The sequence below is a fragment of the Panthera uncia genome, chromosome B1, assembly GCF_023721935.1.
Source record: "Panthera uncia isolate 11264 chromosome B1, Puncia_PCG_1.0, whole genome shotgun sequence".
Lineage (NCBI taxonomy): Eukaryota > Metazoa > Chordata > Mammalia > Carnivora > Felidae > Panthera > Panthera uncia.
The window spans coordinates 180709565-180781653 of NC_064811.1; the positions used below are offsets into that span (position 1 = coordinate 180709565).

The 72089-nt window shown below is 38.2% G+C and overlaps 2 protein-coding genes across 5 annotated transcripts in view; both read right to left on the bottom strand.

Annotated features, from left to right (window-relative positions):
* The window catches only part of ASAH1 (N-acylsphingosine amidohydrolase 1), a 50236-nt gene extending 39630 nt beyond the window's left edge, over positions 1 to 10606 (bottom strand). For 2 of the 3 annotated variants that reach the window (XM_049631756.1, XM_049631755.1), the window contains exon 1: positions 10258 to 10417. In XM_049631756.1, coding sequence (XP_049487713.1) covers positions 10258 to 10335 — 78 coding nt within the window. In that variant the 5' untranslated portion in view covers positions 10336 to 10417. Of the gene's footprint in view, positions 1 to 10257 lie in introns of all 3 variants that reach the window. The other variant, XM_049631754.1, reaches the window with a different exon arrangement.
* A 17307-nt stretch (positions 10607 to 27913) lies between these two features.
* FRG1 (FSHD region gene 1) lies at positions 27914 to 49627 on the bottom strand. 2 transcript variants are annotated; one of them, XM_049631762.1, is made up of 10 exons: positions 49552 to 49620; positions 49362 to 49436; positions 47032 to 47102; positions 39476 to 39601; positions 38153 to 38210; positions 36598 to 36712; positions 32488 to 32592; positions 29819 to 29910; positions 29216 to 29326; positions 27914 to 28023 (listed from the first exon to the last, which is right to left on the bottom strand). In XM_049631762.1, exons 2-10 carry the CDS (start codon positions 49421 to 49423, stop codon positions 27987 to 27989), a joined length of 777 nt encoding a protein of 258 aa, XP_049487719.1. In that variant the 5' UTR covers positions 49424 to 49436; positions 49552 to 49620; the 3' UTR covers positions 27914 to 27986. The 2 variants fall into 2 exon arrangements, with proteins under 2 accessions (XP_049487719.1, XP_049487717.1); XM_049631760.1 differs by having other exon boundaries at positions 49362 to 49627.
* Positions 49628 to 72089: the final 22462 nt, after the last annotated feature.

Consider the following 72089-nt stretch of genomic DNA (forward strand, 5'->3'; position numbering starts at 1 on the left):
CTTTGAATGACATGCTAGAAGAGATGGATTTAACAGATATATTCAGAACGTTCCATCCTAAAACAGCAGAATACATATTCTTTTCTAGTGCACAAGGAACATTCTCCAGAACAGATCACATTTTAGCCCATAAAACAAGCCTCAACAAATTCAAAAAGATTGAGGTCATATCATGCATCTTTTCTGACCACAACACTATGAATCTAGTAGTCAACTATAAGAAAAAAATCTAGAAAGACCACAACAAACACATGTAGGTTAAATAAGATGCCACTAAACAATGAATGTGTCAGCCATGAAATAAAAGAAGAAAAAAAATTACATAGAAACAAATGAAAATGAAAACACATTAGTCCAAAACCTCTGGGATGCAGCAAAAGTGGTTCTAAGTGGAAGTTTATAGGAATACAGGCCTACCTCAAGAACAAGAAAAATCTCTAACAAAGTAATCTTTCACCTAAAGGAGCTAGAAAAAGAATAAACAAAACCTAAAATCAACATAAGGAAGGAAATAATAAAGATTAGAGCAGAAATCAATGATACAGAAACTAAAAAAACAAAATAAAAGAACAACAACAAAACAGTAGAACAGATCAATGAAACCAGGAGCTACTTCTTTGAAATAATCAACATTGACAAACCTCTAACCAGACCTATTAAGAAAAATAGATAAATAACTCAAATTAATAAAATCACAAATGATATAAGAGAAATAACAACCAACACCACAGAAATACAATTATAGAAGAATATTATGAAAAATTATATGCCAACGAACTGGACAACCTAGAAAAAAGTGGATAAATTCTTAGAAACATACAAACTACCAAAACTGAGATACGAAGAAACAGAAAATTTGAGCAGACAGCAAAGAAACTGAGTCAGTAATCAAAAAATTCCCAGCACCAAAAGCCCAGGGCCAGAAGGCTTCAGAGGTAAATTCTACCAAAACAAAAGGGGAAGGAAAACTTTCAAATTCACTCTAAAAGACCAGCATTACCCTAGTATCAAAACCAGATGGGGCGCCTGGGTGGCTCAGTCGGTTGAGCGTCCGACTTTGGCTGGGGTCATGATCTTACGGCTCGTGAGTTTGAGACCCGCATCAGGCTCTGTGCTGACAGCTCAGAGCCTGGAGCCTCTTTCAGATTCTGTGTCTCCCTCTCTCTCTGCCCCTAATCCACTCTCATTCTGTCTCTGTCTCTCTCAAAAATAAACATTAAAACAAAAAATTAAAAAAAAAAAAAAAAACAGACACCACAAAAAAAAAAAAAAAAAAAAAGAATTACAGGCCACTATCCATGATGAACACAGATGCAAAAATCCTCAACAATATACTCATAAACTAGATCTGACAATTCGTTAAAAAAAAAATCATTCACCATGATCAAGTAGGATTTATTCCTATGTTGAATGGATAGTTCAATATTCACGAATCAGTCAATATGATACATTACATCAATAAGAGAAAGAGAGAAAGATTATTTCAATAGACAAAGAAAAGCATTTGACAAAGCACAACATCCATCCATGATAAAGACCCTCAACAAAATAGGTTTAGAGGGAACATACCTCAACATAATAAAGGTTATATATGAAAAACCTACAGGTAACATCATCCTTAATGGGCAAAAACTGATAGCTTTCCCCTTAAGGTTAGGAATGAGACAAGCACCACATTTATTCAACACAGTATCAGCCACAAATGTCAGATAACAAAAAGAAAAATAAAAAGGCACCCAAATTGGTACAAAAAAAAAAAAAAAAGTAAAACTTTCACTACGTACAGGTGCCATGATACTATATATAGAAAACCCTAAAGACTCCACCAAAAAACTGCTAGAATGGATAAATGAATTCAGTAAAGTCACAGGATACATAATCAATCTATAGAAATCTGTTGCATTTCTACACCCCATTAATGAAGCAAAAAGAAAAACTAACAATCCCATTTAAAAGTGCACCCAAAATAATAAGATACCTAGGACTAAAACTAATGTACTCTGAAAACTATTAAACACTGATGAAAGAAACTGACGAGGATACAAAGAAATGGAAAGACATTACATGCTTATGGATTGGAAGAACAAATACTGTTAAAAGGTCTATACTACTCAAAGCAATCTACACAGTTAATGAAATCCCTATCAAAATAGCAACAGTATTTTTCACAGAACTAGAACAAAGGATTCTAAAATTTGTATGGAGCTACGAAAGACCCTGAATAGCTAAAGCAGTCATGAAAAAGAAAAGTAAAGCTGGAGGCATACAATCCTGGACTTTAGCCTGTACTACAAAGCTATAATCATCAAGACAGTATGGTACTGGCACAAAAACAGACACATAGATCAATGGAACAAATTAGACAACCCAGAATTAAACCCAAAACTCTATGGTCAACTAATCTTTGACAAAGCAGGAAAGAATATCCAACGTAAAAAAGTCTCTCCAGCAAATCGTGTTGGGAAAACTGGACAGCGACATGCACAAGAATGAACCTGGACCACTTTCTTACACCATACACAAAAATAAACTCAAAATGGATGAAAGACCTAAATGTAAGACAGGAAATCATCAAAATCCTAGAGGGGAAAACAGGCAACAATCTCTTTGACCTCAACCACAGCAACTTCTTACTAGACATGTCTCCTGAGGCAAGGGAAACAAAAATGAACTACTGGGACCTCGTCAAAATAAAAAGTGTCTGTACAGTGAAGGAAACAATCAGCAAAACTAAAAGGCAACCTTCGGAATAGGAGTAGATATTTTCAAATGACATATCCAAAAAATAGCTTATACAACTCAATACCCAAAAACAATCTAATTAAGAGATGGTCAGAGGAAGTCAGCAGACACTTCTAAGATGCTATCCAGATGGCCAACAGATACATGACAAGAAGTTCAACATAACTCATCAACAGGGAAATGCAAATCAAAACCACAATGAGGTATCACCTCACACCTGTCAGAATGGTTAAAATCAACAACAAAGAAACAACCGGTGCTGGCAAGGATGCGGAGAAAAAAGAACTCTCCTGCACTGTTGGTTGGAATGCGTACTGGTGCAGCCACTCTGGAAAACAATATGGAGATTCCTCAAGAAGTTAAAAATAGAACTACCCTATGCTCCAGTAATTCCACTACTGGGTATTTACCCACAGATAACAAAAATACTAAATCAAAGGGATACATGCACCCCAATGTTTACAGCAGCATTATTTACAATAGCCAAGACATGGAAGCAGCCCAAGGGTCCATCAATAGATGAATGGTAAATGAAGATGTGGTAATATATATGTAATGGAATATTGTTCAGCCATAAAAAGAACAGACTCTTGCCATTTGCAATGACATGAATGGAGGAAGCTAGAGTATAATGCTAAGCATAGTCAGAGAAAAACAAAATACCATATGATTTCATTCATATGTGGAATTTAAAGAACAAAACAAACAAGCAAAGGAGAAACAAGGGAAAGGGTCAAACCAAGAAACAAACTCTTAGTTATAGAGACCAAATGGATGGTTACTGGAGGGGAGATGGATCAAGGAGGGCACTCGTGATGGGCACCAGGTGATGTATGGAAGTGTTGAATCACTGTGTTGTACCCTGAAACTAACATTATACTGTGTTAAGTAACTGGAATTACAAACAATGACAACAATATATAACTGCACTGAGGGCACGTCACTCACCAGTCCTTCTCTAGCAAAGTCAGAAAAGGACACCAAAAAGTAGCACTGTACCTAAAGTCTTAAGGTGCAACTATGAATTTTCCAAACATATCATTGCATAAGGGTAATTCTTAACTTTAGAAATGCAGCTCTTACTTCATTCTAACTTATTCACCATAAGATTCTCCTAAATATCACAACTTTTGGTTAGTTTAAGATGTGATTTGATTCATAAAAATCCAATGTAAGCCCTTTTACCAAATTTCAAGTTATCAGGAACTTTAGGTTCATGTTCTGGATGCAAGGCCCATCTCCACCAGTGACGGAAGGTTACACAGGTGAAGACAGAGCCAGTCTCCAAAGCCCCGGCCCAGCTTCCGCCCCCCACTCCCTGCTCTCTCTCACATAGTTTCCTACAGAGATAGCAATAAAACCAATGCCTCAATTTAATTCCTAATAGTGAACAATCTAAATTCCCTTCAGGGCTTTTAACAATCACTAGCATCAACTCGGCAAGTAGTGCAATGTAATAATGCTCATCTCTCCCTAATAATTCTATCTGCATGAGCTGGGTGGAAAAGCCAATATAAAAAATCGAACTACAAGGTATATTTCTTATGAGACAATGTGAGGAAAGTTAAAAGTGCTCTATCAAGTCCAGGAGAGAAATCAACCTGCCCCAGAGGTGAGAGCAGTCTCCCCATAATATATGTGGGACTTTGAGGCCAATAAAACATCGTATTAGGATAATCCTGGCAGCAAAAAATAAACATGAAGTACAGACATGACATCTACATAAACTCGGGCTGAAAGAGTTAAGGTTAAATGTGAATGAAATTTTTTAACGCATCAGCTCAAGACCAGAGTATTTCAGGTGCTCAGAAGGTATTAACACCGAAGTCATGTTAAACAAAAAGGTTAGATTTGGGGGTAGAGACAGCTGTATCCTCACCTTCAAGGGAGATTTCAACAAGGAAAGACCACTTCAAAATCTATGTAGAGACTTGAAATGGAATTACAATAATCTCATCTGTTATATAAAGTTTCTTACTATCACCAAAATTAACTATACATAGTTTAAATAATAGACATCCTTATCAAGGTAGGTAAATATTTAAATAGGTGACAGGTAAAGATTACAACTAGGGGATAGGTAGAGGTGCTATTTGGTTGGCCTGGCATATTGTGCTGCACTTTACCACAGGGGAAAAAAATACAACCAACTTAGAATCTCAATCTCTCTCTCACTTGCTCTCTCTCATTTTTGCTTCCCAGCAGCAGAGGAAATGGTGGAAATCTCTGGAAAGTGTTTTGTCAACACTTTCTGGGTCAGTGAATTCTCTGATTATTCTAGTTATTTGATAGGAACTTGAACCTCTTTGAAATTAAACAATCTTTATGTCCTCCCCACTCATAAAGAAAACTTACAGAGCTACTGGACACACTATTATTTAGGAAAACAACATAGAAAGTGAAAATTCTTCCATTAGCAACTCAAATGCTCCATGCCTAAAAGGAATGACCTAACTCATCCAGGTCCTCAAAATATTTGAGTCCTGCAGAATCAGCGAGACGAACCAGTCCACGAACTGGGTGCTTCTGAGAGTCTACAAAAAAGTTCAGGAAGTCCTCGTGCACATGTCTTATTCACATACTCAGAAAAAGACAATGAAGGGTAACTCGAAGAAATTATGTAACTCACACCAGTGTTCACACCATCAGAAAAGAAGTCGAACAATTCTAGCCAGACAATTTTAATTCTTTAATTTACCGACAACAATTTTCTAAGATTTGTTTCTTAAAATGTTCTCTTGTGTACCACAGAGCAGACACTTACCTACTGAGTAAGGCATGTTTCTTGCATATGTAACAAACTCAAATGGGCAAGCAAAACTTACTTGTTTTCTCACCTTTGATGGCATGGCACTCTGTTAAACTAGGAATATTCAGGTGAAAGGAAGGGGAATAAACCTTCCACGAGGGCTAGGATCCTTATACCTATCACTAACCCGTTCCCAGCATCCGGAACAGAATCTGGCACACAGTAGGCATGCAGTATTTGCTGGCTAAGAGAACAGATTACACCTGTGTGTTCCTTCCTTTGGCGTACTGGGGGAACACAGACACAGTACGGTAATATTGGCCAGGCCAGAAGGTGTGTATGTGGTTTGTGGAAACTTTGTGAAAATCATTGCCAAAAGCTGACCTAGTAGCTCATGTCAACAATGTTATTAATCACACGAGAAGTTCATGCATAAAAAGAAGTTTGATCTAGGGGCGCCTGGGTGGCTCAGTCGGTTAAGGGTCCGACTCTTGATTTAGCTCAGGTCATGATCTCACAGTTTGTGGGATCGAGTCCCACACTGGGCTCTATGCTCACAGTGCCGAGCCTGTTTGCGATTCTCTCTCTCTACCTCTCTCTGTCCCTTCCTCCCCTTCTCCCTCTCTCTCTCGAAATAAATAAATAAACATTAAAAAATAAAAATAAATAAATTTGATCCAGCAATTAAGTACTGGGCCATTGGGTTTCACTTTCACACAGTTTCGGAATCTGCTCGCATTTATTACTGACAACAGTCATCTCTCCCATGCTGATTCCTTTCCTTCTCATCACTCCTCAGCCCAACTGCAAGCTATCTTCTGCTCCCAACACCGCTCAGGCCAAGTGACCAATCTCCTCCAACTGCCAAATATAACGGACACCTGACATCTCAGTGGCATCCTGCACAGGGAGACCACTATCCACTCTCTCCTCTGAGCCTCCCCAAGACTCATCTTCCCACTGTTACTGCTGCTTCACCTTTGCCATCTCTTCTCTACTTGACACATGTACGTGCGCAGGTGCCCTGACCCCTGCTTAGTCCTCTTCTTTTCTGTGTCACCTTTCTGCTCAACGTTCACTTGCTCCTAAGGCTTCAAGTGATAAGCCTGGGACTCCCAATCTCCCTCTTCTGAGCTTCAGTCCCAAAGGCCTGCTGGATACCCTAGAGCCACGGGAAATGCCACCTAACCAGAATAAAAACAATCTTCATTCTTCCAACCCCAGCTTTCCCCCTCCTGTGCTTCCTGGCAGTGATGCCACCATTCAGCCGATTGAGCACTTGAGAAACGTGCTTGTCCCTCCTCCTCATCCAATCCTTCCTTCTGCTCATTCTACCTCCTACTTTTCTCTGGAACCATCCACTTCTCTCCCTCTTCACTGCACCACCCCACATGTATGTCACCCTCCACCTGTGTTCTCCCCTGGACTAGTCTCCTCATATCCACCCCTGCTCACTTCCAACCCAGACTTATCTTTTTATTTTTTTGAGAGTTCATTTATTTTGAGAGAGAGAGAGAGAATATGGGAGGGAGAGAATAAGAACAGGGGAGGAGCAGAGAGAGAGGGAGAGCAAGACTCCCAAGCAGGCTGCCAGCAGCCAGCACAGAGCCCGACTCTGGGCTCAATCCCGGGAACTTCATCAACTCAGATCATGACTTGAGCCAAAATCAAGAGTCGGATGCCCAAATGACTGAGCCACCCAGGCACACTGCCCCCTCCCCCACCCCCAGACTTTTTAAAATGAAAACACTTGGGGCACCTGGGTGCCTCAGTTGGTTAAGCGACTAGCTCTTGATATCAGCTCAGGTGATATCACAGTTCTTGAGATTGAGCCCCCATCAGGCTCTGCACTGACAGCGTGAAGCCTACTTGGGACTCTCTCTCTCCCTCCCTTTCTCTCTCTGCCCCTCCCCCACTAGCGCTTGAGTCCCCCCCCCCCCAATAAATAAACTTAAAAAAATAAAATAAAAACTCTTCCCAAGGCCACAGAGCCCTGAATGACACTGTGTCCATCTCCCTCTTCAGACATTTCTTGTGCCATTCCCATCACCACCATCTTTTAGTAGGTCTTTTAATAAAGTCAGTAATTAAGAATGACTCAGGAAGACCTTAAAATATGCTATACTCTGAAAAGCCTCAAACACAAAACCCACAGACATTCCAAATCAATAATTTTGTTTGTAACTTAAAGCCAGTCTTCATTGTTCACATTTATCAAAAGTAGTTTTGAAATATCTTTTGTTACTAAGTCGCTATGCACAGTTTATCGTATGATTCAAAAAGTGCTTCTTCTCATCAGGGAATGAGGTCACTAGACTTCTATGAGGTTCCAAAGGTCCTTTCAGCCAGAATTTTTCAGATCAATAAAATATTAAGAGAGGCCCAGCACAAGGGAGTCCAAATTTTTATTCTTCTATGTGGAGGTGTTAAAAACAAACAACCCCCCCACACACACACAGAAGAAAGAACACTTTAATAACAAAAATTGAAAAGCCATAAAGTCAGAATAGCAGCTAACATTCTAAATGAACAATTTTGGTTTGATGCCCTCATTTTTCTCATTTCATTAAAGATTTGTGAAAACAGGTTCCCAAACTAAAATCAGTAGCTAGACAAGATTTTGACAACCCTTATCCTAGAAAAGAACTACTGTTCTTCTAAAGACAGCTTCATCAAGGCTCTTGCTTGAGGGGCACCTGGCTGGCTCAGTCAAAATTCGACCCTGGATCTCGGGATCATGAGTTTGAGCCTCCTACTGCATGTGGAGATTACTAAAAAATAAACACATAAACTTTAAAATAAAATAAAAACCTTCTTGAAAAAAATAAAGTATTGAAAGGGGGGAAAAAAGCAGCCCCTGACATCTAAAACTGTTCAGAGGTTCATAATTAGACCCCAGTATGATTACAAACTGGTATGATACTTACATGAAGGCCACTTCTGTTTGCCTGTTGGATATAACTAATTTCATGGAATACCCACTGCAGTTAAGGTTACTCTGAGACATGATAAAATGAAACAAAGCAAGGCTACTTCTGTTTTAAGCACAGACAAAACAAGGGTATTGTGCAACCTACAAAATACCAAACATCCCCTTCTCTTGCTAAATTAAAGTTTCTTCTTTACCCAGTCACAGAATTTTAAAAGTACCCAATCGTGGAGTGCCCGGGTGGCTCAGTTGGTTAAGAGCTTCCGACTTAGGCTCATGTCACGATCTCACGGTTCCTAGGTTCAGGCCTACGTAGGGCTCTGTGCTGACAGCTCAGAGCCTGGAGCCCACTTTGGATTCTGTGTCTCCCTCTCTCTCAGCCCCTCCCCAACTCATGCTCGCTCTCTCTCTCTCTCTCTCTCTCTCAGCAATGAATAAACATTAAAAAAAATTTTTTAAATATCCGATCTAGAGCAAACCCCCTGTTCCTTGGACCCACCCTCAAATTACACAACCCAAGTCCAGATTATGAAATAGGTTTTGCCAAATGCCCTTCTACCAAGAGGGCAAAAGTTTGCGTTCTTTTTCACTGCAAAGAGTAATAAACCTAATTTGTTCAACTACAGATGTGTTTACTGCTGGCCTTTAGCCGAAGGCACTTAAGAGTATCAAAGTATTAAACTCTTTTAAAATACTCATAATCCCAACCACTTTAAAGCAAAGGAATTCCCTACACACTCTAAAACAACCCTAATTTTATGTCTTCTTATGCCCTTCCAGTTCTTGTCCACATGTATATACTGTGTGTTTTTCTGTTACTGAAATCACTGGACATACTATTTTATTCTGCTTTTGCTTAATGTTCTATCAATTTTAATGAATGAATAACATCCCACCGTGATTTTATTCTTAAATCATTTCTCCTCAGAAAAATAAGAGTAAAAGGAGAGAATGCGTATCTTGTTCCCACTGCTGACATCCTAAGCTATTCAAGACCACCCTCATCTAACCTCAGGTCAGATGCACCCAAGTTCCTTTATATCTGATCTGCTGGCCTGTCCATTTACTCTGCAAATGGAGTTTTACTGTTTCCAAAGAGAATTATGAAAGAGCACCAGACTAGGTGTCAAGAGGCCTGAGTATCTAGGCATACTTCACTAAACAATAGTGTAACCTCTGGCTAAACGTTTTCCCACTGGGTTTACTTCCTCCTCTGTAAAGTAAGTCAGGCTGGTCCCTCAGTGTCTCTTGCAGTTAACAAATCTGGGTTCCCCTGACTTCCTTCTGGGAAAGTGCCACGGGACAGGCGTTCCCATGACTGGGGGTCAAGGCCACAGCAGCCACATGGGGCCAGTCTGGGCAGCTCCCACAGCCCTGATTGTGGACTCCTCGGCCTTTCCCAGGGATCTCAGGAGCCTCGGGGGCAATCTCTCCCTCAGCGCCTCTTCACCTGGCAAAGAATGCCCCAGTCATCAAGCAGTCTCTCGCTTAATTGAGTCATGTACACGAGTCGACTGAACTTTTCTCTTAGCAGTGCAGGATGCGCAGGCCTGGAACTGGTAGAACAAGTGCAATCACTCAAATTTGGGGGGCGTGCAAATCACAACCAGCATTCCGCCGAGGCCAGGATTTCCTTAAAGGTTTTCTTGTTCAAAGGTGTACGGAATCAAACCGAGGTAGGGTTCACCAGCCCACTCTGCACCCACACTGCCAAGCGGGATACCGTAGACCCCGGAAAGATGCTGTCCCGCACCAGGTGTTCCTCAAGCCACACCCGCACCTGCGCCACCTCCACGCTGCATGCCCCTCTCCGCGCCCTCCCCTAGAGCTCACTCACCGGCGGCGCATTCTGTGCCACGGCGCAGGTGGCAACCACGGTCAAGAGTACGAAGGTTAGGCGACCCCAGTCCAGCATGGTCCCGGTAGCTCTGAAAGACGCCTGCCGAGGCTGCAAGAAGTACCACCTGAACTCGAAAGCAGGCCTCGCCCCGCCGCCGCGTGACCAGATGCACGGGGCCGCACCAAACGAGACGGGGCGGGGCGAGCGACGAGATGGGGCCAAAAAGAGAGGCTGGGGCTTTTCTGTGTTGCGGCAGGTGTAGCAAGAACAGGAAGCCTTCCGAAAGGAGTGAGGAGCGGGGAGCCCTCGCGATGGGAGTCAGAGCTCGCATGAGGACCACGATATTGGTCGGGCCTCTCCCCCGGTCTCCTGGGCAGTGGTTGGGCCCAGCCAGAGCCCCGCCCCCGGTGGGTGGGGCTCAGGAACTTTTCTTCGGGTCGCGCCCAATGGAGGTCCGCGCGCACTTCGGGACCCACTCCGCTGCCGGCTGCGGGGCGACAGAAGCCGGGAGCTCCCGCTCTACTCCGAGCTTGGTGCTACCTGTACGATGTCCCCAAACGGCCCAGGACGAGCTGTTCACTCGGGCTACCCGGTACCAAATGCTCACGAAACGGACCCAACTCACAAGAGTCTCAAAACGCGGAGGCATAACCCGCTACTGCGACTCATTTTTGCACTCTGAGCAGAGCAGGCCCGAAGTGAGTGCGTTTGTTCATCCTGACCGTGGAGTCACTGGACGGGCTCAGTTGTTAGGGGCAGGGAGGGGGGGTGGTGGGAGTCTAATCCCCACCGACACTCCGGACTAGGAATTACCCATTTAGCTTTCACCGCAGAGCTGACAAGTCACAGAATTTAGGTTTCAGTTACTTGAGCTTAGACACAGGTGGAATGATCAGGTAGAATTGCAAACCTTCCTTCACTGATGTATTCAGCTACTGAGCAGCTGTTTTCATCTAACTCGTGAAAGCCTTTAGGCTGGCAGAACTGAGCTAAACCCGGGAGGAGGGGGTGTATTCCGTGTTGTTTAGCCTGCACCTGAAAAACAGTTAATTGCTTGTCATTCATACCTTCCATGGACATGATTGTCCTGTTGGATGTTACTTAAAAGTGCGACTGGAACCCCTACCACCCGGATTGCACTTTCTGGTAGAGTCTTTAGGATATCCTAACTAGCATTGTTTTAATGCTTAATGAAGCTTAGAATACTTTCACTAAAATCTTCATTTATTTTTTTCTTGTGTGTGAGAAATTATAATTTTACCCATTTATAATCCTTCCTTAGAAAAATCAATCTTTTTACTTGGAGATTGGGAAATGAGAATTTAATGTTTGGGGCGGGGGGCTGGGGTAGAGAATCTTCTTGTCAGCCTTAAAATACCCAGTTAATTTACCAGCAGAGTAAGTTTGTTGGGAATGGCAGAGTAATTGCAATTTGGGACACTGAAACTATGGCAAACCGTAGGCAAGTTGGGAGAACAAAGAAGAGGGGACTGTTTTTATGGAGGAAAGGAGACAGTTGGAATCTATTTGAATCGAAAGTCCATTGGAGGAGAGCAAGAGTTCGGTTGTGGCCACTATTCATTGTCTGAGTTGTGGGGATAGTAAGAAATTTTCCTTTCTATTACTGGGATAGTAAAGTAAGCTTCTTCCTATTGTGGAAGGTACAGGTAAGCTTTTTCCTCTTGGGGTCTGTAAAAGGTGGGAAGTGGTAGTGTGTGAGAAGTCTCCCTTCAGGACTTCCCAACTCCATTTTAAGTGAGATTTCTTTTGTTCATTTTCACACTCCTTTCGAGGAAGTTTGACTTTTGAAACATATCACATGATTAAAGTGGTTCCTGACTGAACAGTGAATAAGCAGATAATAGAAATGTTAATTAATTCAAGAAATATTTGCTATCAGCCTACAATGTACCAAGCATTTCTCCAGACACTGACTGGGGTTAAGCAGGTACCAAAAAAGAAAGTTCTTCCCTCATGAGGCTTACATTCTAGATGAGAAATGGACAATAAATACAATACATAAGAAAGTTCATATAGAATGTTAGAAGGTGATAAATGTTGTAGAGAAAAAGCAGAGTAAGGGGGATCATGAGTGAAGAGAGTCAAGGGCACCTGGGTGGCTCAGTTGGTTAAGCGTCTGACTCTTGGTTGGGTTCAGGTCGTGATCTCATGGTCTGTGAGATCGAGCCCCACATCAGGCTCGGTGCTGGGAGCACTGAGCCTGCTTGGGATTCTCTCTCCTGTCTCTGTGGCCCTCCCCCCCCTCAAAATAAATAAATAAACATTAAAGAAAAAAGTGGGAAGAATCAGTGTTAAATAAAAGGGACAGAATAGGCATTATTGAGAAGGTAAAGTCTGAACAGAGATTTGGAGGTGAGGGAGTTATCCTGGTGGATGTCTAGGAAAGAATTTTCCAGAGAGTGGGAGCGACTGGGACAAAAGCTTAAAAAGAGAATGCCTGGCATGTGTGGCTAGGCAGGGAAGGCAGTGTAGGTAGAGCAAAAGGAAGGGAGGGAAAAGAGTAGATAACATCTCTGAAAAGGAGAGTAAGGCAGATTACACAGGCCGTTACCAGCCATTGTAAAGGACTTCAAATATATTGAATTATTTTGGACCTTAAAATCAGTCTGTAGAAGGAGAGGATTCCCATCTTTTAGTGTATAAATAGCTATTTGGTTTGAAGATCATTCACTTTAAATGCCACTGAGGGCACTTTAAACATGTCACCAGATATGTATTTTTTTCCTCTGAGAGGATATTCATTGGTGGTAAGTGGTCTAGCAAAATCAGATTCTTTATGCAAAAAAAAATATGATGTCAATTGGCATAATATTCTTAGGCACAATTTTTGTATAATTTTGCATTTAACTTTCAAAGGGCTTTTATATACTGTTGATTGTTTTCAAATTAAAAAATTTAAATTCACTCTTCCAAAATATACCATTTTATGCATTTATTTTTTATTTTAGAGAGAGAAAGTGCATACATACATGCAAGTGGGGAAAGGGCAGAGAGAGAGAGGGAGAGAGAGGATCCCAAGCAGGCTCCGCTCTGTCACACAGAGCCTACCTGACGAGGGGCTCAATCTCATGAACTATGAGATCATGACCTGAGCCAGAATCAAGAGTCGGTTGCTTAACCAACTGAGCCACCCAGGTGCCTCCATTTAAAAAAAAAATTTTTTTAATGTTTATTTTTGAGAGAGAGCGAGAGCAGGGGAGGGGCAGAGAGAGACAGAGACACGGAATCCGAAGCAGGCTTCAGGCTCTGAGCTGTCAGCACAATTTATGTGTCAGCATATATATTTTCCTACTCCATTCTTAAGTACTAGAAATATACAAAAAGCCAAGGTGAGGCGTGTAGTCATAGGAAAAAAATTTCCTTGGTTTGCAGCATACTGATGTATTCACAGAAAATGACATTTAAATGTACAAATAAGTGACTGTGTCAGTGGGAAGAGTGATTCAAATACTGTCTTCACAACAAGCATCACATTTAAGACTTGGATAACCTGTTTAGTATGCAAGAGTCAGTGTAATCAAATTGTTTATCAGAATAGCATGAGTACTTGGCAAGCTGTGGACCTTTCCAAATCTCTTCCTAACATTCCTAGGTTTCTGAGGTGGAGCCTTGATTTAAAGTCTATCTTAGCCTAGTGTTTCAGTTTGAAAAATAAACCTCTTGCCAGAAGTATTTGCCATTGAATTAAAAAAAAAAAAAAAGGCTTACTATATTTAAAAGGTAATCTGAGTTTCCAAACTTAGATTACTGTCTACTTTTTAGGAAGGATTCTAGAGAATAAAAGATGTAAAAAATGGAAAATCGGAGGTCATGCAAAATTGTTACCTGATTTCTTCTCTTCCAGTAGGTTTACCATACTAAGAAAGCTACTTGCTTTGTGTTTTACTTGTATATAGAAAACATATTCGGGGCGCCTGGGTGGCTCAGTCGGTTGGGCGTCCGACTTCAGCTCAGGTCACGATCTCGCGGTCCGTGAGTTCGAGCCCCGCGTCGGGCTCTGGGCTGATGGCTCAGAGCCTGGAGCCTGTTTCCGATTCTGTGTCTCCCTCTCTCTCTGCCCCTCCCCCGTTCATGCTCTGTCTCTCTCTGTCCCCAAAATAAATAAACGTTAAAAAAAAATTTTTTTTTAAATAATAAAAAAAGAAAAAAATATTCAATCATTACATTCAGCTTAAGGCATTGTGTTACACAACCATGAATTCAGTGCTCACATTGTACCTAATTGTCCTTTCTTACATAGTGTCAAAATAAAATAATTATCTTAATTATCCTTCGCTTTGCAGTTATCTTTCTGTTTGGGAAATATTTTTGATATTTTATTGAATCTTTGATATCTCAGGCATGTTAGAGTTTGAAGAGCCACTTTAAAAAAATCCTTTTGTCCTATTTGTACTTTTTTTTGATTATTCTGACCCAAAAAGTATTTAATTTAGCTCAAATCCAATAATCTCTCATTTTTTTGTTCTGACTTCATATTCTTATGTAGTTCCATTTGCCATAAACCCTTATGGATACCTATTTAATGTTCTGGCCATTAGGAGAAATGTTGTTTCTCCTAGGTTTGTGGTAAATTCATGTATTCTCTCAATACATTTTGAGCACTAGGTGCGGAATAACTCGTGAAAAAATGGCCCTTGCCTTCCTGGGGCTTTCAGTCTTGTGGTAGGGAAAAATGATGATGGAGGGGAAAATGTAAATCAAATGAGTATCTGGAGAACTTTCAGTACATTTAGATCATTTCTCCATACTCATCTCTGGTTTAGTATTGTGCATGTTACACTGACCTCAGTTCCACTCCTCCGTGATGCAGCAGCCACATGATTTGGATGAGCCTTCTCCTTCTCCTCCTTCTCCCTGGAGGTGGCCCCTGGTTGGCCTGACATTGAGGTTGCCTGCCCTGTCTCTCTTGCCACCGTGCTTGGCTTTGGCTTTAACCATGGAGACTCTTGAATCCAACAGGCCACGGTTTGAAGTTCAAGGTTTTGCTCTATGATTGAGGCAACTGTCCTTTATCTTCTAACAGGAAAAAGGAAGCTAGTAGCCCTCACTGCTACTGGCATGCCTTTGAAATGCTGTGCATTTCAAGGGAGCTGCCTAAGGAGGAACAGATACTGTGGACAGCACAGAGGAGAGATGGACCGAAACTGGGTCATGATGACATTGTTAAGCTGCTAGATCAACGAACCTTGGAGCCCGTCCAATAACTGGACTCTTCATTCATGTGAGCCACTACTCTTCTTTATTATTTAAGCTAGTTCAGGTTGTTTTGCTTGCGAGTTTGTATCTGAGAGCATCCAAATGGATGCACATATTAAAATAGGTATTGCTACCTTCTGAAGAGTGGAGGATTTATTGTAAAAGCTATATAATGCTTAAGTTTTAAGACCTTCTTCACTCACTTGTTCAGTCCTCTTCCAGACTTTTCACTTAATTTCACACTTGTAATTTTATATTCTTTTCCTTAAAGAGGATTATCCAAATTGTATAACCTCTGGCCTCACAACACCTGGATGTACCATCAGATGTTTTGGGGAGGAAATGTCCACCTTTCCCTCTAATTCCTTCCATGCACATCTCCCTAAGAGAGGAGTGGCTTACCTAGTGGGTAAAGAGCTGGAAGGGTCACTGCGCACATGTGGCCTGGCCTCTCCGGCTCTCTCATTCGGATCTGCTTGCCCATAGCTGTACGTTCACTGCAGCAAGCCCCAGGGGACAAGAGTAGAGGGGAATTAGTTGCTGCCTTTGACCACATCTTTCAGAACTGGCACTTGTCCAGCAAAGGTGAAAAATACTGTGTTAACATGATGGCTGTGAAGACTTTGAAGGAAGCATCATGAAGGGCTGGCTGTGCGAGATGTGGAGAGAAGGTAGTCAAGCACTGGAGCCTTTTGCAAGTCCTTGTGTCTGCTACCCCCATCCCAGCCTCTCGCTGCCTTCAGTCTACACCCCTCATGGTAGAAACTGGCTGCACCCACTGGGGAAGCAGTTTGCATCTGTTCAGGGACCGAGTGCATAAATACATTCCTGAACAGAAAGACTCGGGATCCCATCTCGGCCTTAGGTCCAAGGGTTTTCTCTATTCCAGTTTACTCAGCAATAAAGCTCATATTGATCTCCATTTAATGCCTTTGTATATTTCCTAGACATTTTCACCTGGAAGGTGAGGAGAAAGATCATCACCCTGAAATGACAATAGGAGTCAGCAACAGCAATTACAGTAATTACGTATAAAATGTACTATATGACCAACTAACAGTACCAAGCAAATCCTAAGTGCTATGTGGGAGAATACAAATTCCTGATCTCAGGGGGTCTACAACTGGAAAAGAAAATAGCACTAACATATATACATATCAACTTATGAAGCCAACCACAATTCAAACATTTTATATATGTTCAGTTACTAGACTGAACCATATGAAATTGCCATTTTTGTAGGCTAAAAAGTAGTTAAATGTCAACATTTTCACATGGCCATGCTAATGTTGCCAGCGCCCGACATACTCACAATTATTTGACTCGATTTGGAAGCTGGTGCCATCACACTAGATAGCTGTAGACCTCTGGTGGGCACTGCTTCCCCTCACCCCTTGGAGATTTTTCATACCTGGCTCACTGTCACTCTTTCTAATTTGATTTTCAATATTCTCAGTGACTGCAATATCCACAAAAAACAATTCTTTTAATATTCTGGTTTCTTGACCTCTTGCCTTGCGATGTTCTTGACCTCTATTTTACCTCAGATACCCAATTCCACATTTGTATCTGAGACATTGGAAAACTTACTTCATTTTGCTTAAAAATACCACTGTCTTTGACTCTTCCTCACTGGCACAAGATCTTCAGAAGATCTTGAATATCCTCTTGGTTTTTTCTCATCATTCGACCTCTATATATGGGGTGGCCCAGGGCCGTCTTCAGATGTCTTTCCTTCTTTTCCTCTGCTCACTCTTTATATGATCTCATCCAATCTCATGACATTGATGCCTTCTCTCTATTGATGACTCTCTAATTTATATCACAAGCTCAGACCTATCCCATGAACTCTCATCTGTCTTTTCAACATCATCTACTTTGTATATGTAATAGGTATCTTAAGCTTATCATGTTTAAAAATGAACTTGTGGGGTGCCTGGTGGCTCAGTCGGTTGAACATCAGACTTTAGCTCAGGTTATGATCTCACGGTTTGTGGGTTTGAGCCCCATGTCAGGCTTTGGGATGACAGCACAGAGCCTGCTTCGGATTCTCTGTCTCCCTCTCTCTCTGCCCCTCCCCTGCTTACACTCCCCCTCTCTCAAAAATGAATAAATATTTTAAAAAAATGAACTCTTTATTTTTTCTGTCCTAACCCACACTGTCCCTATCTCAGTAAATGACAATGCCATTTTCTAGTTGGCTTGGACCAAACCTTTGACTTTTCTCTTTAAAAAAAAATTTTTTTTTAATGTTTGAGAGAGAGAGTATGTGTGGTGCAAGCAGGGCAGGGGGAAGAGAGAGGGAGACAGAGGATCTGAAGTGGGTTCTGCGCTGACAGCAGAGAGCCTGATGCAGGGCTTGAACTCATGAACCATGAGATCGTGACCTGAGCCGAAGTCGGACACCCAACCGAGTGAGCCACCCAGGCACCCCTGACTTTTCTCTTTCTTACCATACACCCATACACCAGCAAATCCTATTGTGTCTACCTTCAAAATGTATTATATGCAGAATCTGATCACTTCTTACCAGTTCCACTTCTGTCTTGGTCCTAGTTACTCTTGTATGGATTACTGTTTAAGCTTGTAATCAGTGTCCGCTTTTTCCCATCATGTAATCTCCACATGAATCAGATCGTCCTCTCCTCCAAACCCTCCAGTGACTTCCTGCCTCACTCAGAATGGCAGCCAGTGTTCTTACCATGGCTCACAAGGCCACTTAGGCCCTGGGTAGCCTGCTACTTCTCTGATCTCATGTCCTTCCAGCTTTGCCTTTTCTCATGATGCTATAGCCACACTGGTCTTCTTTACAGACTTTAAACATGTCAAGTATGCTTCATTTGAGAAACTTGGTACTAACTTCTCCCTCTGTGTAGAGTGTTCTTTCCCAGATACTTGTGTGGTTCACACAAATGCTCAAATAGTCCTTTATGAGGGAAGCCTTCCCACAGCATCATGTATAAGAATCCGCAGGTATTCTTTTTCCCACTTTTTTTTAATTAAATTTTTTTAAATTTAATTTTGAGAGAGAGAGAGAGACAGAGTGTGAGCAGGGGAAGGGCAGAGAGAGAGGGAGAGACAGAATCTGAAGCAGGCTCCAGGCTCTGAGCTGACAGCACAGAGCCCGACGCAGGGCTTGAACTCACTAACTGTGAGATCATGACCTGAGCCAGTCGATGCTTAACCGACTGAGCCACCAGGCACCCCCTCCTTTTTCCCACTTAACCTGACTCCAAACATCATCACCACCTGCTGTTACACATATTTTCTTTTTGTTTAGTTTCTGTCTCCTGGCCAGAATGTAAGCCTCATGAGGGCAGGGATTTTCTTTTGTTTACTGCTTGGTTTAGCGCTTAGTGTCTGACACATAATAACACTCTATAACAAATAGTTGTTGAATAAAGGAACTGCATTAATATCATATACCAAGTGGTGTCTAAAATAATGTAAGGCATCACCAAATTACAAATGGATTTGTTTCCCCAGAAGCTTTTAAGTTGGGCATTTGGAAATCAACATGCATTTTCCATGCAGATATGAAGGAAGTGCTGTTATTATTTATTCCCATCTTATGGTTGAGAAATCTGAGACTTAGGATAAGTAACTGTGCTTAGGTTTTCCTATTCCAAGTACACCTAACCACTACACTAAATTCCCAGGCCAGATCACAAAACCAATATGTACATCCCATAGTTCTGATATATTCTATAAAAAGGAAGAACTACAATGGAAGACACTTATACACAAACAGCTGTACCCAGAGCCTGGATTGACCTCCCAGCTCTCTAGATGGTTCACTCAATTGCCCCCATTCCTTGATGGTCTTTGCCTTCATCAGCCTTATTGCTTTCTTGCTATCCTCTCCAGCTTTGAGCCCATGGTCCATCATTTCAACTACTCACTTGCCAATATAGGAGATGTTTTTGCTTTCTGTCCTTTCATTACCTGTCCCGTAAAACCCCAGCTCTGGATGAATACAACTATCTGTACTGTGCATCTGCACCAGGCCTGCTGAGTTCTGCTTGACCAATTAAGTATCATTATAAAATCACTATACAAATCTTCTGAGTCCCTAATGCTATATAGCAAGTCTGTGATCTCATGTACTTCATCTGTCCCTTAACAACTCTTTCAAACCCTTTTCCTGAAACTTTGATCATCTACTATTTCTTCCATTATTCTTAGGTTACCTTATCTTCTTCATGATGAAAATCTAAATTTCAGAAGGGAACGACCTCACTTCTCTGCCACCAAATCTCCATACAGGTCTGTACCTATCCCCGATCTTTCTGCTTCTCTTCTGTCACAGTGGGAAGGTTGTCCCTCTTATTTAAGTCCAATCTTTTTACTTGTCTTCTAAGTTCTCACGTCCTTTTTAGGAATATGATGCGATAAATTATGCCTTCTCTCTTGCATTTCCAACTTCTTCTCTCTTGGCTTCTTGACATTAGCATTTAAACATACTCAAATCTCCTCTACGTTAAGAATAAAGTCTCCCTTGGATCCTGTGCTAATCTCACTCTCCTCCATTTGTAGTCAAAGTCCTCAAAAGAGTACTACACTGGAAATTCCCAGACACTGATCCCTAGACAAGTACCAGATTGTCAGGAGATTTTTATGCATTTGTGGTAAAATAGGAAACAAATAAGTTAATGCTGCCCACGTCTACCCGTATAGCCAAATTCGAGATCTATATGTTGGGTCAAAATTACCAATTTTCTCCTTCTAAGAATTGTCTTACACTTTCCAAATATGTAAAATCTTAGTTCTTTTTTTTTTTTTTTTTAAATTTTCAAGAGAGAGTCAGAGCACTAGCAGGGCAGGGTCAGAAAGAGAGGGAGACACAGAATTCAAAGCAGGCTCCAGGCTCTGGAGCTGTCAGCACACAGCCCAATGCTGGGCTCGACCTCATGAACCATGAGATCATGACCTGAGCCAAAGGTGGACGTTTAACTGGCTGAGCCACCCTGGCGCTTCCAGATTTATCTTTTAAAAACACTCCACTTGTGCTTGAATATTCTATCTTCCTTAGCTCTGTGTTAATTTCTAGAAATAAATTCCAAGAAGGAATAGTTTCTGCATTTTTTGTTTTTCTCTGTATGGTATATATCTCTCTTATGGTAAGTGTATTAGAAGATGGCAAAGAAATTAGTAGTCTTTTATAAAATCTAACGGAGGCAACTCCATGTGGATAAGAGGTATCCCTCACTAGGTATCAGTTAACTCTGTAAATTATCTTTTGTCGTAGTTCTAAATAATTCACTGCATTTTACAGAATATATGGTCTTTGTTCCCTTTTTTTTATTTTTGGAGGCCAACTTTATGGCTAAGCATGAGTCTAATTTTTGCATGTTCTAAATCCCTGAAAGAGTATGAATCCTGTTATGTAAAGTGGTATTTACATATCCCATAGATCACACTTTATGATCATTCCATTCAATTCTCAGAGTTTTGTCTGCTTGATTTATTAATTATTTAGAGAGGTATGCTACAGTAGATTTTCCAGTTTCTCTTTGTGGTTCTCAAAGTTTTGCTTATAGATTTTAAGGCTGTTATTAGATGTGTATAAGTTTAGAACCATTTTATCTTCAAAGTGAAAAGCCTCTTTATCACTGTATAGTAACCTGATTTATTTATATAGTAATTTCTTTTGAATTTGTAGTTATCACAGCCAAAAATGTTAGAATATCTTTTTTCCATTATTTGATTTTATGAATTCTTATGTCCCTTTAAGCAATTTTTGCTTGACATTTAAAAATCCATTTGAAAAATTTTGGAGTGCTTGGCAAATTTACATTCATTGTGAATGTAACACATTACGTGATTTCTCCTATTTTTCTTTTCCTTTTTAAATTTCTTTTGGATTAATTTTTTCCCCTTTTTGTTGGAGAATATATATTCTTTGCCTCTTCTTTCACTGGTGACCCTAAGTATTTTAATTTGCCTACTTAACAGAGTATAAAGTTAACATTTTTTTTACATCTCTTAAACATATCTAAGACCTTGTAATAGTTTGTCCAGTGCCCCTCTCCCTGTCAATAACATCCTATTTTTGTCTAATTTTTAGTTTTAACATCCCTTCTACAAATTATTATGTTTTTAAATGTTTATTTTTGAAAGAGGGAGAGCAAGGGAGGGGGAGAGAGAGAGAGAGAGAGAGAGAGAGAGAGAGAGAGAGAGAATCCCAAGCAGGCTCTGCACTAATGAGACTGACACTGGGCTCAATCTCACCACCCTTAGCCGAAATCAAGATCATGACCTGAACTGAAATCAAGAGTCGGACGCTTAACCGACTGAGTGCCATCCAGGTGTCTCTAAGTATTATTGTTTTTAATACATTTTGCTTAGCCTCACCCGTATCTTTGATATCTTTGCTTGTCATTTCGTCTCACATCTCTGACCTTCCTTCTGGGATCATTTTTCTTATGCCTAGATTTTCTCTGTTGTAATTTCTTTTAATAGTGATCTATTGGTAATAAATTCTGTTTGAATGTCAAGAATGTCTTTATTTTGCTTTAGGGTTTTTTGCCTTACTATTGAGATAATTTAATAAAGGATATCATTCTAGGTTGACAATTATTTGTCTCAGCTCACAGAAGATACTCTTCCACTGTCTTTTGGCTTCCTATCTGCTGGTGAGAAGTCAGCAGTCTGCTGATTGGCCATACTTTTTGGGTGATTACTCCTTACTTTCTAGCTGTTTTTAAGACAAAACGTTTTTCTGTCTAGTTCTGCAGTTTCACCACAATGTGTTTAAGCATGTATCTTTGTTAATATCATTCACAGGGATTCCAAGATCTGGTGTCTGAAAAATTCTGTTATTATCTCTATTACCTCTTTCCCATTCTGTTACCATCTTTTTATACTTCAATCGGACATATACTAGACATTTTCATTATATTCTGTGTGTCTCTTGATCTTTACTTCATCATATAGGCCATGTCCTTGTCTGTGAGCTGTACTTGGGGCCGATTATTCAGATATATCCTAGTTGATTCTGTCTGGCTTTGATGTTTAACGCATTGCTGAATTTTTAGTTGTTTTTTATTTTTTGATGTTATTATTTTTTCATATCTGCTTGGTCTTTTTATTATGTCATATTTCCTACTTATATTTGGGAGTTTTACTTCTTTAAACATGTAAGTATATTTAATATTCTACATTTGGTATTTTTAAGTGTTCTTTTTGTTTCTCTTGGCTCTAATGGTAGTTTGCTTCTCTGTGTATGTTTAATTTTGACTGTGAGCTTATTTTCTTTGAAAAAAAATTTTTGGTACGATTTAAGATCAGAAAAACAGAACCAACTGAGTATTTTAAATTGAATTCTCTCCTTGAGACTTTTGTTCTCTTTTAAAATAAGTAGTAGTGTGATTCAGAGTCACAGACCCATCTGAAGTCAGCTTATAGTTACATCTCAAGACACTTTTTCCTTCCATTCTACTCAGTGCCAAACAAAACATTTCTTTGTACCCCTGTTTGTGCAATAAGATTTTTCATTGGCTGTTACCTTTGAAGGTACAGTCCTTTGTAGTCATAGATTCCCTCTTGGATGAATACAGGCACCTACATCCTGTATCTTGGGCTCTTGTCGAGGGAAAAGCTCAACGTCTCCAGGAATTGGTACAACTTTCAGGTCAGAGTGGGCTTGGTATACATTCTTCTCTGATGTTCCTGCTTTTTATTTGTTTGGTATTATCTATAGATTCCTTTCTTTGATATGGATGAGTGACATTTAAAAAGATATTTAGCGGCCCCTGAGTGGCTCAGTCAGTTGAGTGTCCAACATCGGCTCAGGTCATGATCTCAGTTAGTGGGTTCGAGCCCTGCGTTGGGCTCTTTCTTGACAGCTCAGAGCCTGGAGCCTGCTTTGGATTCTGTGTCTCCCTCTCTCTCTGCCCCTCCTCTGCTTGTGCTCTCTCTCAAAAATATATAAACTTAAAGAAAGATACATAAAAATATTTTATCCACTGCATTAGTTGTTTTACTAAGGAGTGCCATTCATGGTATCTCAGCTATCATACTTCTGAAAGTGGCAGCCCACGTTTTGTAAAATCAAGGTGAAACACTTCCCCTTCTCTTGGGTTTAACATGAGGGAGATGAAAAATCCCAGGAAAGAGAGAGAAAGAGAAAGGAAGAAAGAAGTCTGTGCATTTAATACTTGTTAGTTTCAGACCCTGTGTAGTTCAATGGTAGGTAGATGAGCACCACTCCCCTCGGCTCCTGGGTAGGAGCTGCAAGAGTGGGGCTGGGGAAGAGAAGAAAGAATAGTGAGAGTGTTCGTTGGCATGTTAAGAGGACGTTTCATCTTTCATTGCATTTACACCATATGGCAAATTTGTCAGTAGTTTTCTAATATTAAAGAGGAAACTTTGGATCCTTATTACAGTAGGAACTGGGCGAGATTTCAAATTTCTAAGACATAATATATTTGTTAGAAAAGAAAATGTTAGCATTGGGTTGAAAAATGGCACTTTATAGTTCTTTGAATGCAGGAACTTAAATAATACAATGTATTAAAAAGAAAACAATTAGATTTAGAAATAAGACACTAAATTCAAGAAAAGAAAATTAAATCTATTAATAGCAGAGGGCATGGCACTGAGAAAGTATATTGCAAAACATTTTAAATGAAAAGTGCACTGGGTAAAGGGATGCTCTTGGAGGGTCACTCAGAGATAGAGATCAGGATTTCCAATCTCAGAAGACAGTGAAGCAAAAGCGCAATGTTTAACCCAGCTGGGCTGCAGTTAAAGTGGAGTGAGAGATCAGCTGGGCCGAGAGGACAGAATTTTTAAGGCAGATGAAAGAAAGGTGGCAACGTGAATGCTGGAGTCAGTGAAACCAAGATGGGAGACCCCATGAAGACAGACTGTGAGCCAGGTTTCAGGTGGGTCCGGACGCTTAAGAGCAGAGGGGAACTGCAATGATAATGGGTGTGGATGGTAAGCCCTTCACAGCCTGAGTTGATGGTGGGGAAATGAGAAGTTTCAAAACTGATACTTGGGGCCATGGTATATGATTCTCCAACTATGGGTGCGCTGGAATGAAAGCTGAATTCAGCTTGGGAAAAACCAGAAGGGGCATTTTCATGGGAGAATTAAGTGGAAACTTTGGTTTACCCTTCTTCTAAATGCTTAAGTCTTTGTCCATTTTCCTGTATTCTGGAAAGGACACACACAATGGTGTGGAATGAAGCTACCGGAGTAAAAGGAATGTGGGAAAACAAAGTTGGTAGTCACAGGTGGAGAGGTAAAAGCAGCAGGGCTGGGATACATAGAGGGCCTGCTGGAGAGGATTTCTGGACTTAAAATGAAGAACAAGGGAACGTGCCAAATGTTCTGTTTGCGTAGGCAGTTGGGGAAATTATTTTTCTAAACAACATGAAACTGCTGTGTGCAAGCTGATTTAAACTAGCATTTAGGATCGAGGTGCTGTAGAACAGCCTAGGTTGGACTCAAGTCTACTGGTCTTTCCTACATAAGCACCACACTTCAGAAAGTCATTTTACACATACAGGTGAAACCAAACTGAATGAATGCTGATTGGCTGCTAAACTGTTACCTTAGTTTTAAGTTCTCCTGAACCTAGGTATATCCCTGGGGTTTTTCTGCTATCAGTTAAAAAGCAAACGAACAAAAAACCCTTGGAGGAATATATTTAGTAGCAGAATAAGAAAATAGGGATGAATACTTATACAAACATAAAGTATAATACAGAAAAAGAAAAAACAAGACATTAGGAGCTTAAAGCACTGCTTTTTTTTTTTTCCCCCTCCTATGTGATTGACTGTAGCCATACAACTTAATTTTGTCCAGTGGCAGTTAGGGAACTAAGGTTAGAAGTCATGACTTGATTCCCTACCATGGCATCTACTTTTATTCAGGTTTCCAACTTTTTAAAGGAATAAAGAGGTATGCTTTGTTTTTTTCCTTACAGTTCCACTTAGTATCTAAGGACCAGAATTAGGAAATTGCATGATGGAAAAATAAACACTAACAAGTAGGGCTACACCCCTTTTGCTCTATTAGCAGCACTCAGAACAGGATTGCAAAACCTCATTAGATTTGCGAAACACTCTAAGAGAAATGAACACCTGAAGATTTTAATTTAAAAGTCCTGGCTATGCACTCTGAAAAAAATATTTTTAAAAGGATTTTTTAAATGTTTTATTTATTTTATATATAGAGAGAGATAGAGCAGGAGAGAGGCAGAGAGAAAGGGAGACACAAAATCCGAAGCAGGCTCCAGTTTCTGAATTAAGCAGAGAGCCCAATGCAGGGCTTGAACCCACGAACAGTGAGATCATGACCTGAACCGATGTGTGTGACAGCAATTTGGAGATGGTAAAAAAGTGAGTCAGTGAACTTGAAGATAGAAAAATTGAAATAATCTAATCTTAAATGTGAGCAGTCAAAAAAAAAAAAAAATTGGATGTGAGGAGCTTTTTCTTTGGTCAATGTTTTTATTTTTTTATTATATATAACCTTTTTGATAAGGCTACTAGGCTGATAAATCAGGGGAATGCTTGGCCAGAACGCATCTTGATTTTTACAGTGCACTTGACTTTGAATGTGGAGCAGATGACAATATTTAGATGCATTTATTCTTGACCCCTGCTACTCTGCCAGATTGACTTCAGTCCTGTAACGGGGAGATGAATATAATACAATGACACAAATAGGAAAGAACACTTATCAGTTGCCTGAGAATCACCGCTGTCCTCCTTCAGGAGCGTATAAACTCCATGAGGGCAGCCAGTGTATATTTTTAACCTGTACCTTCCTTCCCAGTTACCAGGACCTGTAACTAGTTCTGCTCTCTGGACTGGGGGAAGCATGAGGGTGAGCACGGTGACAGGGAATCCAGTCTCAGGTACCAAGACACTATTGGAGGCAAGACTTTAATTTCTTGAGTGAGTGTTTCTGAAAGTGTAGTTCAGATCACCTGCTTCAGAATTACCTGGACTTTTGGTTAAAATGTCAATTTTGGGATATAATTCTAGACTTGCTAAGCAGGCAAGGGTAGGTCTTGGAAATCTGCAGGTACCCTATGCAATTCTTATTTCTAGGGGTTGGGGGCTGGCAAAGGCAAGGAATAGACTGAGTCCGAGGCAGGTGTCAGAACCCTGGCACTGTTAGCATCTTGGCTGGAAAATTCCTTGTTGTAGGGGCTACTGTCCTGTTCACTGTCAGATGGTTAGCAGCATCCCTAGTCTCTAGCCCTCTAGATGCCAGTAGCACCCCCTCTCTCAGTTGAGATTGTCTCCAGACACTGCAAGATGTCCCCTGGGAGGCAAAATAACCCCTTGTTGAAAACTACTGCCTTGAGGGACCCAAGTAGTAAGAGATGTTCCCAACCTAAAGATCAGAGGAAGAAGGAGAACACAAGATGGGTGGATGTCCAGCTCTTGGAAATGGAGTGGCAAGTTAGGGCTAGTTCTACACCAAGAGCTCCTTTATAAGGTTGATATCGGTAGCTTAGCTTCCTTGCTGTAGAGGAGCCGTGTTACCCGAGAGCTGGTGACAGATGGAAGATAAAGGCTGAGAACTAGACAGGGTTTGGCAGCTTAAGTCAGGTCTCAATCCTGGCTGTGTATCATCAACGGGGAATCCTAAAAACATACAGATGCGTCAGCCAACCTTGGTCCTTCTGAAGCAGAATTTCCAGTGGTGAAGTCCAGGCATCTGAGACACAACCTGGATTTTGGAATACTCACAGAGTTAGAGGACATCTGGAATACTGTGTTCAGGAATTCAGAAAAAGGCTAAGAATAAAGATGTCTCAGCACTGCAGACATCAGCAATGTGTAGTGTCTGAATATCTTTAATAGCTCCGCTCCCATCCCATCCCATCCCACAAGTGAGGACAAAAGCATAATACCCAATGCACTGTGGGTAAACTGTTCTAAGTAGGGAATTTTCCCAATTTTACTCTTATCCTCCAATCTGAGCCTACTTGCTTTTTTGTAATGTTTCCTGTTCCCATTTCACTGCCTAATACCTGATTTCTTTCTCTCCTCCCAACCCCTCTGTCTAATAATCTGTTTGGTTTGTGTGATTTGGGCAATATTTAGAAAGCAGAATCAAAGCCTTGTTGACTGGATTGGGAGTTTCTAGCTTCCTTTTAAAGGTACCAATGAAGCACTGGTGGTAGAAAGTAAGTAATATAAACTAATACTGTAAAGCAGTAAGAGATTCATTCCATAAGCTTCACAGGAAACATGAGGTTCATAGAGTAGCACCTCATGCTTTAGGGCAGAAAATGTAGAAAAGAAAAAAAATTCTGTGGCATGTTGAGTATGTACTCAATGTTTCAATTCCACGTGAAACACTGCAGTTAACTAAAAAGTACATCCATGAAGATCTCAATTAAACTTGATTAATCTTATTTAAACTAGCTACGATTTCAGCAGTAATTCCATAATAGCCCAAGACCTCTGTAAAAACACTTCCATTGATTATTTTATTCAGAAAAAAACAATAGGGGGAGACAGAAACAAAAATTCTGGTCATTTGCAGTATCTATCAGCCTTCAATTTGGCTCTCCTGTTTAAACAAAGACAAATGATAAAAATTATGTAAAACATTCCATATATAGTCAGCTACTAAATATATACTCAAACTCAAATTGTGTTCTCAATTTGGTTTTTATATCACCATCCCACTTATATCAAAATATTTTAATTAAAATTTAACTTTTCAATGTTAGGTTTCATACTAAATGCATTCTGTTCTTATGAAAGCCTTTCCTAATCTTGAAGAACTGTTGCCTAAGAGCTTTTTAAATCCATAATAGAATTTTAATTGCCTCTGAATTTAAGCATGCCCTAAACTTCTATTTAACAGGGTGGCAATCTTCTATTTTCATAAGCGGTAAAAGTGACAACACACGGACCTTATGTCTTTTGTGTCCACATTCTGGTATTGTTTTTTTACATCCTATTCTTATTTCTTAAAACCAGATACAGGCTTTCTCAGCAGGAAAAATTCTTACATCACTTATTAACTTCAGATAACAACATGATCAACTCAGTTAACAGGAAATATATGCTGAAGCATCATCTTCATCAAGTAATGTAAAGAGATGTTTTAAGACTAATTTTGCAACACAGGACTTGAAGGAGTGGCAGATTACCACATTCTCTTTCCTTCTGGTGCTTACTTGATTTACAGTTCTAAATGTACAGCCAACCCTCTCTACTCATTTTTTTTATGTTATAAATCTAGGACATTACTTACCTAAAAAGGAATAGCAATAGATAAATATTAATAATGTGCTCTGATAAATATCCTGCACACTTCTAAATTCAACTTGGTTAAAAGTGCTTCCATTTCATTTATTTCATTTTATACTTGATAATTTTTAAACTGATTTATTTTTACTTCATTTTTAGGAAGCTGTACTACTCTACTAGAACCCACTGAGTTTTGAAATTTAACTACTTCTTTCTAATAGTTCTAAAAAGATGATGATAAATAAATTCATGAAGGAGTTTCAGTCAAACCTGAATTTCTTACCACAAAATATGTAAGTTTTTGAAACCTGGCTATTTTTAGATATTCTTTATTGGTAATGTTTTCCTAGACTTATGATGTCCTTTGTAAGTAACATTACCATGTTCACAAATTAGAAGATGAAAACTTAAGAACTGTAATAACTGAAAAAGAACACTGGTTACACATAAGCCATTTCTACTGGATCCTGAAAATGGCTGGAAATAAGTAAAAATATACCTACCTGTCCAGAAGTGTTTCATGTAAAAATCCATCCTTCCGGGCCTTTTTGAGAATTTTACTGTCTTCTTTACTTATTTTAAGTTTGTGGTCTTGGAAGCTCTGAAATTTCTTTCTGTTAAGAAAATGCCTTTCTTGAAAATCACCTCAAACTTTGATCATACATGTTTACTCATGAAATTACAAATATTTTAAAAGTTTTTCATTTATTTAAAAAAAATAATTGTATTTCTTTAATGACATACAGCTTTTCAGCTGCAGAGATGACCTCAGTGCTCCTCCCCGCAGAGGGCAGTGGCCTGCGCAGCACTACAAGGCCTCCCTTTCACTGAGGGGTGTTGGCCGGGGTCCCGAGTGCTGGCTCTGGAACATTGGGTCAGCATCATGTACTAATAAGCTATAGTCATTCTGTTAATGAACAGGGAGTACAGACTAACCCAAGTGACTTTAGCTTTGAAAGCCAGCAGGATAATTAGGAAAACTGAAGCTTTGAGAAAAGAAAAGCATTCAGCCTAGTTCTTTGTCCCAGTCTGTTATGCCTCATGTCGTTCAGGCCTTGAGAAGGACCCGTCTAATCTGTAAGGTCGAAAAGGAAAATAATACGTACACATAATTGATTTCACACTGTTTAACATTTCCTTTGTCTTCTTCTGGAATATCATCTTTTTTCTTAGTTTCTCTTTCAGCACAGGATCTAATCTGGACAATGGAGAGAACTCAACAGGTTATACGTGAATCTTCCCCTTCCCCACTTATTTCATAAGAACCCTCTAGATGATTTTTTATGCAAAAGAAGAAAACAATCAACTTAGCAATTAGATTCAGAAAAAGACAGGTTCTAGATATGTTTGTATATATGTTTATATATATGATTTATATAAATAATTGCTATTATGTTTCTCTAGAGCCCTTGCATCAGACATGGAGAAATTTATTTAGAAAAACATTTTATAGATCAGATCCTGCTGAGCATTTAGGCAATAATTTAATTTAATGGTGGCACCAAAGTAAATATTCAAATTATTCTGTAGTGTTTATTTTATAACACTGAAAATTTAAGATAGTAGTTACTTTACTTTGCATAGGCTATTCACAAATCCATTAAAATTTGTAACATTACACAACTCATTTTTACCTAATTGGAATACACTCCTTCTAAATCTTCCTTATGTCCTCATAAATTGTGACAGATATTTACTATCACATGCCATAAACTGATACAGCAAGTGGGATCTACGGAATAGGGCAAGAAGGGGACAGAAGTCAGGCCCTTGGAATTGGCAATTTGCAACCCGAAGGACTGGGATTCTATCTCCAAGGATTTACATCTCTGAAGTGAGCTTTGTGGCCCCGAGCCCAATTCCAAGACTGCTTAGAAAGCAGTGACCAATAAAGCATGCACCAATGCCACGTGTGTGACAGGTCTTAGTGGGGTCCTTACAGATCTGGGGAGATTACTGGCCAGTGCATGTGACAATACTGCACTACTTTCGGCAGAAGGGAATGTGCTCTGGTCGATAAGGTTAGGCTACAAAGGTAGATGGATGATACAGACTAGCAGAACCTGCGAAATAAAATGCAAGGTGGGAAGAGTTTTGGATTATCACTGCTCAGGGCTTCTAGATACTTGACTAACCAAATGAACCCAGGGAAATATGACAGGTACTTCATTTAACAACAGTTGTTGGGGCTCCTGGGTGGCTCAGTTGGTTAAGTGTACGACTTTGGATGAGGTCATCATCTCATAGTTCGTGAATTCGAACCCCGAGGTGGGCTCTGTGCTGACAGCTCAGAGCCTGGAACCTGCTTTGCATTCTGTGTCTCCCGCTCTCTCTGCCCCTCCCCCACTCATGCTCTCTCAAAAATAAACATAAAAAAAATTAGATATTTAGAAACAGTTGTAATTAGTGACAAATACAGCATAGTATTGTTTTTTCCATGAAGTGCAGAGTTACTGCATTTTATTTGCATCGTTTCTCTTCAAAAATCATACTTTTAGGTAAGTGAGAAATCCACCAGTATTTTTCTCACGACCTATTTCTGGAGAGGCGGTGTGGTATGCAATGTCAGTTTCCAGTCAGCTGGGTCTGGGTACATATCCCTGTCTCATTGTAGCTAGCTGTGTGACTTTCATGAAGTGACTGATCAAAATAGGTAAGGATATAAGGAGGGCTACAGGCCATCCCCTCAGAGGTAAGGTGACTAGCTACCTCCCAGGAGCACAAGGAAGATTCAAGATGATGCATGTGCCACCTTCAGCAGAGTGCCTGCAGCTACTTGCTTCTGCTTTGTTTTTGTTTTGTTTACGTAACTGCAAAGTGTTATGACTAACGCTTTTCATATACCTTGTAATTCTGCTTGTGGGAATGTGTCCTCAGATACACTTGCACAACTAAAGAAGGATGAATATTCAAAGTTATGTGTGTTACAGCACTGTGTGAAGGAGCAAAAGACTGGAGGGAACCTAAATTTGCATTTATAAGGAACTGATTAAATCAATTATGGTACATCCCTAAAATGGAATATCATGTAGTTGTTAAAAAAGCAAGAGAAGGGGTGCCTGGGTGGCTCAGTCAGTTAAGCGTCCGACTTCAGCTCAGGTCATGAGCTCATGGTTTGTGAGTTTGAGCCCCGTGTCGGGCTCTGTGCTGACAGCTCAGAGCCTGCAGCCTGCTTTGGATTCTGTGTCTCCCTTGCTCTCTGCCCCTCCCCCACTCACACTCTGTTTCTCAATAATAATAAATAAAATTAATTACTTAATTTTAAAGCAAGAAAAAAATTTCATACATCATGATAAGGGAAAATTTGCAAGAGACAATGTTAAGGAAAAAACTCAAGTTCTAAAGAGTGTGTATTGGAGGCTAACGTTAGTCTAAAAAGGTAGAAAATTATAAACATATCCATTTTTTATAAACTCTGGAAGGTACAGAAGGATAGCAGTGATGTCTTAATATGTTTGTATTTTAAAAATTTTGAACCATGTAACGTACCTATTTAGAAAACTAAATTTTAAAATTCAGGCTTTAAAAAGAAAATATAGGCCTAAAAAGCATGTGGCAAAATACTAATACATGGGGGTAAGATACAGAGTAATTTTTCTACTGCATGGTACAAACCACCCACCAGTTATGGGATTTATAATTAAAAATAAAGGTTATTTGGATCATAGTATAAAAAACTATGCATTACATCTTTAAAAGTGATGGCAAATGACTATTCAACATTTTAAAGAGATATATATGTGACATGTATTAATGTATAAAAAGTCATGACTACCTTTATCATTTCTTCTTCTCCTGCTGTTTTACTTTTCGCTTCTATATCACCTGCTTCGTTGCATCTAATAAAACAGCTATTTGAGGCCAATAGGGCCATTTTCCCCTGTAAAACAAAACAAAAAAGTCACAGGAATACCTACAAAATAATTCTTATATCTTGAGAATGAAATTCTACTCTTACCCCCAAGTCTAAAAGTAATCAGCAAAAAGAATTTGGAGAAAACATAGAAAATAAAGACATACAGAAAAGAAAACCAAATCACCTATAATCTTACTATTCAAAGATAACCACAATAAACATTTTCAGTATATTCATTCTGTTAATAAGATGAAATAGAATTGTTTCCTTTGGCCTCAAAGATCTATTGAGAATATAAATGATTTAGTTCAGCTGGAAAAATAGTTTTTAAAACAATACAAATTATAAAATTCACAGTTTACTCAAATAGTACTGTTTTAAGTAAAATTTTCTTCATAATTAGAAAATATAAAAATAAAAGCTAACTTTTGGTGCCTTTGAATTTACTGCTCAGAATGTTAAGAATTAATGTCTGAGGGACTTTTTTATGTGGACAGAAATATTCATACTCTTTATTTTTTTTTAATGTTTATTTTTGAGAGAGACAGAGAGAGAGAGTGCATGAACAGGAAAGGGGCAGAGAGAGAAGACAGAGGATCTGAAGTGGGCTCCGTGCTGACAGCCCCATGCGCGGTTCAAATACAAGATCATAACCCAAGCCGAAGTTGGCCGCTTAACCGACTGAGCCACCCACGCGCCTTGTCATACTCTTTTCAGTTGTTCAATGCCCACTGTGTTATACAGATTCTAAAAGGCAAAACGTGAAAACGAATTTTCTCGTGTATCTAAACCTAGATTTAATTAAATCTCCTTAACAAATATAAGGCTTAATTATGACTTGCAAAACTTTGAGTACCTTAAACGGACAAAATATTTACAAATATAATCATTACAAAATGTATGAATAACTTTATATCACACTCAATTACAAAAGGGCTAATAACAGTGGATGTGATTGATTTTCTTATTTTTTTTTTTTTAAGTTTATTTATTTTTGAGACAGAGAGAGACAGAGCATGAACGGGGGAGGGTCAGAGAGCGGGAGACACAGAATCAGAAGCAGGCTCCAGGCTCTGAGCCATCAGCCCAGAGCCCCACGCGGGGCTCGAACTCACGGACCATGAGATCGTGACCTGAGCCGAAGTCGGACGCCCAACTGACTGAGCCACCCAGGCGCCCCGATTTTCTTATTAAGGTGGCCAGGGCTGGGCTTTCTACCATCTGGACGACGCTTGGTGTGCGGGGTATGGCTGTATCATCCAGTGTAATTTAAACTCGTAATTTAAAGCTGAATCCCTCTTAGCAATCAAGTTTTCCTTGTTCCATCAGGAACTTTTATGTGTCTTTTTCATTTAAATATTAAAAGTTAGTGTCTTTCCCCAAAACAAAGTGCAATGAACTTCCCAAACATTCTGTATGAGTGGTAGTATCTGGGTTATCATCATGCTGGCCTGATGATACACTGGTCTTTTCTGTTGATAGAATTTGTATTGAAAGTACCTTATTATAGTGGTAAGATCACCTAGAAGGGGTTGCAACCCATAAGTGGTTCATGAAATCAATTTAGTGGGTCCTGCTCAGTATTTAAAAAAAAAAAAAAAAAAAAAAAAACACAAAAAAGGTACAACAGAATAGAAAATACTGAAGTGCACAACACGAAGATTAAATAGGTATTAAGTACAATGTGTGTACTGGGCTGCAACGTAAAAATGTTTTTCTCACTGGACTGAGGTCAAAGAAAGTTTGAAAGTTACTGACCCAGAGATTTTATCCTACGGGATGAGGGAATGAGTCTAAATAATTCTTTTGGGGGGATGTTTGGCATACAGAAACACCGTGGGATCCTATTTTGAATTCGTTATTGTCTATTCCCAATGGTTCTATGCAGTTACCAAACTCCTCTTCTACTGGTGGCTACCTATCCTTCCTCTTCTCAATACAGTACCTCCTTTTAGCTCTGTATGGATCTAAATATATAGAGCTATATAGAACTCTGTATAGAGCTTGATATAGTATCTCCTTTAGCTCGGAGACTGTTTTAGCTCTGGTATATTTTTGTTCAATCCTTACTGCTTACACAAACAGAAAAGGAACTTATATATTATAATTTTTTTTCTTTGGAACGTAGGTATTCTGAATAAACAGACATAGACTTAACAAAATATCCTTCCACTGCTAAGTGCCTATTTACTAAGATCAATAAAAACTAATATATTATCTTCATCCTTCTTTTATACTAAAACTATCTTTTTGTACACTATTTGCTTTTGAGTTTTACCATGAACTCAGATGTTTATAGACTAATTTGATTTCAGTGAACCATTATCACTATTTACTATTTTATGCACAGATTGTCACAAGCTGGCCATAAGCTTCCTCCACTGTTCTCTTACCACAGTCTCTAATGTTTTTGAAAGCATCCATAATTTCTCCTAAGAAGGTATTCCTGAACTATCCTATTTTTCTGCCCCAAGACATAAAATGGGCTATCCTCTGAGAAATCTGGAATCTTTAATGAAAAATAAGAACTGAATCCAGGCACCAAGGGTATACAGAAATGATGGTGGGCAAAAGTATTTTTGCTATTTTTGTTACACTATTTCCCCCCCAGTTTTATTGAGATATAACTGACAAAATCACTGTGTATAAGTTTAAGGTACACAGCAAAATGGTCTGACTTACGCATGTTGTGAAATGATTATTTCAGTAAGTTTAGTTAGACCCATCATCTCCTGCAGTTACAATAAAAAGAAAGCATAAAATGGAAAAAAAAAATTTTCCCCTTATGATGAGAACTCAGGATTTACTCTCTTAACTTTCCACTTTATTATATAGCAAGGTCAGCTGTGGTCCTCATGCTACACATTATATCCCTGGCACTTATTGTATTTATCTTGTAACTGTAAGTCTGTACCTTTTGGCCACCTTCCTCCTCTAATTCTTGCTCCCAGCACCTCTCACTCTGGTAACCACAAGTCCAATGTCTTTTTCTGAGTTTAAGTGATTTATTTATCTTATTATTATTATTATTATTATTATTATTTAAGATCCCACATGTAAGGGAGATCCTACAGTTGTCTTTCTCTGTCTGACTTACTTCACTTAGCATAACGTCCTCAAGGTCCACCCATGCTGTTGTACATGGCAAGATTTACTCATCTTTTATGGCTGAATACTATTCCATTGTGTGTATGTATGTATATATGTGTATATATATATATACACCACAACTTCTTTATCCATTCATCTGTCAGTGGATGCCTAACTTGTCTCCATGTCTTGGCTCTTGTAAATAATACCCCTATAAACATGGAGGTGTAGATACCTTTTCAAGTTAGTCTTTTTGTTTCCTTTGGATATATTCTCAGACACGAGATTGTTGGATCATGTGGTAATTCTATTTTTAATTTTTTGAGGAGCCTCCACACTGTTTTCCATTTGGCTGTACTAGTTTACAATCCCACCAACAATGCACAAAGGTTCCCTTTTCTCCACATCCTCAAAAGCGTTTATCTCTCGTCTTTCTGAAGATAGCCATGCTAAGGGTCATGAAGTGACATCTTACTGTGCTTTTGGTTCGCATTTCCCTAACAACTAGCGATGTTGAGCATCTTTTCATATACCTGTTGGCTTTTCATATATCTTTTTTGGGAAAAAAAAGTCTAGTCATGTCTTTTGCTCATTTTTTAAAACTGGGTTGTTTTTTTTGATATTGAGTTACATCAGTTCTTAATATATTTTGGATATCAATCCCTTATCAGAAATGCAGTTTGCAAATATATTTTCTCATTTTATAGGTTGTCTTTTCATTTTGTTGATTATTTCTTTTGCTGTGTTGTACTATTTTTTGACATCTTTTTTTGTGACATCTTTTTAAGGTTATGAGTTCGTATTGGTTTTCTCCAATTTAATGTATGATATTATTACATTCTTTTTTTGTTGTTTTTTAGAATATATACTCTCATTGACTGTTAAAGACTGTATCTTACCTTGACAAGAAGCTTTATTATAAACAACAATAGCACTTACATCTTGAAAGACTGGTTCCCATTGTTCTCTTGGTCCAATTGCATCCGAACGCCCCACAACAAGTCCATCTGAATTAATACCAAGGTATTTTCCATAGCCAGATTTCAGGGCAATTCTTTAGATTAACAGAAAAGAAATGTTACAGACTAAGAAAAAGAAAATTAAATATGGAACATAAAAATAAATGTGGGTGTGTATAATAAAATTCCAGAAAAATCCAAAAATTTAAAAATGAAAATTATCAAAAGCATATGTGCCTAGTGACTACCATATCAGAAAGTGTAGTTCTCTCGACATAATTTTATATTCTAATTATAAAGCTCCCGTTGCATGCTATCAAGTCACTTCCCAGAAAAAAAATTCTATCAACTTAACATTCTCACCTCAAAAGAGGAGAGTATTGTTTTATCACAGATCTTATTTAATGTTATAACTTTAAAAAAACTGGAATACAAGATATAGGAAAAATAGTATCCTATTTTATATTTTAATCATTATAAGTGACATTTGTACTTCTTTTTCTTTCCTTTTTAGTTTTTATCTTTTTGTTCATTTTTCTATTGGGGTCTATTTTTTTTTCTTAGTATTATGAATCCTATACACACATGTGAAGAATAAAAATTCATTGCTTGTTAAGGTTATTGCAAATATTTTCGTTTGCCCTTTTTATGTTTTTTCCCCCAGTTGTTAAGAAGTTAGTGTTTATTGATTATTCTTCTGCTTTTATTCTTCCACCATACTTATTTGCCACTGAAAGAAAGTATAGAAGTAATAATGTGATTTTGTTAAAGAAAAAAATATGGTTTCTAACTTCTTAGTTTACCAATCCTTTATGATGCCAAGGGATTGATTTTATATTCACTTATAGTTAATATAATACGAATCATTATCATGTTGATGCAGCTAATTATTAGAATACTGAAATTCCATTTCTGCGTGTACTACCCAAAGTATCATTCTGTACTTTTGCACTGTGAGAATATAAAAAGTCAGCTTATGAAATGGTTGTAAAAATAGTGAGTAAAATATTCTTTTGCTCTTTATGACTATGTAACATTCTCTACTGGTTTTAACAATATTCCTTTCTTCTATCTTCCTGTTTATCTCTTGACTTCTGACCAGTGAGTTTACATATCACAATAACATCAGACTCCATTGTGTCTTATATCTGTTTTCTTCACATGATCTTTCTTCTAATCTACATCTTATTTGGCCTGTGACAGTATTAATCTTCATTTTTTTCTAGCCTAATATTATATATTGCATACACGATGCTTTATTATATAAAGCATCGTGTATGCTTTTATTTGGAGCTTTAATTCTCTTTCGAAGACACAGTAACTGCAAATGAAATTTAATAATACCTAAATATGGGATATATACATATTCTAAGTTTAAAATTTCACAAAATACACTTCAAAAAGATTGTTTTGTTTTTTACCTCAAAATTACTCTGTGGAATTAAGTTGACTTAATTAATTAGCTATATGTTGGAATTTTTCAGTGAATAAAATGAAAAAAATAAAGGTTATTAATTATAGTTCAACTTAGTTACCTGGAATCAGACAATTTGACAGCTGTAAACTGCTCTGGAGGACTAGGGCCCTCATCAACTATGGAGAAAAAAGCATTTTGAAATAATTTGACATTTGTTACAAATATACATGTAAAGATATTCTTCAGCTTTAAAAAAAATATTTTCTCTTAAAATTAATTAAGAGTATTTTGATATTTTGATACAATATACTATTCAGATTCAAAGTATCAAGATCTACTTTATCTCCTTGTAACTACAATATTAGTTTTACATCCTGAATAGGTAAGTCAGCATGATGCTTAGGCTTATAAGATATTTTCTTTTTGGGGCACCTGGGTGGCTCAATGCGTTAAGCATCCAACTTCAGTTCAGGTCATAATCTCACAGTTCATGAGTTTGAGCCCTGTGTTGGGCTCTGACAGCTCAGAGCCTGGAGCCTGCTTCGGATTCTGTGTCTCCCTCTCTCTCTGTACCTCCCACATCGTGCTCTCTCTAAGAATAAATAAACATTAAAAAAAGTTATTTTCTTTTTGTGTTTTAAAATGCACTCAGTACAGGGATGCCTGGGTGGCATGGTTGGTTAAGTGTCCGGCTCCTAAATAAATAAAGAAAAAGTGTCTGGCTCTTGATCTCGGCTCAGGTCATGATCTTGCAGTTAGTGAGTTTGAGCCCTGCATCAGGCTCTGCGTGGATGATGCGGAGCCTGCTTGGGATTCTGTCTCTCTTTCTCTCTGCCCTTCCCCTGCTTGTGTGCTCTCTCTCTCTCTCTCTCTCTCTCTCTCTCAAAATAAATAAACTTAAAAATATATATATATAAAATGCACTCAGTACATAGACAAATAAGCACTTAGTATTTAAAAAAGTAAATGCTTTAACTTATTCAAGGGATGGACATTCAGACCAAAACATACAGCTTTTTATCTTCAGTTACTTCATATCTCATTAGTGCTTATTCTGATGTGCTAGAAGGAATAACAAAACTTTAAGTTGTCAATAATGCTCTAGGTTAGTTTTGGTAAGAGATCTAAAGAATAAAGGAATCAAAGCTTTGACTCAACCAGGTTTCCCTTTCAATTTAAATTATTCATATTGTTTTCAATTAATAGAGATACTCTTCTGGAACCATATAGAATGTTTTCAAATGCTTATGACTAAAAAAGAAGGATCTGTCAATATGTGGTAAATATTAAGGAAGGAAAAAAGGTGAAAAGTCAAATGCAATGGATTTGTTTCTTTGGAATATACTGGATATTAGTTAGAATTTGGCCTAAGTGAATGAATGTCATAAAATATATAGTGTCAGTGGTCTTTTCCTTCTCATTGCTTCTACTAGACACAAACCTTCTTTATGTGGAGCTCCCAGTGTAAAAAGTCCATTGTCAAGTGCGTGTATATAGGTTCCTTTATCCATTTCAATTGCTATGGTTCCTGAAATTTCACCAAAGTTTGTTACTGTCCACCAGATTCCTAAAAAGTAAAATCAGTATTTTAAATTTGTTAGATTTGATACAAATTATTTGTTCTTGCTGTTGTAACTTATTTTTTAAAACTTTCGACTTTGCAGTTGTAAGAAACAATACAGAACAATCTCTATACCCTTTATTCAATTCTCCCAGTGGTAACACCTTGCATGACTATATAGTACAATATCAAAACCAGGAGATTACCCTTTATACAAACCATGAGCCTTATTCAGATTTCATCAGTTTTACACATACTCATCTGGGTGTTTATATATGTATGTGTATAGATATGACTACCACCACAATGAAGATTACATTTTTTTCCTAACATGAAATAGCAGAGCATGTGAAGACACAAAATGATAGAGAACAGTCTCTTTCATTCCATCCCCCAGTCATCCATGATTACTTTTCAGAGGCAATGACTGTTATAACCTGTTTCTTATGTAACCCTCCAGAAAGACTTCCCAGCACAGTATTTTTTTTTTCAAGTTTTTATTTAAATTCCAGTTAGTTAACATACAGTGTAATCTTCATTTCAGGTGTATAAATTAGTGATTCATCACTTACATACAACACCCAACACCCAGTGCTCATCACAACAACTGCCCTCCTTAATACCTGTCACCATGCCCCCACCCACCTCCCTTCCAGCAACCCTCAGTTTGTCCTCTATAGTTAAAGAGTCTGTTTTCTGGCTTCTCCCTTTCTCTTTTTTCTCCTGTGTTCATCTGTTTTGTTTCTTAAATTCCACATATGAGTGAAATCATATGGTATCTGTCTTTCTCTGACTTACTAGGCTTAACATGATACTCTCTAGCTCCATTCACATCGTTGCAAATGCCAAGACTTCATTCTTTTTTTTATGGTCTAGCACAGTATTCTTAACCAAGATTTTAGATTAGAAACAAAATGAGAAGCTATATACACTAGATATACAAATAGAAATGGGTTTCTTTTTTTTATTCATTTTAAAATTCAAGTGTAATTAATATACAGTGTTACATTAGTTTCATATGTACACTATAATAATTCAGTAATTCTATACATTTCTCAGTGCTCATCAAGATAAGTGTACTATTTTTTAAAATTTTTTTAATGTTTATTTATTTTGAGAGACAGAGTACGAATGAGCAGAGAGAGAGAGAGAGAGCAGAGAGAAAGGAAGGCAGAGAATCCAAAGCAGACTCCACACCGTCAACACAGAGGCCCAATGTGGGGCTCGAATTCACAAACTGTGGAATCATGACCTAAGCCGAAATCAAGAGTTGGACGCTCAACCGACTGAACCACCCAGGTGCCCCAAGGTAAGTGTACTTTTAATTCTCTTTCACCCTATTCCCCTATTCCACCTATACCCCTATTTATGCTGCACATAAATGCAATCCCTATCAAAATACTAACATTTTTCACAGAATTAGAATAATCCTAAAATTTATGGAACCACAAAAGATCCCGAAGAGCCAAAGCAATCTTGAAAAAGAAGAACAAAGCTGGAGGTATCACAATCCTAGATTTTAAGATATATTACAAAGCTGTGGTAATAAAAACATGATACTGGCATCAAAACAGACACATAGATCAATGGAACAAAATAGAGTCCAGAAATAAGCCACACTTTTATGGTAAATTAATTTATGACAAAGAAGGCAAGAATATAGAATGGGGAAGACAACCTTCAACAAACGATACTAGGGAAACTGGACCTCTTTCTTACACCATATACAAAAATAAATTCAAAATAAAGACCTAAATGTGAGACCTGAATCCATAAAATTCCTACAAGAAAACATAGGCAAGTATCCATCCCTCCCGATTCTTTGACATCAGTCATAGATACATTTTTCTAGATATGTCTCCTCTGGCAAAAGAAACAAGAGCACAATTAAACTATTGAGACTATACCAAAATGAAAAGCTTTTGCACAGTGAAGGAAACCATCGACGAAACAAAAAAGGCAATCTACTGAATGGGGGAAGCTAGTTGCAAGTGATACATCCAATAAGGGGTTAATATCCAAACTGTATAAAGAACTTACACAACGGGCTCTGTGCTGACAGCTCAGAGCCTGGAACCTGTTTCAGATTCTGTGTCTCCCTCTCTCTCTGACCCTCCCCTGTTCATGCTCTGTCTCTCTCTGTCTCAAAAATAAAAAATAAACCTTAAAAAAAAAATTAAAAAAAAAAAAAAAGAACTTGCACAAGTGAACACCAAAAAAATCCAAATAATCCAATTAAAAAATAGGCAGAGGACCTGAATAGAAAATTTTCCAAATAAGACATAAAGATGGCCAACAGACACGCTGAAAATGCTTAACATCACTAATCATGAGGGAAATGCAAATTAAAACCACAATGAGATAGGATTTTAACACCGGTTAGAATGGCTAAACTAAAAAAGACAAGAAATAACAAGTGTTGGCAAAGATGTGGAGAAAAATGAACCCTTGCGCATTGTTGGTGGGAATGCGAAGTGGAGCAACCACTGTGGAAAAGAGTATGGGGTTTCCTCAAAAACTTAAAAATACAATCGCCATGGCATCCAGGAATTCCACTACTGGGTATTTACTCAAAGAAAACAAAAATACTAATTCAAAAAGATATATGCATTTCTATGTTTATTGTATGAGTTTGTTTCTGGGCTTTTTGTTCTTTCTGTTCTATTGATCTATGTATTGTTTTTATGCTAATACACAACCTTTTTGATTAGTACAGCTTTGTAATAGTTTGAAATCAGGAAGTATGGTTCCTCCAGCCTTATTCTTTCTCTAGCTTGTTAGCTATCCGGGGTCTTTGTGGTTTCATACAAATTTTAGGATCGTTTATTCATTATTTGTGAAAAATGCCACTGGAAATTTGATAGGTATTGCAGTGAATTTGCAGATTGCCTTGGGGTAATTGCTTTTAACAGTTTAATTCTTCCGATCCATGAGCATGGGATCTCTCCATTTATCTGTTCTCTTCAATTTCTTTTATCACTGTCATAGTTTTCAAGTACAGGTCTTTCACATCCTTGGTTAAATTTATACCTAGGTATTTTATTCTTTTTGGTGCAATTGTAAATGGGATTAATTTCTCTTTCTGGTAATTCATTATTAACATACAGAAATGCAACAGATTTCTGTATGTTTATTTTGTATCCTGCAACTTTACTGAATTCATTTATTAGTTCTAACAGTTTTTTGGTAGAGTCTTTAGGGTTTTCTATATATAAGATCATATCATCAGTCTATAGTGACAGTTTTATTTCTTCCTTTCTGATCTAGATGCTTTTTCTTTCTTTTTTCTTTTTTGCCTACTTGCTTTGGCTAGGATTTCCAATACTGTGTTGGATACAAGCGGCAAGAGTAGGTATCCTTGTCTTGTTCCTGGTCTTAGAGGAAAAGCTTTCACATTTTCTCTGTTGAGTATGAAACTAAATTGTACTTTAGCTAAAGAAGAAATGTATCAGTCATTAATAAGATATTAGATGGACATTAAGGAATTCTTGTTAATTTTGTTAGGTCTGATAACGACATACTCTTATGTATTAAAAGGCAGAGCAAAACAGAAGAGAGAGAGAGACTGACTTTATAAGCAATGTACATTTATGTATATACATGGATAGAATGACATAATACCTGTGTTTTACTTTAAAATTCTCCAGGGGATGCCAGCATGGTTTAGTTAGTTGGTTGTCCAACTCTTAATTTCAGCTCAGGTCATGATCTCATGGTTCATGAGACAGAGCCCTGTGTCAAGCTCCACGCTGATGGTGTACAGCCTGCTTGGGATTCACTCTCTCCCTCTCTTTGCCCCTCCCTCTGCTCGTGCATACTCTCTCTCTCCCAAAATAAATAAATAAAACATTTAAAAAAATAAAACTAAACTAAACTAAACTAAAATAAAATAAAATAAAAATTCTCCAGAAAGAAGTGCGTATAGGGTATTATTTCAGAGTGGTAAAGTATGTAAATGAAACAAGACTGTCAAAATAATGATCATTACTAATGATGGGGGTATGGGCACATGGGAAATTCATTATTTTTTTCTACTTATGTATTAGTTTGAAAATTTCCATACAACAAAGTTTTTAAAAATTGAATTCATCACACTGCACAAGATTTCCTATTCATCTAAACAGGGAAGGCTTTTTGTAACCAATAAAAAATTAGTAAAATTTTCACTTATATGAAGTTGGACTTTACCTAATGTTATATATATAAATTAATTCAAAATGGATCAAAGACCTAAATTTATGAGTTAAAACTATAAAACTCTTAAAAGAAAACATATGGTAGAAGCCTCATGATATTAGATTTGGCAATCATTTCTTTCGTAGGACACCAAAGGCACAAACAACAAAAGAAAACTAAGACAAATTAGACTCATCAAAATGAAAATCTTTTGTGTACCACAGGACATTATCAACAGAGTAAAAAGACAACCCACAGAATAGGAGAAAATATTTGTAAATCACACATCTATTAAGGGATTAATATCCAGAATATATAAAGAACACTTGAAACTCAGTTCAAAAAATGGGCAAAGGACTTGAATAGATATTTCTCCAAAGAAGATATACAAATGGCCAATGAGCACATGAAAATTGCTTGATATTGCTAATCACTAGGGAAATGCAAACTGAAACCATAATGAGATACCATTTCATACCCATTATGATGGGTATTATCATGAAACCAGAAATAATAAGTGTTGGTGAGGATATGGAGAAAATGGAACCCCCATGCACTGTTGGTGGGAATGTCAAATGGTACAACCACTATGCAAACGGTATGGAGTTTCCTCAAAAAACTGAAAACGGAACTACCATATGATCCAGCAATTCCACTTCCAGATATATGACCAAAAGAATTGAAAGCTTTGCTTTGAAGAGGTATCTGTACAGCCATATTCATCGCAGAATTATTCACAAGTCAAAAAGTGGAAGCAACCCATGTGTCCATTGAAAGATGAATGGATAAATGAAATGTGGTCAATGTGCACAATGGAGTATTATTCAGTCTTAAAAATGAAGGAAATTCTGACACGTGCTACAATATGGATAAACCTTGAAGACATCACCTGATTTCAAAACATTATGAAGTGACAGTAATCAAGACAAATGTATCAGTAGAATAACAGACGAATCAATGGAACAGAAATATGTCAATACACATAAAGTCAACTGATTTTTGACAAATATATCAAAGAAGTTTAATGGAAAAGGAAAGTGTTCAACAGTGGTGCTGGAACAATTGGATATTAATATGAAAAAATAAAAAAAAGAACCTCTGGGGCGCCTGGGTGGCACAGCTAAGTAAGCATCCAATTCTTGATTTCAGCTCAGGTCATGATCTCAGTTTGTGAGTTCAAGCCCCAGGTTTGGCAATGTGCTGAGAGTGTGGAGCCTGCTTAGGATTCTCTTTCTCTTCCTCTCTCTCTGCACCACCCCCCTCAAAATAAATAAATAAACATAAAAGAACCCTGACTCCTTACACCATACCAAAAATTAATTTGAAATAGATCACAGATCTAATGTAAAAGCTAAAACTATGAAGATTTTTAAAGAAAATATATAAGAATTTCTTCATGACTTTGGGGTAAGTGTTAATTTCTTAGACTGAAGACATAAGGTGGTAGCCATAATAGAAAAAAAAAAGGTAATAAAGTTTTATAAAAACTAAAAACTTATATATATATGTATATATATATATCAAATAATGATGTTGTACACCTAACACTAATACAATGTTACATGTGAATTTTATTACAGTTGAAAAAAATTTCTAACTTTTGCTTTTAGAAAAATTCCATTTCAGCAAATTAAAAGTCAAACCACAGACTGGGAGCAAAGACTGATAACAGAACTGTATTAATTCTTGGTGAGGGGTATAAAATGGTGCAACCACTTTCAAAAATTCTTGGTGGTTTCTTATACAGTTAAATATTCACCTATCTTTTGGGGCGCCTGGGTGGCGCAGTCGGTTAAGCGTCCGACTTCAGCCAGGTCACGATCTCGCGGTCCGTGAGTTCGAGCCCCGCGTCGGGCTCTGGGCTGATGGCTCGGAGCCTGGAGCCTGTTTCCGATTCTGTGTCTCCCTCTCTCTCTGCCCCTCCCCCGTTCATGCTCTGTCTCTCTCTGTCCCAAAAATAAATAAAAAACATTGAAAAAAAAAAAAAAATATTCACCTATCTTTTGACATAGCAGCTCCATGTCTAGATATCTAGCCAAAATATTTACTCTAATTTGAGAATTGTTGATTTGCTATTTCAAAATAAAGTGAGATTTTCTAGAATATTAGCTTTATACCATTTCATATAAAATGTAAAGGAGCCATAATTTATGAAATTTCAAAATGCGACTGGTCCAGTTTTAAAAGAGGAAAAAAATTGCCTTAAAGTATAGATGTGGGGATAGAAGGACTGAATAGAAAACAGGATGGTTATATGTGTTTGGGTCAGTTTATCTCTGGTACCATTTACTATCTCTGGTACCATTTACAGGCCACTGAGATGCTCTGTTCTGTTCAATTAAGATTTTCATTCATTTCACGGTATACAAAATAATCACTTTTACTATCCATTACTGTTCCTTTAGGGACATGCATATCACTGGCTTCTACAATTAAAATGCATAGACGTTCAAAGAAAATAATTTGTGAAATATATTTGATTAGATAATATTTATAGCAGGTCTTTAAAATTATGTTCAGAATCTCTAGGATATTATGGCATTATCGTATTTTAAATCAGAGAGCTGCGTTTCCTTTCTCTGTGTTTTGTTCTGATGATGAAAAAAAGGGATCAGTGACATCTCCTGTGGCAGACAATAAAAGGGATCCACAGTGTAAATAATATTGAACACTTTAAGAAAACTATAAACAGGTCATAAGTTCTTTTGACTTTCTTTATACTATTTAATCCCTAACTAAGAATTTTTTTTTTTTTTTTTTTTAATGTTTATCCATTTTGTTGAGACAGAGAGAGAGACAGAGCATGAATGGGGGAGGGTCAGAGAGAGGGCGACACAGCATCTGAAACAGGCTCCAGGCTCTGAGCTGTCGGCACAGAGCCTGATGCGGGGCTTGAACTTCCAGACTGAGAGATCGTGACCTGAGCCGGAGTTGGATGCTCAACTGAATGAGCCACCCAGGTGTCCCTAAGAAAATATTTTTAAAGGCATCTCAACCTGTGTTAACTTTTTGCAGAGTAAAGTATAGAAAACTGGGGGACCTGGGTGGCTCAGTCAGTTGAGCATCGGTCTTCGGCTCAGGTCATGATCTCGTGGTCATGGGTTCAAGCCCCGTGTCAGGCTCTGTGCTGGTAGCTCAGAGCCTGGAGCCTGCTTGGGATTCTGTGTCTCCCTCTCTCTGCCCCTCCCCCACTCATGCTCTGTCTCTTTCTGTCTCAAAAGTAAATATAAACGTAAAAAATTTTTAAAAAGTAAACTTACCAACAATATCAAGCTGAGTTTCTTCATCTTCTTCTCTTTTTCTCTTCTTCTCTTTGCTCTTTTTCTTCTTACTGCAGGAGATAATTCATATAGATGAGTTTAGAAATATGAATTTGATGTTAAGTATCACAAAATGGAATCTTAGAGGAATCTTTTAAGCTGACCATAGATTTATGAGTTATTGATTTACAGTTATCTACACTGATATACCCTCTTACTTCTAATCCTGAGAACTCACTTCTGATCCTGTATGTATTGTGTTATAGTTAAGAGAACAGACTCTGGGGCCAGACTGCCTTTTTAATCCTGATACTGTCATTTCTGAGCTCTCTGACTTTTGGAAAACTACTTAATCTCTTGTCAGTTTCTCACCTATAAAATGAGGATAATAATTTAACTGCTCTTAAGGTTACTGTGAGGACTGAGAGTTAACTCACACCTTCATATATTGCTGGTAAAAATGTAAAATGGTATAACCACTTTAGGAAACAGTTTGGGGTTCTTCAAAAAGTTAAATACAGAGTTACCATATGACCTAACAATTTACTCCTAGGTATATACCTAAGAGAAATGAAAACACATGTCGACACGAAAATTTTATAACAATATTCATAGCAGCATTATTCATAATGCCAAAAAGTGGAAACAACCCAATGTCCATCAACCATTGAATAGATAAACAAAATGTGTTGTATCTATACAGTGGAATATTATTCAGCCATAAAAATAAGAGTAGTGATACATGCTATAATGTGGATGAAGTCAGATACAAAAGGCGGCATACTGTAGGACTCTATTTATAGGAGATATTCTGCACAGACAAACTGATATGGACAGAAAGCAGATTAGGGGAAGAGTGAAATGGAGAGTGACGGCTAATGATTATGGGGTTTCCTTCTAAGATGATGAAAATGTTCTGCAACTTGATAGTGGTGAACTTTGTGAACACACTGAAGACCACAAAACCGTACTTTAAAAGGTGAATTTTATGGTATATCTATTATATCTCAGTAATAAGAAAGAAAAAAATCCAGGGGTGGTTAAAAAAAAAGTTACAAGCAAAGTGCTTAGAATAGTTCTTGGCACGTAGTAAGTGCTGTATGTGTGTTAATTAAGATAGAGTTGTGATAATTATAAGATACACTTGTTTGTATTTTCACCATAACATAAACTTTCAGAAGTTAACTCCCATCTCTCCTGTAAAATCAGAGAGTACAAGTTTCAGATTTATTCCGGATAAATTCTTTGTGATTCCAGACTCCGAGGCAGAGTTCCCAAGGGCAAAGTTTTCAGCTTGCTCCTTGACACTTTCATCTTACCTAAAAGTACCAAACACTGTCCCTGAGACAGGATGAAATGCTTAACGCTTGTATGAATAATCAATCCTGAGCAAATCGGCCAGGTATAAAGAGAGGTGGAGATTGGAATGGGCAGATACCTTTTCCTAAAAATCTACTAATTATAAATCACTACAACCTTTGCTTGCATTTGGCTCTAGTTACTGTACATGGTATCTAATCCTAAGAATTCTTTTATAGTACCACTAATATTTCCTAATAAATGAGTAAATGGAAGTTCAAGAATGTTAACGAACTTGCCACAAATCGCAAAACTGGTGCCAGTCACCAGTGGCAGTCGCCACTGGTGGTAGTCGAGATGGGAGCCCATATCCCTCTCAAAAGACACATCTGCATATTGTATTAAATTAATTAAGAATCTGGGCGCCTGGGTGGCTTGGTCGGTTTTGCGGCCGACTTTTCGCCGGGCGACGATCTCGCGGTCCGTGAGTTCGAGCCCCGCGTCGGGCTCTGGGCTGACAGCTCAGAGCCTGGAGCCTGTTCCGGATTCTGTGTTTCCCTCTCCCTCTGCCCCTCCCCTGTTCATGCTCTGTCTCTCTCTGTCTCAAAGATAAATAAACGTTAAACAAAATTAATTAAAATCTTTTGGGGGAGGCAGGAGACAAGAGTGAAAATAATGGCTTTTAATAAAGGAATTCATTGTTATGGCCTACATCATAAGACTAAGACCCCATCATGCGAAGGTCTGGAGGGGAACCTTATCAAGGGACCCAAACTCGTGGCTCCTGGGTCTCGCTCTCCTGTCTCCTCCCTTTTGAAGGCGCGACAGTCATGGCGCGTCTCTGGGGCGGCGTCCGTCCAGGTCTGTCCAGGTGCCAGGAACGGAGTCGCAGCATCAATCCATGTGGGACCAGGGGCCAGGCCCAGGGGCTGGGAGCATGAATAACAGCTCTCTTAAGGCTTCTGCAAGAGTCTCCGCGGGGGAGGGGAGGGCGGAGTACGCACAAACTCCCGCACAAACTTTGGTCTTACCTCTTAGCCTTGGTTCCCTTGAGCACAAGTTTGGTGGACTTCACATAGGAGTATTCGGCCATGATTCTGGGGACACTGTATAAAGAGGTGAGAGCGGGCTCAGGGCAAAATACCTCCACCGGAGTAGGCACGCGCGCAGGAGTGCCAAAAATAGAAACAGAGGGCAGACCCCCTGGAAAGCGCAAGTTACCGCGGGAGTGAATCCCTTCTGGGTCCTCGGTGTTTTTCACCCGATCATTGAATTCTACTTCCTGTTTACTCTCTGGGAGTACGGCAACTGCAGAGGGCCGAAATACGTCAGGGTTCATTTGCTTGGGGCTTCTCGAAGCAAGAGCGTCAGGAGAGAGCGCCCTCTGGTGGGCGTAAAGGGTCTAATAGCTGTGGTTGGCACCTCAGCTCCTCTTGTGGTTTTCTCCTGCTAGGTCACCCGGGTGGGCGGCAGTTTGATGGGCAAGAGGGTGAAATGACTCAATCAGTGCTTCTCCTTCTACTAGCTATGAACTGGGCCTGACTACCCGGCGCGGCAGAATGCATTATTGGGCCTTGGACGACTTACAAGCCATTTCGATTCCATAAACTCTTCTTGTATTAACTAGGGAGACTTGAGTAATGTACAGGAAACAGCTAGGGAGTAAAATAAAAGATAATCACGTACATAAATTTGGGCCACAGATTTCACAAGCGCTGTAGGAATGTGGGTGGAGGTGGGGTGGGAGGTGGACGTTGAAAACTAACAGAATCAGGGAAGTCTTTCTGTGTAGGGTGGGTCTTTTGAGATGTTTTCAGTGTCACTAGTTCTCCTGCCTGCTCCAATCTCTTCGACAGTTCCATAGTTCACCTCTCTGATTCCATTTTCTCCCGCTTCCAAACCATCTCCTATAATGCTACCCGAATGATCTTTCTAGAGAAAAAGCTGCTTATTCTCCTATCTGAAATCTATTTAAGGCAGCCTATTACCTTTGGGAGGGAAAATCCTGGAATCATTCAATAAACTATTGAGTCTGGCATCTTTTCCCACCACTTAACCTTTTGCCATCTTAGTTCAGGTTACAGCAAATCCTTGGAAATGTCTGAATGCTCTGTGTTTACTTCTGTTTGCTTCGAATGCTGCCCTTTCCTCTTTTCCCACACTCTTCCCTTGGCCTTGTTTTTCAGTCTTTAAGACAAACTCAGGCATTATTTGTTCCTGTGAATATTAATAAAGATAAGCCTCACTAAAATGGAGAAAGGAGGAGAGTAGAGCAAGTTAGAAGGGGAAGCCTTACCCCTCGACTTCAATTACAGGAAGAATTGTCAATTACAGAAGCCAAAAGAAGAATCATCAGCAGGAAAGATCACCACTTATAGGCCCCAGCAAGGGAAAGATGTACTTTGCATCTCCTACAAGATATCACTACCCCTGCAACTCAGCCCATTAGAAACCATCATCACCAGGACGTCTGCTTTTTTTCCCCAATGGACTTTTGTTCAGAACAATGCCTTCCAGCTTCCTCCTTCTGCACAAAATAATGTTCCTCTTCTCTGCTTCTTGGACTTGCCCATGGTTTTGCCGTAGCTTGTGTACCCCAAATTACAATTCTTGGATAAATTATTGTTGAATAAATCCACTTTTATTTTTCAGATTAGCACTCCCAAAAACCATCTTTGAATGATCTCCTGCATGACTCGTTCTGAAGCTAATTGCATGCTTTTTCAGGGCAGGAACATATGTAGCTTATCCATCTTTGTTTCACCTATACCCCTCCCAATGCCTGCTTCAGAGTAGACCCTGTGTAAATGTCTGTTAACGTGTTAAGATTCTGAAGCCTGAAGTTTAGCTGTGGGATAATGAAGAGAGTGGAGCATTTAGGAGTTAGACTTGACTACTCAGGAGGGGTTGTGGTAGAAAAACAGGAGGAAGAAAATTCGATGGGTAAAGAATATCATATCATGGAGGCCACTGGAGGTCCATTTCTTATTTATATATCAGCCATCGATGCAAAGACACTGTGTGCTTGGTGATAGAGAATACAAAAGATGCTTCGACTCAAGGCCTGATCTTTTTTTTCAAAGTCAAATCTATAATTTTATATCTTATAGTTTGTAATGTTTGGATAGTTGGTTTCCATAATAAAATTATTAGCTAGTAACAGATTACTTAAACAGTGTGCCTATAAAAATGCATAATTAGATACTATTTACTATTCAATTATATCAGTAAATAGTGATAAACTGAAGTTAGCAAAATTATCTCAGTATACCTAAATGTGATAGACAATTCTTATCGGGTTACTGAATTTCAATATGCCAGAAATGACTTCCCACTAAAACAAGTTATTAAAGATGATTAATAACTAGATTAAATATCAACATTCTTATGGGTTATCATAGTCTATGTGATATATCTAAGTATGTATAATTCATACTTGATTTTTTAACATTTAAATCCAAGTTAGTTAACATATAGCGTAATCATGGTTTCAGGAATAGAATTTAGTGATTCATCACTTATATATAACACCTAGTGCTCATCCCAACAAGTGCCCTCCTTAATGTCCAGCACCCATTTAGCACCCCCCCCCACCCAAACCCCCTCCAGCAACCCTCAGTTTGTTCACTGTATTTAAGAGGCTTTTATGGTTTGCCTTCCTCTATGTTTTTATCTTTTTTTTCCTTCCCTTCCCCTATATTCATCTGCTTTGTTTCTTAAATTCCACCTATGAGTAAAAATATATGATATTTATCTGTCTTAGATTGACTGATTTTGCGTAGCATAATATAGTCTAGTTCTAGCCACATTGTTGCAAGAGGCAAGACTTCATTCTTTCTGATTGCCGAGTAATATTCCATTGTATATATATACCACATATTCTTTATCCATTCATCCATTGATGGACATTTGGGCTCTTTCCATAATTTGGCTATTATTGATAGTGCTGCTGTAAATATTGGGGTGCATGGGCCCCTTTGAGTCAGCATTTTTGTATGCTTTGGATAAATACCTAATAGTGCAATTGCCGGGTCATACGATAGCTCTATTTTAATGTTTTGAGGCACCTCCAAACTGTTTTCCAGAGTGGATGCACCAGTTTGCATTTCAGTCTGCCTTCCCACCAGCAGTGCAAAGTGTTCCCTTTACTCTGCGTCCTCACCAACATTTGTTGTTTCCTGAGTTTGTTAATTTTAGCCATTCTGACAGGTGTGAGGTGATATCTCATTGTGGTTTTGATTTGTATTCCCCTGATGATGAGTGATGTTGAGCATCTTTTCATGTGTGTGTTAGCCACCTGGATGTCTTTGGAGAAGTTTCCATGTCTTTTACTCATTTCTTCACTGGATTATTTGTTTTTTGGTTCTTTATAGATTTTGGATACTAACCCTTTATCCGATATATCCTTTGAAAATATCTTCTCCCATTCCATCAGTTGCCTTTTAATTTTGTTGATTGTTTCCTTTGCTGTGCAGAAGCTTTTTACCTTGATGAGGTCCCAATAGTTCATGCTTGCTTTTTCAAAGAAGTTGTTGCCTGTTCTCTTCTCTAGGATTTTGATGGCTTCCTGTCTTACATTTAGGTCTTTCATCCATTTTGAGTTTATTTTTGTGTATGGTGTAAGAAAGTGGTCCAGGTTCATTCTTCTACATGTTGCTGTCCAGTTTTCCCAATACCATTTGCTGGAGAGACTGACTGTTTTACATTGGATATTCTTTCCTGTTTTGTCAAAGATTAGTTGACCATACAGTTGTGGGTTTAATTCTGGGTTGTCTAATCTTTTCCATTGATTGCTGTGTCTGTTTTTTTTTTTTTTTCCTTTGTTTGTTTTTTTAATTTTTTTTAATGTTTATTTATTTTTGAGACAGAGAGAGACAGATCATGAACGGGGTGGGGGTGGTCAGAGAGAGAGGGAGACACAGAATCTGAAGCAGGCTCCAGGCTCTGAGCTGTCAGCACAGAGCCCGACGTGGGGCTCAAACCCACGGACCATGGGATCATGACGTGAGCCAAAGTCGGCTGCTTAACCGACTGAGCCACCCAGGCGCCCCTCCTTTGTTTGTTTTTAAGTTTATTTATTTTGAGAGAGAGAGAGGGAGAGGCAAAGAGTGAGAGGGAGACAGAGAATCCCAAGTAGGCCCCGTGGTCTCAGCATGGAGCCTGACATGGGGCTTGAACTCATGAACCATGAGATCATGACCTGAGCTGAAATCAAGCATTGATGGTTAACTGACTGAGCCACTCAGGCACCCCTATATGTGTGTTTTTGTGCCAGTACTGAACTGTCTTGATGATTACAGCTTTGTAATACATCTTGAAGTCCATAATTGTGATCCCTCAGCTTTGGTTTTCTTTTTCAACATTACTTTGTATATTTGGGAGTCTTTTCTGGATCCCATACAAATTTTAGAATTGTTTGTTCTAGCTCTGGGAAGAATGCTGGTGTTATTTTGATAGGGATTGCTTTGAATATATAGAATGCTTGGGGTAGTGTAGACATTTTAACAACATTTGTTCTTCCAATGCATGAGCATGGAATGTTTTTCCATTTTTTTGAGTCTTCTTCAACTTGTTTAATTTGCTTTCTATAGTCTTCGGTTTACAGATCTTTTACTTCTGTGGTTAGGTTTATTCCTAGGTATTTTATGGTTTTTGGTGCAATTGTAAATGGGATCGATTCCTTGATCTCTCCTTCTTCTGCTTCATTATCGGTGTGTAAAATTGCAACTGATTTCTGTACACTGATTTTATATCCTGAGACTTTGCTGAATTCATGTATCAGTTCTAGTAGGTTTTTGGTGGAATCCTTTGGGCTTTCCATGTAGAGTATCATGTTGTTTGCAAAGACTTCTTCCTTGCCAATTTGGATGCCTTTTATTTCTTTGTGTTGTCTGATTGCTGAGGCTAGAACTTCCAGTACCATGTTGAACAAAAGTGGTGAAAGTGAATATCTCTGTCATGTTCCTGTCCTTAGCGGTAAAGTTCTCAGTTTTTTTCCCATTGAGAATGATATTAGCTGTGGGCCTTTCATATATGGCCTTTATGATGTTGAGGTCTGCTCTTTCTTGAAGGTTTTTATCAAGAAAAGATGCTGTATTTTGTCAAATGCTTTTTCTGCATCTGTTGAGAGGATCATGTGGTTCTTACGCTTTCTTTTATTAATGTGATGTGTCACGTTGATTGATTTCCGGCTATTGAAGCACCCCTGCATCCCAGAAATAAATCCCACTTGATCGTGGTGAATAATTCTTTTAATGTATGGTGGGATTTGATTTGATAGTATTTTGAGAATTTTTACATCCATGTTCATCAGGGAAATTGGTCTGTAGTTCTCCTTTTTAGCAAGGTCTTTGTCTGGTTTTGGAATCAAGCTAATACTGGGCTCATAGAACGAGTTTGGAAGTTTTCCTTCCATTTCTAATTTTTGGAACAGCTTCAAGAGAATATGTGTTAATTCTTTTTTAAATGTTTAGTAGAATTCCCCTGGGAGGTCATCTGGCCCTGGACTTCTGTTTGTTGGGAGACTTTTGATTACTGATTCAATTTTCTTTACTGGTTATGGGTGTGTTCAAATTTTCTATTTCTTTCCGTTTCAGTTTTGGTGGTTTATGTTTCTAGGAATTTATCCATTTCTTCTAGATTGCCCAGTTTGTTGGCATATCATTGCTCATAATATTCTCTTAATAGTGTTTGTATTTCTGCAGTGTTTGTTGTGATCACTCCTCTTTCATTCGTGATTTTATTTATTTGGGTCCTTTCCTTTTTCTTTTTGATAAACCTGCCTAGGGGTTTATCAATTTTGTTAATTCTTTCAAAAACCATCTCCTAGTTTCATCACTCTATTTTTTTTTAATTTCAATATCATTGATTTCTGCTCTAATCTTTATTATTTCCCTTCTCCTGCTGGTTTTGGGATTTATTTGCTGTTCTTTTTCCTGTAAGGTTAGGCTGTGTATTTGAGGCATTTCTTCCTTCTTTCAGAGGAAGGCCTGATCTTCAGGGCCTTCATCGAAGTAAATACTATGCCACAAGAAGCAGTGTAGCATGTAGTATAGCTTCTGGAGGCAGACAGATCAGGTAGTCATAACTGGCTTTCTATGAGACTTTGGGTAAGTTATTTAACTTCCACATATCTCCATTTCTTCTGCTATAAAATGGGATGATACCTGCTGGAATTATGATGAAGATTAAGAGAGTCAGTAAAACCCTTTTCAAAGTTCCAGATAAAAATAGTAAATGCATCACAAATGTTAGCTATTATTAGCTATCCAAGTGCCCTGAGAAAGACAAACAAAATACTATAGCAGGATGTAGTGGCCACATGTTGCAGGAGTTAGGTGCTCCTATCTTGTTCTAAGGATCAGAAGAAGCTTAATAGTCAAAGTGACATCTGAGAAGTGCGGGTGAGATTTTAACAGATGGAGACGGGAGAGGATAGGCATGTCTGATAGGGGCAACAGTAAGGACAAAGGCATGGAGCTGGAATAGTGCAGGGCTGTGAAAGGAGCAGTCAGTGGCCTTGTTGATCGGAGCACAGGGCTTGCAGAGTATCATGGTGGGAGCCAGAAGTGAGAGGGCAGAGTGGGGTCATTTTGTAGCTAAAGAATTTGCAGGAAATCAGAAAGCAGTCATGGGGGATTAAATAAAGGGGGTGAGATGAATAGAGCAGTACCGCAGGATGGTTATTCTGCAACACTCAGCATGTGTAGTGCAAGCCCTGAGCCTTGGCCTTTTTTTTTTTTTTTTTTTTTGGTAATACAAATAACTGAGAAAAGACAGTTATCTCACATAAACACATTGACAGCCACAAGACCAGATAAAGAGCCATGCCACGGCCCCCCACTGAGACGCCTTTGTGATCTTGGTTGATTTCAATAACTGATCACTTGGGCCACTTGCCTTTTCTCTTCCTGCTCTTGAAATTTGAACTCTTAGGTTTTAAATTCTCCAACAAAGTGGGAGCCTACAAAACCCTAGCCTGCCACCCCTGACTCCAATAAAAGCAGAATCCCTTGACCTGCACATACGTGTGTGCTCACCTTCCCCACTCCCCCTACCCTGTGGGACCTCGCTGTGTGGCCCCAGATGTGCGGCCCCAGATGTGCTGTGTAATTTCCAGTCTTATAAGTAATAAACTTCTAGTTTTTTTTTTTTTCAGAGTTTCCTGTTGTTGTTGAAGGGCATCTAGCAATCATAATAGGAAGCACAAGGGCCGCTCCAAAACAACATTGGTTGTCGATAGGCTGAGACCAGCTCAAAGCAGTGACGAGTTGTGTAAGTGACACCGAAACCTTCTCACTGGAGCTGTGGCTCTTTACATAATGTAGGGCACCAGTTGGCTTCAAAATCTTAGGAGACGTAGTTAAACTCGTGATTCCTGGTGGCACCATAGGTTCAGGATGGGTCCATCTTACCTGACTCAGAAAACAAAACCATAGCCATTAATTTAGTAGGTTAGTATCCTTATGTACTATTATCACATCTTTTCCGATATTTTCACAATACTTCCCTTTTTCTTATACCATAACAATCTGTGTCGTGATGAAAAAGTTCCCAGAGCCATGAACAGAAGAGACAGGATAAGAGGGTGCTCATGTTGGCTTTTCTAAGTGACATTTGGCAAAACCTCAATTTCCTCATCTCTTAAAACTTGGGTCAGTAATAGTACCTCTGAAGGTTATGAGGATTTGATGGTGTAATTCATGTAGAGTGGTTACAAGCACTCAGTAGATACTAGTTGTGACTGTCACCAGCCTGCTATTGTTATGTGGTTGTCATCGCATTCTCAGGAATGTTGGGAGCATGGAATGGATGCCTGTTCTGAGGGAATGAACGTGGAGAAACCAGAAGAGCAGGAACTGAGCCATACAACCATACAGCAAGGGGGGAGAAAGAAAAATGAAGACAGGAAGATAAAAAAGAAGGAAATAACAGGGTTACAGTAAAATGACAGAAATCAAAAACTCCGGAAAGAACAATATTACTTAATATTGAAAGTGTTCAGGAGAGCAGGATGGAGGGACGGCCCCTGAGTTAACCTACAAGTGATGTGTGGGGAAGCGTTTTCAGCAGAGCAGTGGAGAGGGAAGTTGGCTTGACCTAGAGAGTAGGTGGAGAGGAGGTATGAGCAGTTTGCTGTTGACTGTTCGGCTGCACAGGAGGTAAGTAAGGGATGGTACATTCTGCACTTCTGGATTTCATTCGGTCTTGCTCAGCCACTATATATGCATAGAGGTACAGCACAAAGTTACAGAAAAAGAAAATGAGACCAACTTCATTTGTGGAAACCTGAGACAATACTTTACCCGAAAATCAAGATAAATTCATGACTCTTCTACTCTCATCCTCAGTTTTTAAGTTAAACAGCTGCTTTTCTTCTTCATTCATGTCATTTTCAGCTCCTCCCAGGTGTCAGTGGTTTTCAGGAGTTACGTGAGTCTTCTAGGTTCTTGATGAGTTGAGGAGGGTGAGGAGGTGTGAAGAAACACTGTTTTCAGCACAGGGAGGATTTTGAAATTCTGTTCACGTGTTTTTCAGTAACAGTTCCAAGTTTTCAAGGTTATTCAATGACAGGGATCCTTGTGCAATTTTCCAAACTTCACTGGTAAGAACCACTGAAGATATTTGTTTAAGATACTGATTCCCAGGGCCTTCACTTAGCGATTCTTACTCAGAAGATCACCCTTGGGATCCAGGAACATGTATTTATATTTATTTATTTTTTATGTTTATTTAGTATTTAAAAGAGAAAGAGAGCACAAGTGCAGAGGGGCAGAGAGAGAGGGAGACACAGAATCCAAAGCAGGCTCCAGGCTCTGGGCTGTCAGCGCAGAGCCTGACGCGGGGCTCAAACTCACGAACTGTGAGATCATGACCTGAGCCAAAGTTGGACATTCAGTTGACTGAGCCACCCAGGCACCCCTATTTTTTGACAAATGTCAAAAGTGATTCTTATGGTCACGCAAATTGGGAAACACTGACCTACTTTTGTGTATTCATTGCTGGCAGCTGGAGAAGCCTGTTTCCCAAACTTCTATCCCTTCTAAAAATAAAATATTTTTTAAAAGGCAAATATGACTAGATAAAATATCTATACATATATTATATGTATTATATACTTCTGTCATATTTATAATTAAAGATGGGTAAGAATACTCAGACAAATTGTATATTAAATGAGAAGAGGAGTGTGTAGGGGTGGAGAGAAATGCAGCCTACTGCTGCGATAAAACAGGAAGCCAAGATGTTAGAAATCTAATGTTGCAAACAGCGTTTTATAAAGTGCAAGAGCTTCAGAATCATGTCTGAAATCTTCTTTGATGTTCAGTTGTAAATGGTGACTTCGGACTAGATTTAGGGGAGAAACCAATTATGCTTTAAAGTGTTCTTGTAAAAGGCTTTAAGTGAATGAAAATCCTTGTATGTGGCTGCAGCAATTTAAATTGAAGGCTTTTAACAAATTACTAACCCTTCTCCTCTTAAAAACAATCTTTCATTTGAAATGAAAATTTAAGTTGTTATTTATGCTCTATTAGCGTCCTTATGCAGAGACCGAACAACATGTTTCACATTTCCAAGTTTTTATCTCTTGATTTTTCTGGAAGTAATAAACTACTCCATTGATTTTTTAAAAGCAAGGTAAAACAATTCATTCGACAAGGGATATTGTACTTTCTTCCTCAGTTTTCTGGTGGCAAAAGATTACATTTAATAGTGAAATCGGCATGAGAGCAGTAAAGTCTGCATTGGGTCCAGATCAGTTCCTTTAACTTCATTAAAATCCCGTTCTGTTGTTTGGATTAAAAGAAAAACAGAGGAGAAACATTTATTTTTTATTTTTTATTAAAAAATTTTTTTTAAGTTTATTGTTTTTTGAGAGAGACAGCACAAGTGGGAGGGGGGCAGAGAGAGAAGGAAAAAGAGAGAATCCCAAGCAGGCTTCTCACTGTCAGTGAAGAGCCCAATGTGGGGCTTGAACTCACGAAACCAGAAGATCACAGCCTGAGCCAAAACCGAGAGTCGGGCGCTTAACTGACAGCCAACCAGGTGCCCAGAGGAGAAACATTTAGATCTGATACAAAAAAAAAAAATCAGCAAGTATTTATGATGCAGAAGGAAAAATGGAGGAAATAGGGCTGAGAGTATTGGAATTGATAGGCATTAATTATGTTAAAAGCCATGGGACTGTTACAAATACTATGTTTTTAACACTATCAACAATAGCCAAAGTATGGAAAGAGCCCAAATGTCCATCGATGGATGGATGGATAAAGAAGATGTGGTATGTATGTGTGTGTGTATATGTATGTGTGTGTGTGTATATATATATATATATATATATATATATATATATACCCTCAAGACCCATCCATGTTGTTGCAGACGGGAGATTTGTTTCTTTCTCATGGCTTGAATAATATCCCACTGTGTATGTGTAAATATTCCATTGTGTATGTGTGTATATGTATCACATCTTATTTATCCATTCATCCACAGATGGACACTTAGGTTATTTCCATATCTTGGCTATTATGAATAATGTCGCAATGAACATGAGAGTGCAGATATCTCTTTGAGATACTAATTTCCTTGCCTTTGGATATATATGCTCTATTAGCATCCTTATGCAGAGAGATATATATATACACACCCACATATACACACACACAGTGGAGTATTACTCAGCAATCAAAGAAGAATGAAATCTTGCCATTTGCAACTATGTGGATGGAACTAGAGGGTATTATGCTAAGTGAAATTAGTCAGTCAGAGAAAGACAAATATATGACTTCACTCATATGAGGACTTTAAGATATAAAACAGATGAACACAAGGGAAGGGAAGCAAAAATAATATAAAAACAGGGAGGGGAACAAAACAGAAGAGACTCATAAATATGGAGAACAAACTGAGGGTTACTGGAGGGCTTGTGGGGGGGGGTGAGCTAAATGGGTAAGGGGCATTAAGAAATATACTCCTGAAATCATTGTTGCAGTATATGCTAACTAACTTGGATGTAAATTAAAAAAATAAATAAAATGATAAAAAGAACCAACCAAACAAACAAAAAATACTATGTTTTTAAAATTGGATTAGCTAAGTTTTTTTACTGAGAAGGAAAAAAAAGACTACATGAAGATAGCCCATAATGGCTACAAGTCTATAGTGACTTTTCACTCTATTTAATGAAATTAAAGCTATAGTTGTTATACATCCTGCTGCTACCAGGAAATAGCATCCATTCAATTTACATCTGTAGTTATATTAAGTTTTTTCTGACATCCTGATTTTCAGAATCCTTTAAGAAATAATTGTTTACTTTTGTCTCATCTGAGCCCAAAACAACAATAAACAACTTTTATTCTGTAATTTTTTTCCTTCCCAGCATCATTCCTTCTATTAAGATTAAGGAGTGTATAGGGTGACTGGTAAGAGAATTGCTCACAGAATTAAGTCAGACCTTCAGAACATTTCAGGATGATGTTGGTAATATGGTCAGTGAGATATAATAAAATCTTACTAAATGTGGTATCACCACGAATCCATTTTGGTATCTTGTTGGATCTGGCACCCCAAAGTTGACAAATTACTTAATAAGATATGCTTCCATTGATGAGTTTATAGTTTTTAGATGTGCTCATCCTTCTTCCCTCCGGCTTTCATTTATTTGTCTGTTTATTCATTTGTTTACATGGAGCAATGGCTTCCAATCTAAGATCCTGAGGCTCCTGAAGACTTTTTTTGTTGGTGTTAATCTATTCTCAAAGTCTCTGTTATTTTTGTTTCTCATTAAAGCATCACAGCAACATTGCTATTTATTTATTTATTTATTTATTTATTTATTTATTTATCCATCCAACTTTATTAAGATGTAGTTGACATACAACATTGTAGAAGTTTAAGTTGTTGGTTTGACACACTTATATTTTGATAAATTATTACCACAGTATCACTAGTTAAGACCTCCAACACCTCACATAATTACATTTTTTGTTTTTGTTTTTTGCAGTGAGATCATTTAAGATATACTTTCTTAGTAACTTGCAAGGAGATGATACACTATTGTTGACCATAATCACCATGCCGTACATTAGATCCCAGAACTTATTTATATCTTATCACTGGAAGTTTGTACACTTTGACCAGCATCTCCCCATTTCCCTCACTCTCCCAGCCCCTGATAACCACCATTCTGCTGTTGCTATGAGTTTGCTTTTTTAAAAAAAATTACACAAATAAGTTAGATGATACAGTATTTGTCTTCTCTGTCTAACTTACTTCACTTAGCGTAATGCCCTCAAGACCCATCCATGTTGTTGAAGATGGGAGATTTCTTTCTTTCTCATGGCTTGAATAATATCCCACTGTGTATGTGTAAATATTCCATTGTGTATGTGTGTATATGTATCGCATCTTATTTATCCATTCATCCACAGATGGACACGTAGGTTATTCCCATATCTTGGCTATTATGAATAATGTTGCAATGAACATGGGAGTGCAGATATCTCTGAGATACTGATTGCCTTTGGATATATACTCAGAAGCAGCATTGCTGGATCATATGTTATTTCTATTTTTAATTTTTTCAGGAACTTCCATACTGTTTTCTATAGTGGAAAACATTCCCACTGACAGAGCACAAGGGTTTCCTTTCTTCTACTTCCTCACCAACACTTGTTATTTTTTGTCTTTTTGATAATAGCCATTTAAAAAGTGTGAAATGGTATCTCATTATGCTTTCGATTTATATTTCCCTGATGGCTAGACATGTTGGGCATCTTTTCATGTACCGGTTGGTCATCTGTATGTCTTCTTTGGAAAAATGTCTATTTAGTTTCTCTGCCCACTTAATAGGATTTTATTTATTTTTTTACATGCTATTGAGTTTTATGAGTTCCTTATATATTTTGTTCCTTATATATTTGGATATTAACCTTTTATTAGATGTACAATTTACAAATATTTTTCTTTCTCTCTTTAGATTGCCCTTTCATTTTGTTGATTGTTTCTTTTGCTGTGCGCAAACTGTTTAGTTTGCAATAATCTCACCCATTTATTTTGCTTTTGTTGCTTGCGCTTTTGGTGTCATGTCATATCCAAAAAGTCATTACCAAGCTCAATGTTGAGGAGCTTTTTACTATGTTTTCCCTAAGTTTTTTGGCTTTGGGTCTTATGTTTAATTTTTTAATTTCTTTCAAGTTGATTTTGTGAATGACATAAGATGGGGGTCCAATTTCATTCTTCTGCATCTGATTATACAGTTTTCTCAGCATCATTTATTGGAGAGATTATTCTTTTATCCTGAATATTTTTGACTCACTTGCGAAACTTTGGTTGACCGTAGTATATGCAAAGGTTTCCTACTGAGCTCTCAATTATGTACCATTGGTCTACATCTTTTTTATGCCAGTACCATATTGTTTTGATTACTATAGCTTTGTAGTACAGTTGGAAATGAGGAAGTATGATATCTCCAGGTTTATTCCTTTCTCAGGATTGCTTTGGCTCTTTGGGGTCTTTTGTTGTTCCATATGAATTTTAGGATTTTTAAAAATATTTCTGTGAAAAATGCTATTGGAATTTTGATAGGGATTGCATGGGATCTATAGATGGCTTTGGTGTAGTATAGACATTTAACAATATTAATTCTTCTGCTCTATGAACACAGGATTTCTTTCCATTTGTTTGTATCTTCTTTTTTTAATTAAATTTTTTTTTAATTTAAAAAGTTTATTTATTTATTTTGAGAGAGAGAGTGTGAGAGGAGGAGAGACAGAGAGAAAAAAAGGGAGTGAGAGGATCTTAAGCAGGCTCCGCATCATCAGTGTGCAGATCAGAGCTTGACGTGGGGCTTGATCTCATGAACCATGAGATCATGACCTGAGCTGAAATCAAGAGTCAGGCACTTAACTGACTGAGCCACCCAAGTGCCTTGTGTTTTCTTTTTAAATTAAAAAAATTTTTTTAAATGCTTTTTTATTTATTTTGAGAAAGAGAGAGAAGGAGAGAGAGGCAGAGAGAGAGAGAGGGAGAGAGAATCCCAAGCAGGCTCCACACTTAGCACAGAGTCTGTCATAGGGCTCCATCCCACTACCATGAGATCATGACTTGAGCCAAAATCAAGAGTTGGATGATCAACCAACTGAGCCACCGGGCTCCCCTGTTTGTGTCTTCTTCAATGTCCTTCATCAAAGTCTCGTAGTTTTCAGTATACACATAGATCTTTCACCTTGGTTAAATTTGTTCCAAAGTATTTTATTGTTTTTGATGCCATTGTGAGTGGGATTTTTAAAAATTTCTTTTTCAGATATTTTGTTGTTAGCATATAGAAATGCAACTGATTTCTGTATGTTGATTTTATATTCTGCAACTTTACTGGATTCAATGATTAATTCTAACATTTCCACTCCCCCACCTGGAGTCTTTAGGGCTTTTTTATACATAAGATGATGTCATCTGCAAACAAAGACAGTTTTGCTTCTTCCTTTCTGATTTAGATGCCTTTTATTTCTTTTTCTTGTCTAATTGCTCTGGTGAGGATTTCAAGTACTATGTATGCTTAATAGCAGTGGCAAGAGCGAGAGCCCTTATCTTGTTCCTGGTCTTAGAGGAAAAGCTTTCTACCTTCACCTTTGTGACTGATGTTCACTGTGGGCTTATTTATCTGAGGTACATTCCTTCTATAGCTAATTTGTCAAGAGTTTTTGTCATGAAAGGATGTATTTTGTCAAATGCTTTTTCTTCATCTTACTGACATGATTATTTGATTTTTATTTTTCGTTCTACTAAAGTGGTATATCACATATATTGATTTTTGTATGTTAACACATTCTTGCATACCAGAGATAAATCTTACTTGATCATGACATATGATTCTCTTAATGTATTGTTGAATTCAGTTTGCTAATATTTCGTTAAGAATTTTGTATTTGTATTCATCAGAGATGTTGGCCTATAGTTTTCTTTTCTTGTAGTGTCTTTATCTGACTTTGATGCAGGGAATTGTGGCCTCACAAAATGACTTTGGCAGTATTCCCCCCTCTTCAATTCTTTGTAAGAGTTTGACAAGGATTGGTGTTAGTTATTTAAATTTCTGGTAGAATTCACCAGGGAAACCATCTGGTGTTTGCCTTTTCTTTGTTGGGAGATTTTTGATTACTGATTGAATCTTATTATTGGACTATTCAGGTTTCCTATTTTTTCATGATTTAGTCTTGGTTGGTTGTATGTTTTTGGGAATTTGGCCATTTCTTCTAGGTCATCCAATTTGTCGGCATATAATTGCAGTGATTTTTATGATCCTTTGTATTTCTGTGGTAACAGATGCAATGTCTCCTCTTTAATTTATGATTTTATTTATTTGAATTTTCTCTTTCTCTTTATTAGTCTGTCTAAAGGTTTGTCAATTTTATTTATCTTTAAAAAAAGCCAGATCTTAGTTTTGTTGTTATTTTTTAATGTTTCTCTGGTCTGTATTTCATTTATTTTTGGTCTGATCTTTGTAATTTTCTTCCTTCAGAAAACTTTGGGCTTAATTTGTTCTTCTTTTTCTAGTTCCTTCAGATGTAAAGTTAGGATCTTTATTTGAGATCTTTCTTTTTTTCTTAATGTAGGCGTTTATCACTATAAACTTCCTTCTTAGAACTGCTTTTGCTACCTCCATAGGTTTTGGTATGTTGTATTTTCATTTTTGTTTGCTTCAAGATATTTTCAATTTATCTTTTTATTCCTGCTTTGACTCATTGGTTATTTAAGAGTGTGTTGCCTAATTTCCATAAATTTGTGAATTTTTCAGATTTCTTCTTGTATTTATTTCTAGTTTAATACCATTTTGGTCAGAAAAGATAGTTGATTTCAATCTTCTTAAATTTGCTATGTCTTTTGATCTGTCCTGGAGAATGTTCTGTGTGCTTGAAAAGAATAAACATTCTGCTGCTGTTGGATGGATGTTCTGTGTATGTCTACTAAGTCTAAAGTATGTATGGAATATCTGTTGGTCTGAAGTGTAGTTCAAGTCCATTGTGTCCATATTTATTGTTTGTCTGGATGATCTCCCAAACTCCTAAGGAATCCTTTAATGTAAGAATGGGAAGTCAGGTCTGGCGATATCCAAAAGTTGTATTTAATATTTTTAGAATGTCAACAAATTATACATTCATAAAAGATAAAGCTATACAGATTCTTAAAATATGGATGATTTTCTTTAATTCTATTCAGTATGAAGTCAACAGAGTATATTAATGTTGGTTATCTCATACTGATTAGAATCTCTAATGCATAGCCTTATAAATCTTTGATTAATTAAAAATAAAGTAGGTAACTAAGTAAATATACTTTCTTTAAAAAAGATTTTCAAACAACTTCCTGTATTAGAGTATTTCCTTCAAAAATTGGGACACAGTAGGTACTCCTTTAGTTGAGCTCCACTAACTGATTCACCCAACAAACCAATGTTCTCTGGTATTCCTATAAAGCGTACTAACTAATGTCCACTGAAAGCTGAAAACTCTTGAGGTACTCTTAATTTTTTTGATCTCTTATGCCCATATATTTCTGCTCCCATAATACACCTTGTATATTTTCTAGAACACAGTTGTGTTTGTTGCAAATGTATTTATGTCATTTGTTCCTGCTACCATGATTAGATGATTAGATAATTAGATAATTTAATTAAATAGTATATAAGGTGAGAAAATGAATATAATAAGAGTACTGTTGTTTCTCTAAAAAATAAGCTGGATACATTGGAAAGATGAGACAATAAAACAGTTGCTAGATTAAATTGTAGGCAAACAACTGGAAACAAATAGGAAAAAACTGTAAAATCTGTGACTCAGTTCTTGGATTGCTTTGCCCCAGTTTTCACTTTATAGAACGTGAAGCTAGAAAGCAAGGACAATGCATCATTGGCATGGTTTCTGGAAGAAGAAACTCCAGTGAATCTATACAAAGCTTTGAACCTGTATCAAAATATTGGCAAATTTATTTACACAGGTAGCTTTTAAGTTAAAAATAAGTTTTGTAAGTATACATGTAATACTTTTAATGATTCCTCCTCTTAACTGAAATGTTTGATTAAGCTACCCATTACTGATCTCACTCTTATTGAATAAAAGGGTTTCTTCCATTTTTTGCTAACCAAAAATGTACTTTGGTGAGAATGGATTTATAAATATAATAATTTGTTTGATCCTAAGGGATTATATTAATAGACCTCAGCAGTGAACAAACTTTAGTATGCCTAAAATCTCTTGAAGAGCTTACTAACAATACACATTCTTGGGCTTTAAGGCTGAGATTTTAATTCAATAGGTCTAGTGGGGAACAGGAATTACATTTTTAGTAACATTAAAGGAATGTTGTTTAAAAGAGGATAATCATTGTTTAAATGAGAGCAATTGTTTAAAAGTGGGTAATACAAGGGATACAGGAGTGCTGATGAATAGGGGCACATGTACCCCAATGTTTATAGCAGTGCTTTCAACAATAGGCAAATTATGGAAAGAGCCTAAATATCCATCAACTGACGAATGGAAAAGAAGATGTGGTTTATATATACAATGAAATACTACTTGGCAATGAGAAGGAATGAAATCTGGCCATTTGCAGCAATGTGGATGGAACTGGAGGGTATTATGCTAAGTGAAATAAGTCAGTCAGAGAAAGACAGATATCATATGTTTTCACTCATATGTGGATCTTGAGAAACTTAACAGAAGACCATGGGGGAGGGGAAGGGGCCAAAAAAAAGTTACAAACAGAGAGGGAGGGAGGCAAACCATAAGAGACTCTTAAATACAGAGAACAAACTGTTGGGGGTGAGGGAGAGGGGAAAGTGGGATGGGCATTGAGGAGGGCACTTGTTGGAATGAGCACTGGGTGTTGTATGGAAACCAATTTGACAATAAATTATATTAAAAAAATAAAAAAAATAAAATTCAGCCATTTATACTAAAGAAAAAAATAAAAGAATAATAAAAATTGTGTATATTTATATATAGAAATATTTATATATACAACACTTGTAAAAGGTTTTTATTTAACTCAGTAATTAATGAACAATCTAATAGGATGTTACAATGAGTTCTATGGAGAATTCAAAAGTCTACACATATCTATGCAGTAAGGAACACTGAAATAGATTTGCTTCCATAGAGTTAAAACCGACTTCCTGATGCAAAGTGGAGGGAAGAAGAAAAGTAATTATATTTCCATCAGAAGTCAGTCATTTTCTTGTCTATACACAAGAATCATTTGTCTTGCGGGACACCTGGGTGGCTCAGTCAGTTGAGCTTCCAACTCTCCCTCAGGCCATGATCTCACAGTTTGTGGTTCAAGGCCCACATCAAGCTCTGTGCTGATAGCTCAGAGATGATAGCCTGCTTTGGATTCTGTGTCTCCCTCTTTCCCTCTGCCCTTCCCTCGCCTGTGTTCTCACTCTCTCTCTCAAATATAAATAAATAGACATTAAAAAAAAAAGAATCATTTATATTGCCATCAGTGGTCTGCAATTTACAGAATTACAAATACTTCAAACACAAGAAAGGCTCAGGGACCCCATAGAATCAGATAACCCTAGAGGTTTTGCTATCCAAGGTGGAGTTTGCCACCGAAGACATCTGGTTAATCTCTTTGGTCCATTCGAAAACCTTTCACAATTTTTCCCTATAATATTTTGCTCTGGCAATTCTAATACATTGTGGTTAACGAGCCATGATCTGAGGTATCCTTTTAATAGCCTGTAATCAAAGTTGTTGAATGATTTCCCCCATTAGAGAGAATACTAATATGTCCATGTATGTGAATATGATGAAAATGGCTTACTATCTGTAAGTAGACTTGAAGTTCCTGATTTTCTTAAGGTTATTAACATTTCTGGAGAATCTACCATATGTCGAGCAATGTATTATGCTTTATAATTTAATCCTCCATTGACTTTTACTTCCTCTTCAATTGAACCACACGCTCCCTTGGCTATAAACTTAACTCTTCTATAACCGGGACCTACTTCCAATGTTGAGGTCTCTAATGTCCCTGTTCTTTTCCACTCTTGCTTTTCTTACTGTCAATTCACCTTCTCCTCTGTCTTCTTGAGTTCCCAGGATTCTGACAATTCCTTTTTGTAACAAGAATATGGCTCCTCCTAGTTTTGTTTTTTTTTTTCCTTTCCTAACCAACCTAGATAAATCCCATCAACCCTTTTCCTTCCCCCACTTCTAGTGCAACTGCTTCTTTGCGTTCCTGCCATATGTATCATGCTACATGACCTTAACCTGGCTATTTACAAACTATAAATCTTAACGTCCTGTAAAATAGGGATAATAATAGCATATACCTCATAGGAATGTTAAGAATGTTAAGTGAAGCTTTCCATATTAAATGAAGGTAACTTTTTGAAATATATTGGTGAGATTTTTTTCTGTGCTCTGTTCTGACTTTTCTGTTGCTCAACTAAAGGCATCCATTGCCATGGAAAGCATTAGGAGTATGATAGCAGAAATTAAAAGTAGGTAGGAACTTATTAAAAATCAGTGTTCTTATCAATTCCAAGACAAGAACTTGAAACCCATAACCTGATGATAGTTCTGAGAAACAACTTACTGAGGTTGATCTGGGTTTTAAAAGCCTAAAAGACACTTTTCGCATGTTCAAGAGTCAAGGTTGGTTGCATAGGATCCTATAAAGGTTGGATTATAAATTTTAGTTGGAGAGGGTGGAAGGTGTCAAAGAAAATATGGCATCAAAGCTAAACCAGTAAGGAAGACTTTATGCAAGGCTATTGCAGTAAGGGAGAGACATGAGAATCCAGTCTGAATTCCATCTCACTGGAACAAAGGGTTTTGGGGATTTTAAGAGGTAGGGTGCAAGGGAGATCATGGGCCATCTGTGTTTGCTAATTGAGTTTAACCAAAGGAAAAAACAAGCTTTCTTGTATCTCCATAACAGGAGGTAGTTTTATAACATGGATCAAGGCACCTCCAAAGTTAGACTCATACTCTCCACAGAGACTGGGAGATAGAAATACTCGTGTGAGGATTAGATTTCAAAGGAATGGCTCCCAGATCCTTGAGAAAGACGTTCCTGGGTTGTAAAAGTGGCAGGAAGCTTTAAAAATGATTTATATCTCAAAAGGACAGAAATAATTTATAGTGACAAGTTTTCTAACGTGAACGTTCTAAGAGAAGGGAGGTCAGGGGCCTAGTGTCAGGAAGAAGTCTGTCTCAAGTTTAGTCAGGCTGAGGGGAATGTCTTATTAAAGGTATGACGTAAGGGGCAATTCCCACTGGACAGGAGGGTAGCGTTCTTTCATGCCTTGGTTAGAAAGCAACTTCCCAATGTTCTGACCAGTCACTCAGTGTTCCCCCGCCTGCATGTGCACAGAGGGGAGGGGAGATGAGGGGTAAAGGGGAGGTTGGGGGCTTTGTTGTTGTTGACTGTGGGGTGGGGGAGGGGAGGAGGAGTTTAGGAGGGTGCAGGTGGAGTTTCAGCTGTCGTTTCCTTCCCTTTCCTTTTGTGCTGTTGTTGCTAGAATTTGCTTTTTAGATTATAATATTACCGTAAACTAGGAATTGTGGGAATAGGCATCACTGAGTCTGAGTAATTAAAGTCTTTCTTTCCTGTCGTCTAAGTTTCGGTATATTCAAAGAAATCTGTATTGTTTTTTCCCCTCCCAAATTTGGAATTTAGACAGTCCATGTAGCTACATTCAGGTGATGTGTCCCCTTGGATACATTTTAGGATCATTTATAAATCTCTATAAGCAACGCTATGCTACCCTTTAAATATAAATATGACCTACATCTCTTGGAGAAAGGACTACACACATGTAAAAAATGGGAATTTAAATACAACCTGATACTACTGGAGTAAAATGTATTCACTTTCTTATTTGTCCACAAGGGGCTGCTGTTTCCTTTCCAGTAACACAAGGCAGCAGATCCCAAGAACCCAAGGTACTCTAAAAAATTGCCATAGTTCCTGTTTTATAGTTATTTAGTTTTCAGGGTGCTATTAGGTTTGTCCCATAGAAAGAATGTGTAGGATTTTTCTTGTAGAAACACAAATTTTAGCAATAAGTTAGCCCCAAATTCAGCATTGTTAGAGTGAGGGTATGCCTTTTTCCCTTATAATTTCATTTATAATTATTATGTTTTTAGTGATACTAACAGCCTTATAAAAACATCATTATATTATATACCCAATGACTGTGAAATCATCTGCCTTGAAGCATAGCAAAATCATCAATCAGCAAACTGGGTCTAAAATGGGACCATTTTAAGAAAGCTATTTACACTGTAATTTGCAAGTTGATTTTTTTTTTGAAATTAAAACATTTCTAAAATGCACTAACTATGATTGTTTAAAAAAAGTAATGGCTCTTTTTATGGTAAGGAAATAAATTGAACCTCTGTGCTAGGAAGTGCAGAAAACAAATCAGCTTTCTTTATAAATAGATTTTACTGCTGGTTTAGAAATTACCTTATGTGCTTTTCAGATGATGGAAAAATGAAATCAGCTTCTGTTTGCACTGTGAATGCAGCATGTTTGCTGTGTCACTTTCCAGAGGATTATGGAATGTAGGGAGGTCAGGGTTCTCGAAATGTAGAATTCTAAGAAGTAGCAGAGTGAGCAAACGAAAATAAAGCAAGCCTAGTTGTTTAATATATGTACTGATGGAGTTGAAGGGAAACCCTGGATTGGGAGCTAGCAGATCATGTTCTGACTTTGACGGAGTCACAGCAGGACTGGAACTCAGTGAAGGCCAAGGCCGACTGGGCATCAGGCTGACTGGCATCAGAACAGGGAGAGAGAGGCCACTCACTGGCCAGAGGTTATGGCCAGATGTTCAGCGCTCAGTGCTAACCACGGTGCTTATGTACATCCTGAGGGCAGGGCTGACCCACAGTCTGGACTTTCTGGTGACTCTGCGATCTCATTCTGATGGGCGTGGTTAAGCAGTCTTAGAGGTGCTATCTACGGATGCTGGGGTGAGGAGCATGGAGATGTTTCCTTTCCCTAACAAACATTCTTTGGTTGTCTATGTTAGACAGAAGCACCCCAGAGGAGCAGAGACAGACTCTTCAGATGTGGGTTAGAGGTTTGACTCTGTGGAATGAGAGTTCTGGAGTGTCCACTTCAAGAGAGGAGGGAGGAAACCACATATCAGGATGACAGGTGACTCACTAGACTGGGTTTCTAAAAAAAGAGAATCCTTAAACCTTAGCCTCCTTGGGCATTACCATGGACTGAGTGGCTTAAACAATAAACATGTATTTCTGTCATTCCTGGAGACTGGGAAGTCCAAGATCAAGGCAAATCCAGCATCTAGTGAGACTTGCTTCTAGGATTCCTGGTAGCTACCTTGTTGTGTCCTCACCTGGCTCAGAGGACTCTGGTCTCTTCCTTTTCCTATAAGAACACTAATCCCACTACACATTCCCTACCTCAGGACCTCATCTAAACCTAATTACCTCCCCAAAGTCCAGCCTCCTAATACGGCCTCTAACACCATAGGGCTTCCCACTATGAATCTGGGGAGGGTGCAAACATGCAGTTCTTAGCACCTTTATCTAGTAACAACCAGTGTCCCTTGGATAAAAACCTAGCTTCTAGAAAAAGACTTAAAAAATTGTGCCTTGGTTCTTGTCCAAATTGTCTGTCTGGACTTGTTAAAAACAAGGCACACTGGACTATTTCCTCTAAAGGTTTGCTTATTCTTACCCTATTATATTTACAGAATTTTTACAGAATGACAT

Coding starts and splice junctions, on each gene's coding strand:
- FRG1 (XM_049631760.1), bottom strand. CDS start 49,423: ATGGCCGAATACTCCTATGTGAAGTCCACCAAACTTGTGCTCAAGGGA. Junction 29,911..32,487: donor GAGAAGAAGAAATGATAAAG/GTAGTCATGACT, acceptor TCCATTGTCCAG/ATTAGATCCTGTGCTGAAAG. Junction 28,024..29,215: donor CATGAAACACTTCTGGACAG/GTAGGTATATTT, acceptor TTGTTTAAACAG/GAGAGCCAAATTGAAGGCTG.